The 72,089-nt window shown below is 38.7% G+C and overlaps 6 pseudogenes across 1 annotated transcript; 2 read left to right on the forward strand and 4 right to left on the reverse strand.

Annotated features, from left to right (window-relative positions):
• LOC102173726 lies at nucleotides 9,464-10,368 on the reverse strand (annotated as a pseudogene).
• Nucleotides 18,788-19,816, reverse strand: LOC102176215 (annotated as a pseudogene).
• On the reverse strand, nucleotides 27,057-27,710 carry LOC108635927 (annotated as a pseudogene). The gene has a single exon (XR_001918019.1). The product of XR_001918019.1 is annotated as a DNA polymerase epsilon subunit 3 pseudogene (transcript).
• LOC102176510 lies at nucleotides 30,124-31,040 on the reverse strand (annotated as a pseudogene).
• On the forward strand, nucleotides 39,822-42,010 carry LOC102176776 (annotated as a pseudogene).
• On the forward strand, nucleotides 48,540-49,427 carry LOC102174009 (annotated as a pseudogene).

The raw sequence follows: 72,089 nt of genomic DNA on the forward strand, positions 1-72,089 counted from the left end.
GACAAATTCTTAGAAAAGTACAATTTTCCAAAACTGAACCAGGAAGAAATAGAAAATCTTAACAGACCCATCACAAGCACGGAAATTGAAACTGTAATCAGAAATCTTCCAGCAAACAAAAGCCCAGGTCCAGACAGCTTCACAGCTGAATTCTACCAAAAATTTTGAGAAGAGCTAACACCTATCCTCCTCAAACTCTTCCAGAAAATTGCAGAGGAAGGTAAACTTCCAAACTCATTCTATGAGGCCACCATCACCCGAATACCAAAACCTGACAAAGATGTCACAAAAAAAGAAAACTACAGGCCAATATCACTGATGAACATAGATGCAAAAATCCTCAACAAAATTCTAGCAATCAGAATCCAACAACACATTAAAAAGATCATACACCATGACCAAGTGGGCTTTTTCCCAGGGATGCAAGGATTCTGCAATATCTGCAAATCAATCAATGCAATTCATCACATTAACAAATTGAAAAATAAAAACCATATGATTATCTCAATAGATGCAGAGAAGGCCTTTGACAAAATTCAACATCCATTTATGATAAAAACTCTCCAGAAAGCAGGAATAGAAGGAACATACCTCAACATAATAAAAGCTATCTATGACAAACCCACAGCAAACATTATCGTCAATGGTGAAAAATTGAAAGCATTTCCCTTAAAGTCAGGAACAAGACAAGGGTGTCCACTTTCACTGCTACTATTCAACATAGTTCTGGAAGTTTTGGCCACAGAAGTCAGAGCAGAAAAAGAAATAAAAGGAATCCAAATTGGAAAAGAAGTAAAACTTTCACTGTTTGCAGATGGCATGATCCTCTACATAGAAAACCCTAAAGACTCCACCAGAAAATTACTAGAGCTAATCAATGAATATAGTAAAGTTGCAGGATATAAAATCAACACACAGAAATCCCTTGCATTCCTATACACTAATAATGAGAAAGTAGAAAAAGAGATTAAGGAAACAATTTCATTCACCATTGCAAGGAAATGAATAAAATGCTTAGGAATATATCTACCTAAAGAAACAAAAGACCTATATATAGAAAACTAGAAAACACTGATGAAAGAAGTCAAAGAGGACACTAATCGATGGAGAAATATACCATGTCCATGGATCGGAAGAATCAATATAGTGAAAATGAGTATACTACCCAAAAGCAATTTACAAATTCAATGCAATCCCTATCAAGCTACCAGCCATATTTTTCACAGAACTAGAACAAATAATTTCAAGATTTGTATGGAAATACAAAAAACCTCGAATAGCCAAAGCAATCCTGAGAAAAAAGAATGGAACTGGAGGAATCAACTTCCCTGAATTCAGGCTCTACTACAAAGCCACAGTCATCAAGACAGTATGGTACTGGCACAAAGACAGACATATAGATCAATGGAACAAAATAGAAAGCCCAGAGATAAATCCACACACATATGGACACCTTACCTTTGACAAAGGAGGCATGAATATACAATGGAGTAAAGACAATCTCTTTAACAAGTGGTGCTGGGAAAACTGGTTAACCACTTGTAAAAGAATGAAACTAGATCACTTTCTAACACCGCACACAAAAATAACCTCAAAATGGATTAAAGATCTAAATGTAAGACCAGAAACTATAAAACTCCTAGAGGAGAATGTAGGCAAAACACTCTCTGACATAAATCACAGCAGGATCCTCTATGATCCACCTCCCAGAATTCGGGAAATAAAAGCAAAAATAAACAAATGGGATCTAATTAAAATTAAAAGCTTCTGCACAACAAAGGAAACTATAAGCAAGCTGAAAAGACAGCCTTCTGAATGGGAGAAAATAATAGCAAATGAAGCAACTGACAAACAACTAATCTCAAATATATACAAGCAACTTATGCAGCTCAATTCCAGAAAAATAAATGACCCAATCAAAAAATGGGCCAAAGAACTAAATAGACATTTCTCCAAAGAAGACATACGGATGGCTAACAAACACATGAAAAGCTGCTCAACATCACTCATTATTAGAGAAATGCAAATCAAAACCACAATGAGGTACCACTTCACACCAGTCAGAATGGCTGCGATCCAAAAATCTGCAAGCACTAAATGCTGGAGAGGGTGTGGAGAAAAGGGAACCCTCCTACACTGTTGGTGGGAATGCAAACTAGTACCAACACTATGGAAAACAGTGTGGAGATTCCTTAAAAAATTGCAAATAGAACTACCTTATGACCCAGCAATCCCATTGCTGGGCATACACACCGAGGAAACCAGAATTGAAAGAGACACATGTACCCCAATGTTCATTGCAGCACTGTTTATAATAGCCAGGACATGGAAACAACCTAGATGTCCATCAGCAGATGAATGGATAAGAAAGCTGTGGTACATATACACAATGGAGTATTACTCAGCCATTAAAAAGAATTCATTTGAATCAGTTCTGATGAGATGGATGAAACTGGAGCCGATTATACAGAGTGAAGTAAGCCAGAAAGAAAAACACCAATACAGTATACTAACATATATATGGAATTTAGAAAGATGGCAATGACGACCCTGTATGCAAGTCAGCAAAAAAGACACAGATGTGTATAACGGACTTTTGGACTCAGAGGGAGAGGGAGAGGGTGGGATGATTTGGGAGAATGACATTCTAACATGTATACTATCATGTAAGAATCGAATCGCCAGTCTATGTCTTACGCAGGATACAGCCTGCTTGGGGCTGGTGCATGGGGATGACCCAGAGAGATATTATCGGGAGGGAGGTGGGAGAGGGGTTCATGTTTGGGAATGCATGTAAGAATTAAAGATTTTAAAATTAAAAAATAAAATAAAATAAATTGAAAAAAAAAAAAAGGAACCAAAGCTAGAAGCTGAGATTATGTTATGGGATTAAACAAATAAAAGGGCAAAGAACAATTAAAGTGTTGTACCACCTCAATGCATTAAATAAATAAGTAAAAAGATATTATTGGGGGTTGAAAATCTGCTGAATTTCAATCACTCCATGATTGAAACATGAGAATATATGTTAAAATTTTAGCACTTCTAAAATTATAATTAATGCATGATTGTTAATGATATAAATGCAAGTTCTAGATATGTAAGAACAAATACATGATGTTAAACAGAGAAAAAAATAGAATTTTTGTATTTAATTCAGAAACTATTGTGCTACATCTTAATTCATGCTGGAAAAAAAGAGAGATAAAAGATAATTAAGATATGGCACACAATAATCTGTCTAAGTCATATTAGCAAAACCTAGTTCATAAGAAGAAACATTAATATAAGCTGTCAGGTTATGTGAAATAGAGCCAGACATCCTGGAATGTGAAGTCAAGTGGGCCTTAGGAAGTATCACTATGAACAAAGCCAGTGAAGAGGATGGAATTTCAGTTGAGCTATTTAAAATCCTAGACGATGACGCTGTGAAAGTACTGTACTTAATATGTCAGCAAATTCAGAAAACTCAGCAGTGGCCACAGGACTGGAAAAAGTCAGTTTTCATTCCAATCCCAAAGAAAGGCAGCACCAAAGAATGCTCAAACTACCGCACAATTGCACTCTACTCATATGCTAGTAAATAAATGCTCAAAATTCTCCAAGCCAGGCTTCAGCAATATGTGAACCGTGAACTCCCTGATGTTCAAGCTGGTTTTTAAAAAGGCAGAGGAACCAGAGATCAAATTACTAACATCCTCCGGATCATCAAAAAAGCAAGACTTGCCAGAAAAACATCTATGTCTGCTTTATTGACTATGCCAAAGTCTTTGACTGTGTGGATCACAATAAACTGTGGAAAATTCTGAAAGACATGGGAATACCAGACCACCGGATCTGCCTCTTGAGAAACCTATATGCAGGTCAGGAAGCAACAGTTAGAACTGGACATGGAACCACAGACTGGTCCAAATAGGGAAAGGAGTACGTCAAGGCTGTATATTGTCACCCTGCTTATTTAACTTCTATGCAGAGCACATCATGAGAAACCCTGGGCTGGAGGAAGCAAAAGCTGGAATCAAGATTGCCAGGAGAAATATCAACAGCCTCACATATGCAGAAGGCACCACCCTTATGGCAGAAAATGAAGAAGAACTAAAGAGACTCTTGACGAAAGTGAAAGGGAAGAGTGAAAAAGTTAGCTTAAAGCTCAAATTCAGAAAACTAAGACCATGACATCCAGTCCCATCACTTCATGGGAAGTAGATGGGGAAACAGTGAAAACAGTGACATACTTTATTTTTTGGGGCTCCAAAATCACTGCAGATGGTGATTGCAGCAATGAAATTAAAAGACTCTTACTTCTTAGAAGGAAAGTATGACCAACCTAGACAGCATATTAAAAAGCAGAGACATTAGTTTGTCAACAAAGGTCAGTCTAGTCAAGGCTATGGTTTTTCCAATTGTCATGTATGAATATGAGAATTGGACTAAAAAGAAAACTGAGTGTTGAAGAATTGATGCTTTTGAACTGTGATGTTGGAGAAGACTCTTGAGAGTCCCTTGGACTGCAAGAAGATCCAACCAGTCCATTCTAAAGGAGATTAGTCCTGGGTGTTCATTGGAAGGACTGATGTTGATGTTGAAACTCCAATACTTTGGCCATTTGAAAAGACCTAGATTCTGGGGAAGATTGAAGGCAGGGGGAGAAGGGGACAACAGAGGATTAGATGGTTGGATGGCATCACTGACTCAGTGAACATGGGTTTGGGTAAACTCCGGAGTTGGTGATGGACAGCGGGGCCTGTCTTGCTGTGGTTCATGGGGTTGCAAAGAGTTGGACACTACTGAGTGACTGAACTGAACTAAACTGAAGCACACAGCTAAATGGCAATGAAATAACACATGGAATAAGATGTATTTCTACTTTGTTGTGAGATGTACAAAATCTTCCTGTAAAAGATAATCTCTGAAGTATGAATTATATTTAAGGTGCGGCCCTTAAAACATGGGAGTGAGGAATCCTAAACAGAGAGGGAAGAAAAGTATACTGAGGTGATAGATTTTAGAGTGCATTTAGAGAATGTTAGAGGGGTCCAGCTTGACTGGAGGCATCCAAGCAAATGGGAAAAAGTAGGGAAAGAGAGAGGAAAAGTATCTAATATGAGTTTCTGTAGCTTTATTCCACATTAAAAATCTACATGCTTTATTCTATATAGTATTGTGTCTTTGTAAAATATGATATTATCCTACATCATAGACATTTTTGAATTGGAGATATATATAAATAATTAAGCAAATTGTCAAGACCTGGAGAGTTAATAGTCACGAAGGTCTGACTCCCAAGCATATTCTTGTAGCACTGTAGTTTTTCCAACATAGTGACTTCTGGCATTACTAAGTTAGACTTGGATCAGAGTTGGGTAGGTAAAATATAAATATCCTTGTTGTTGTTCAGCTTTTAAGTCATTTCTGAGTTTTTTTTGCAACCCCATGGACTATAGTCCACCATGTTCCTCTGTTCATGGGATTCCCCAGGCATCAGTACTGGACTGGGTTCCTATCATCTTTTCCAGGGTATCTTCCTGACCCAGGGATCAAACCTGCATCTCCTGCCTAGTAGTCAGATTCTTTACCACTGAGCCACCTGGGAAGCCCAGAATGTAAATATAGATAAAAGACAAAACAAAGAAAACTACAACCATTATTGAGAACTACAGGTTGAGAGAGGTTTGTGTCCCCCTACAGAGGACTACTCTTGTGGCTCAGCTAGTAAAGAAGCAACGTGGGAGACCCTGGGGTCCATTTCTGGGTTGGGAAAATCCCCTGGAGAAGGGAAAGGCTACCCACTCTGGTATTCTGGCCTACAGTCCATGGTGTCACAAATAGTCAGACAGGACTGACCAATTTTCACTTCACTTCACAGATGACTATATTCTAAGACTATATAAGAAATTTCTAGGACAAGAATCATGACAAGATTTACATATCTCAAACTAGTAATGACTAAGATATTACCACTATAAATAATTTTGTATATCAGTTCAAAAAGGCTTCATGTCATATATATAGTGAACTATCTGATTAGGACCACAGAATGTGAAAATGAGTACATTTGTTTGACCCAGAGGGATGTTGTGGGGAGGGAGGTGGGAGGGGGGTTCATGTTTGGGAACGCATGTAAGAATTAAAGATTTTAAAATTTAAAAAATAAATAAATAAATAAAAATTAAAAATTAAAAAAAAGGTGAATAAACTCTAATATAAAGCTTAAAAAAATAAATAAATATAGTTAACTGTGCTATTAAAAAAAAATAAAGCATTAGATGAAGAGTAAAGCTGGAACTCCAAATTTTGTACTCTGAAACACATGGCTTTTATAAAACATCGATCCCTTCTAACACCAATTGCCCCCATTCTGATTTATTTACATTGGCTCATATCTTGTCTTGTTAAAATAATGTTAAAATAACGTTCTTTCTTTTTATTTTTCTTTTAGGAAAGAAACATGAATTGTTCAATTCATGAGCCCATTTAAATGGGAAGGTTTTAGTTTTCTTCTTTAAATGATAAAATAAAATTTGGAAATAAAATTTGATATTTTCAAAGCATTATCATCAGACATTTAGACTTTGACAAATGTCTTCTGATATATTTTTAAGAAGAGAATTTTTTAATATAAATGTATTTATTTTAATTGGAGGCTAATTACTTTACAATATTTTATTGGTTTTGCCATACATCAACATGAATCTGCCACAGGTGTACATGTGTTCCCTATCCTGAACCCCCTCCCACCTCTCTCCCCATACCATCCCTCTGGATCATCCCAGTGCACCAGCCCCAAGCATCCTGTATCATGCATCAAACATGGACTGGCGATTCATTTCACATATGATATTATACATGTTTCAATGCCATTCTCCCAAATTATCCCACCCTCGCCCTCTCCCACAGAGTCCAAAAGACTGTTCTACACATCTGTGTCTCTTTTGCTGTCTTGCATACAGGGTTATTATTACCATCTTTCTAAATTCCATATATATGAGTTAGTATACTCTATTGGTGTTTTTCTTTCTGGCTGACTTCACTCTGTATAATAGTGTCAGGAGCTGTGTTAGGCATTACTGACAAAATGGAGGCACGGCCCCCAGTCCCCTCTCCTCATTCCATAGGCACAGACCCGGGATGAAGGAGTTAGGCCTTGTAATTCTGATTTGTCTTTTCCTCTCCTCTGCTGAGTTGACTGAAAAGGAAAATTAAGGTGCTTATTATTCTTGAGAAGAGCATGAGAAGGCACAAAGCCTTCTGCAGCTGTGCTCAGAGAATAATTCATAAATTTAATCACTGACATTTGTTCAAGAGAGATTGCTATCTGAAGCTTATTTGTGAGGAAAATGTTTATGGCAAAGGAGTTTACTGAATTTAGAGCTTAGAAATAATTAAAATATTTATAAGTTAAAGATTTAAGGAGTGTTGTCAAGTTAGCATATTTTACTATAGCTTATAGAAGTTAGGAATTTTTAGAGACAGTGAGCTCAGGATGTTAGGGGCAAACAGGATTTAGGAAGATACGTAGTAAACTGAGGAATGTAGCATGAACTACAATGTAATCACCAGTTAACTATAGGACACATTAGAGGAGGTAGATAAAAGATGGTAAAGCTGATTCTGAGAGAATTCCTGAAGCAGGAACTCTGTTTGAAGAGCAGCAATGATTTATGGAGACAATAAATCTGGGAGAAGGGGGAACTCTGACCTAATGCTTTTGTAAAAGTATAAAAGAAAATCTTAAACTTGAAATAAAGAGGCAGGCCAAAAGAAAACTGAGAGGCTGCCTCATCACCGACACCGTCCATCTCTTCAGGTTGAATCCCTGGCTGCTGGAGCTGGACTCCAGCATAATAGGCTCCAGTTTCATCCACCTCATTACAACTTCTCTCAGAAGAGAACTTTTTGATGACAATTTTCTTTTTTTAGAAACGTCAAAATGGCAATTTTTTTCAATTTTCTCTCCTATGAAAATCCTATTTAATTGTATGTCCCTCGTGATTTTTCTGCTTTTTTATTCTTCTGTGCAAATTACTTTTATAATTGTTGTGTTATATTTGCGCAGTTCAGTTCAGTTCAGTTCAGTCGCTCAGTCGTGTCTGACTCTTTGCGACCCCATGAATTGCAGCACGCCAGGCCTCCCTGTTCACCACCATCTCCCAGAGTTCACTCAAACTCATGTCCATCGAGTCCGTGATGCCATCCAGCCATCTCATCCTCGGTCGTCCCCTTCTCCTCCTGCCCTCAATCCCTCCCAGCATCAGAGTCTTTTCCAATGAGTCAAATCTTCGCATGAGGTGGCCAAAGTACTGGAGTTTCAGCTTCAGCATCATTCCTTCCAAAGAAATCCCAGGGCTGATCTCCTTCAGAATGGACTGGTTGGATCTCCTTGCAGTCCAAGGGACTCTCAATAGTCTTCTCCAACACCACAGTTCAAAAGCATCAATTCTTCGGCGCTCAGCCTTCTTCACAGCCCAACTCTCACATCAATACATGACCACAGGAAAAACCGTAGCCTTGACTACACGGACCTTAGTCGGCAAAGTAACGTTCCTCTTTTGAATATGCTATCTAGGTTGGTCATAACTTTTCTTCCAAGGAGTAAGTGTCTTTTAATTTCATGGCTGCAGTCACCATCTGTGGTGATTTTGGAGACCCAAAAAATAAAGTCTGACACTGTTTCCACTGTTTCCCCATCTATTTCCCATGAAGTGATGGGGCCAGATGCCATGATCTTCGTTTTCTGAATGTTGAGCTTTAAGCCAACTTTTTCACTTTCCTCTTTTACTTTCATCAAGAGGCTTTTTAGCTCCTCTTCACTTTCTGCCAAGTGTTTATATATTTCACTTATCCTAGTCATATAATCCTTTTTTCTTATATGTAACATAATTATATACATCATATATAATATAATATCTTACATATAATCTTTTCCCTTATAATATTTGCCATGTTTTCTAAGAGCGTTTTTTTTTTTTTTTTTTCATGCTACTATAGATGAAACTAAACACAATCCATCAAAAAAGCCTCAGGTTTCCCTACAAAATATTTCTCAATTTTCTCCTCTTCATGGTAGTCACAAAGATGATTTGTAATTGCCATTCTTTTCCAAGATTAGTGTCACAGTGATTTCTTTTTAATTATTTTTTAATTGGAGGATAATTGCTTTACAACATTGTGTTGGCCTCTGGCACACATCAACATGGATCAGCCACAGGTATATGCATGTCTGTTTCTTCCTGAACCCACCTCCCCCGTCCCATCCATTCCACCCCTCTAGATTGTCACAGAGCACTGGGTTGAGCTCTGTGTGCTAATTCCCACTTGAACTGAACTGAATGTCAGACAACATTTATTTCAGTTCCTCAAATAAAGTGTATATGTTTTCTCCTAATACATCAAAGGGCACAGGTCCTGGAGACGAGACATGAATTCTAAACCATAATGAGTATCACCCTATTTGCTTTAAATCTTAATGTGCCACTTTAGAGCATACCTTCCTCGTGGCGATTTTCATCTCCATGTTTCTCAGGGTGTAGATGAGAGGGTTCAGCATGGGGGCAATCACAGTGTAAAACACAGAGATGTCCTTGTCCTTATTTTTGCTCCCTGCAGGTAGAACACAAGTATAAACACAGGGCATAAAGAAAAACACTACAACTGTTACGTGAGAACTACACGTTGAGAGATTTTTTTCACCCTGCAGTAGAATGTGTTCTAAGGTTATATAGTATGACTATGTAAGAAGCTACTAGAACAAGAAATATGACAACTATCACCATTCCTGAATTTGCAATCACTAAGATACTCACAACATGAATATCCTTGCACACCAATTTCAAAAGAGCCTTCACATCACATAGGTAGTGATCTATCTAATTAGGACCACAGAAAGGTAACTTGAGTACCATGAGAAGTAAAGCAATAGAATGCCAAAAACTGACAACCCAGGCCAGGATGATCAACATGTCTGTTCATGATGACCATGTAGTGCAGAGGCTTGACGATGGCAATGTAGTGATCAAAAGCCATGGACACCAAGATGGATATTTCCACACCCACCAGCAAGTGGGCAGTGAAGAGCTGGGTCATACAGTTGTTATAGGAAATGTTTTTTCTTGCTGCAGCTAACTCCCTGATTAGCTTGGGGACCACCGTGGAGGTGTAGCTGACATCCATGAGGGCGTGGTGACAGAGAAAGTAGTACATCGGTTGTTGCATTAGATGGCTGCAGATGATGGTGAGTAAGATGCTAAAATTCCCCATTAATATAGCCAGGTAACAGAATGGGAACAAGGAAAAGAACAGTAGCTCTATTTTCTTATTTCCCCACAACCCTATGAAAACAAATTCTGTAACATTGTTTGGGTTTTCCATGAGGTTGAGTAGAGTTCAGGACACACAGCAGAAATTCACTTCATCTTAAACAATAGAGAACATAATACATCTTTAATTGTGTATTTAAAGTTTTGGATTATTTTCTTGTATATTGAGCAAAGATGTAGGTCACAGAAAATATACTATAAGCAATCTATCATTTGATATTAACAGCAGCATATTTTGAACAATGTTTAATAAAAATAATAATTATGTCTGGAACATAACAACCCAACCAAGAGGTGGTATTCCAATACTCATTTTATATTTGTAAAATAAAAGTAAGAGGTTTCAGTAATTTGCACCAAATCATTAAGAGATTAACTTGCAATCAAACTAAGATGAACCTGACTCTGATACCAGAGTTCATGCTCTTGGAAACTATGCAACAACATTCACTTACCATGGAAATTTCAGCTTTTGTCCATCTCTGTAAAAAATATAAAGTAATTCTCCATCCAAGCCTTTAGCCATCTATGTAATGGCTATTTATGTGTTTAAGAAAATCTCTCCACTTCTCCATGTGCATGTATTTCACATACAAAGTCCCAACTTCTGATGAACATTCTATACATTCAATGGAACTAAATATTATTTTTGAAATTTTTGAAAAATGCTTTTAATCATAGCAGACCATATCTGTTAGTTGAAAATATTTTCATTGACTCTGGTTAGAGTCATATGTAATAAAGATTCAGAACATAGAGATTCTGGAAACAGAGAAGTTAACCATAATGTGAACCATCTGAATATAGGAAGAAAGGTAATCATTATGTAAAAATTCATTTTAACCTTAATTTCAATAAATATATGTTGCAGAGGTTTCTGCTGATACTCTTTAGAGCTAGTAGCTTTTGTTTATGTGTTTTGGGTTTTTTTTTTGTTTGTTTGTTTTTTACATTGGGTGAACTCAACACAAAGAATGACTAAACTAACTAAATATATTAACTAAATATAGTTAAACATTTTAGAACAGTGTCTCCTTTTGGATGTAGTAAATCAAGGAGAGCTGAGTGAATATGTTGAAAAAATCAACTTTTACCCAAATCTAAATATTCTCCACAGTAAAAATATTGTTTGCATCAAATATTGTTAATTGCAATGAGTTGTTGTTTAATGGCATCATTGAGGAACAATGTGACATGTTAGATAGACCCATCATCTAATGATACAGGCTCACATGTCCTGTTTGATTTTTATTGAGCATTAAACAGTCCATCCTCTCTGAGCCTTCTTCAACTGGTAAATGAAATTAATACTGCTGGATCTATTTGCGTTACAGCAAGAACAGAATGTGAAATTCATACAAAATATATCCAATAAAATGAGCTTATGATTCTAACTTTTCAACTACAAAGGACAGGACTCCAACAAATATTCACAGGAAAACCAATGGTTCTATAAGAAATTAGACACCAGCAGCTACATCAGTTAATGGCTTTATCTTTAGATTCTATTCTGCCACAGGAAGATTGATTGAGGAACTTTTATTAGACTTACAGAAGTTTAAGGAAGAAACATAGGTGTTGGTTTAGTTTGCTCTGTGTACAGATGGAGAGCTTAGCAAAGTACTTCTTTGTTTATAAATTGAGAAACCTAGTCTATGTTTATGTGGAAGACTCGGATCACATAATATAAACAAATTTAAAGAAACTTCAATTAAAATTATAACAGAAATTATAGAAAACCTAGAGAACAAAACTGTAGAACATGCAACTCTTGGTTTCAGCCTCAGCAACCCTTAATATTTGAATCAGTGCTGCACTACTTAATACAGACTCAAGGAAAATACAGACTCATGGAAAAAGATCCTTCAGTCCAGACCTTATTCTTCCAGTCTTCCTTCAAAACAGAAAAAAAAAAAAAAAAGACTGTGCCTTGTCTGTTTCTTTGTCCCTCCCTGCTCTCTCTCTCTTTCTCTTCTTGCATCCAGCCCACACACATACCACCATCACCCAAATACATATTTAGATACCAAGGGCTTTGGGAGTGAAAGAAGAATATTGAGTCCAACTTTTCACATACATTTCAGTTAAGGTATTTCTTCCAAAAATCCCTCCTTCAAGCTTTAAATTCTTTAAAAAAAAGAAAAGAAAAGAAAATCTTAGTGAGGAATAGTTTGCAAAGATATACCAAACTACAGTTTGAGAGAGAAAAAAAAAGCACTTAAATAAGCATATTTATATAAAAGGAATTTATAATTAAGGTCATGAGAGTACATGGACAGTGTAAAAACCCAAGGGTAATTTGATAAAATTTTTATCAAAATTTTAGATGTTTATCATATCAATAATAAAGTAAAAAATCATGAAATTAACATGTGTGGATTTTATTATTTTCTGTATTTAAAGTAAAGTTTTGAGATGAAAAGAGATAGTTACAATGTCATTTTCTCAGTCATGTCCGACTCTTGGAGAACCCAAGGGCTGTAGCCCTCCAGGCTCTCTCCTTGGAATTCTCCAAGAAGGAATACTGAAGTGGGTTGCCATGCGCTTCTCCAAGAGATCTTCCCAATCCAGGGATCAGAACCAGTTTTCCTGTATTTCAGGCAAATTCTGTACCATCTGAGCTCCTGCTGCTGTTGCTGCTGCTGCTGCTAAGTCGCTTCGGTCATGTCCAACTCTGTGTGACCCCATAGAAGGCAGTCCATCAGGCCCTGCCATCCCTGGGATTCTCCAGGCAAGAACACTGGAGTGGGTTGCCATTTCCTTCTCCAATGCATGAAAGTGAAAAGTGAAAGTGAAGTCGCTCAGTAGTGTCTGACTCTTAGCAACGTCATGGACTGCAGCCTACCAGCTTCCTCCATCCATGGGATTTTCCAGGCAAGAGTACTGGAGTGGGGTGCCATTGCCTTCTCTGAGCTATATACTAACTACCAGCAGTACTGATAATTTACTTTTGGGATGAAACTACATCTGATACAGAAGCTGGTTAACCTTAAATTATCCATTCACTCTCCAAGATCCATATGTCTTCGGCAACAGGCAAAATGAGAGAGTTGAATGTGTATGTTGTGGGAATCACCACCCTTGCATCTTTCAATGTGTGACATTGGCAATAATCTCTGCAATCCTGCAGAGATGTGATTCAGCTTTGATTTACTGTTTTCCTAGGTAGGACAGTAACAGTGTCTTACACTTGGCTTTTCCTGACATAATGTCTCTTACTTCACAAGTCACCCAAACAATTCTGTCAGTTGCTAAGAATATCTATTCCAATTATGCATTCTGGAGCTGAGGAAATAACCACGGCATGTGTTCCATGATCACTGGACCCACTGTAAATAGACCTGAGCTAAAATTACATTGATTGCCAGACCTCCATATACTCTTATTCTGATTGAGGAACTATAGTATTGCTTTGGATCTCTTGGAATAAGTTTCAGGTCAAAGCCAGTGTTCTGAAAGATCTGATTATTTACTTTTCCACAGTGCATTCAGTTTAGTCGCACAGTCGTGTCCAACCCTTTGCGACCCTAGGAATTGCATCACGCCAGGCCTCAATGTCCATCATCAACTCCCAGAGTTCACTCAAACTCATGTCCATCATGTCACATCACGTTGATGCCATCTCCACAGTGCATAGTTAACCTGATAAAAGGTCGGAGGTCCAAATCTGAGGGAAAGATACATTATAATATTTTAGCAAGGTACCAAAGTCCTTCTTCAAGGGTACTGAATCCCCTATTTTGTTCATAGCATTCTGAATCTGTAAACTGGCTCAAGTCTGGGAATTGATTTTGATGACATGAATTTCTCTTTTAAAGATTTGAGCCAGATATTTGTTTATGCAATCTAGAATTTTCTGCTGACACAGTTCAACTGAGAACTGAGTAAGCGTCCTCTCTATTTTACTGTAGAATCACCATGAGCAGCTAGACAATACTCTAAGTCCTCTTCTGCTGATTATTCTGATTGTCATTTTGACTCTATCTTTTTCTTTGCTTTAGAGGTTCTTTTAAAGAATTAAAGATGTAGTCCACAGGTTGGTAGTAAACACCAGTTTATTAAGTATTTAAACTGGTACCATTCAAGGATCAAAGTGAAAGGAAAGAAGTGAATTTGAAATAGCACATAGTAAATTAATCTCAACAGTCAGGTGTAAAGCACCTTCATTTGGCTCTTAGCAGCTGTTAAGTCCAGTGGTCAGCACACCTGAGTTCCCAAGAGACCACCATCCTTACACCTATGCGTGGAGGGGACCTCATCATGAGTCCGGGAGCCCATCATTTTATATTTTACAAAATTCTTTGTTCTCAAAGGCATTTGAAGAGTTTATGCATGAGAGAAGGGGAAAACAACCTGTTTCCCCCTTGACTGGCCAGATCAGAGGAGGAAAACAGAGTATCCCCAACCCTTACTGTTGTTGATCTTTATCTGCTCTTCAGGTTTTTCCCCTTTCTAAGCTGATGTTTTCATGATGTTCCCATTAAAACACATGTACTTCACTGTGTTTTAAATACGTAAGTTGTTTAAGTACAAGTAATGTTTAATTGCTCAAGTTGTTTGTGTAAAAGCAATGAACACAGTACATCAGGTCACCATCTGGTGCATGCTTCATCAAAAAAGCAGCCGAATGGGGCAGTAACATTAAGTTATTAACAATAGCACTATACTCTACTGCCCATGATATGTAACTAAGCCCACCTTGCCTTTGGGGATGAGTGCCAATACTTGGCTAATATTCCCCAGGAATAGTAACACATTCAAATTTGCAAACCAGAAACCAGAGGTCTGGCATATAGAAAAGAGCTTCTCAAGGATGCCAAACTCCCCTCTTCAAATTTATCTCTCACAGTTGTAATGAAAGCTTTGTGCTCTGTACCTTCCCAGGGAGATTGAGTAGATCTTCCATAACGAATTTTCTTATGTTACAGTCTATTCCTGTTAATCTCTTCCTCTATGTTAAACTGAAACAGTTGGAGTATTTCTAAGCCAAATACAGAGCTCTATAGAGTCAGCAAAAACAAGACCGGGAGCTGACTGTGGCTCAGATCATGAGCTCCATATTGCCAAATTCAGATGTAAACTGAAAAAAGTAGGGAAAACCACTAGACCATTCAGGTATGACCTAAATCAAATCCCTTATGATTATACAGAGGAAGTGAGAAATAGATTTAAGGGCCTTGATCTGATAGATAGAGTGCCTGATGAACTATGGAATGAGGTTCGTGACATTGTACAGGAGACAAGGATCAAGACCATCCCCACGGAAAAGAAAGGCGAAAAAGCAAAATGGCTGTCTGAGGAGGCCTTACAAATACCTGTGAAAAGAAGAGAAGCAAAAAGCAGAGGAGAAATGGAAAGATATAAGCATCTGAATGCAGAGTTCCAAAGAATAGCAAGAAGAGATAAGAAAGCCTTCCTCAGTGATCAATGCAAAGAAATAGAGGAAAACAACAGAATGGAAAAGACTAGAGGTCTCTTTAAGAAAATTAGAGATACCAAGGGAACATTTCATGCAAAGATTGGCTCAATAAAGGATAGAAATTGTATGGACCTAACAGAAGCAGAAGATATTAAGAAGAGGTGGCAAGAATACACAGAACTGTACAAAAAAGATCTTCACAACCAAGATAATCACAATGGTGCGATCACTCACCTAGAGCCAGACATCCTAGAATGTGAAGTCAAGTGGGCCTTAGAAAGCATCCCTATGAACATAGCTAGTGGAGGTGATGGAATTCCTGAAAGATGATGCTGTGAAAGTGCTGCACTCAATATGCCAGCAAATTTGGAAAATTCAGCAGTGGCCACAGGACTGGAAAAGGTCAGTTTTCATTCCAATCCCAAAGAAAGCCAATACCAAAGAATGCTCAAACTACCACACAATTGCACTCATCTCACATGATAGTAAAGTAATGCTCAAAATTCTCCTAGCCAGGGTTCAACAATATGTGAACTGTGAACTTCCAGATGTTTAAATTGGCTTTAGAAAAGGCAGAGGAACCAGAGATCAAATTGCCAACATCCTCTGGATCATGGAAAAAGCAAGAGAGTTCCAGAAAAAACATCTATTTCTGCATCATTGAGTATGCCAAAGCTATTGACTGTGTGGATCACAATAAACTGTGAAAAATTCTGAAAGAGATGGGAATACCAGACCACCTAACCTGCCTCTTGAGAAATCTGTATGCAGGTCAGGAAGCAACAGTTAGAACTGGACATGGAACAACATACTGCTTCCAAATAGGAAAAGGAGTACGTCAAATCTGTATATTGTCACTGTGCTTATTTAACTTATATGCAGAGTACATCATGATAAATGCTGGGCTGGAAGAAGCACAAGCTAGAATCAAGATTGCCAGAAGAAATATCAATAACCTCAGATATGCAGATGACACCACCCTTATGGCAGAAAGTGAAGAGGAACTAAAGAGCCTCTTGACGAAAGTGAAAGAGGAGAGTGAAAAAGTTGGCTTGAAACTCAACATTCAGAAAACGAAGATCATGGCATCAAGTCCCACCACTTCATGGCAAATAGATGGGGAAACAGTGGAAACAGTGTCTGACTTTATTTTTCTGGGCTCCAAAATCACTGTGGATGGTGATTGCAGCCATGAGGTGGGAGGGGGTTTCATGTTTGGGAACGCATGTACACCCATGGTGGATTCATGTCAATGTATGGCAAAACCAATACAGTATTGTAAAGTGAAATAAAGTAAAAATAAAATTTTTTAAAAAAAATTAAAAAAAAAGAAAAGAAAAGACGCTTATTCCTTGGAAGGAAAGTTATGACCTAGATAGCGTATTGAAAAGCAGAGACATTACTTTGCCAACAAAGGTCTGTCTAGTCAAGGCTATGGTTTTTCCAGTGGTCATGTATGGATATGAGAGTTGGACTGTGAAGAAAGCTGAGCACCGAAGAATTGATGCTTTTGGACTGTGGTGTTGGAGAAGATTCTTGAGAGTCCCTTGAACTGCAAGAAGATACAACCAGTCCATCCTAAAGCGGATCAGTCTTGGGTATTCATTGGAAGGACTGATGTTGAAGCTGAAACTCCAATACTTTGGCCACCTGATGCAAAGAACTGACTCAGTGGAAAAGACACTGAAGTTGGGAAAGATTGAAGGCAGGAGGAGAAGGGGATGACTGAGGATGAAATTGTTGGATGTCATCACTGACTCAATGGACATGGTTTGGGTAGGCCCCGGGAGTTGGCGATGGACAGGGAGGCATTCATGGGGTTGCAAAGAGTCAGACACACCTGAGCGACTGAATTGAACTGAACTGAACTGAAGCTGCTCACTATGGGTTACCATTTGATTCATATCTTACACACCACAAAAATCCTATTAAAGCCTTTCTTACCACCTCCAGTTGCTACATTAAATGCAGTTTCTCTGCTTAGTGGATGCTTCCCTGGTGGCTAAGTCAGCAAATAATCTGCTTGCAATTCAGGAGATCGACTGCAGTGCAGACCTGTGTTCCATCCCTGAGAGGAGAAGATCCCCTGAAAAAGGAAATGGCAACCCACTCCAGTATTCTTGCCTGGGAAATCCCATAGACAGAGGAGCCTATTTGTCTACAGTTCATCAGTCGCAAATAGTTGGACACAACTTAGCGACCAAACTACCACCACTGTTTAGTGAGCCCATATCAGTAAATCAGGCTTGATCAAAGTTAATGACTTTTCTACTTTTATCCATTCCCTCATATATTTCCTGGATCTATTATAAGATTATTAGAACCTTTCTTACTTGCCCCAGCTATAATATTGAATGTAAATCCTAGTGTTCAATGCTACATTTTGCTGTATATTTTATGTGAGTTTTTCATCTTCTCTTATATTTACACTGATTTACTCAGTATCTGCTGGGAGAGATTGAAGGTGAGAGGAGAAGGGGATGACAGAGGATGAGATGGTTGGATGGCATCATGTGTGTTTCAGCACAGTGCTTGTCTCAAAAAATGGAAGTAATAATGTAGTTATGTGTCCTTTCTGTTATCATTGCCTGTCAGCATAGCTCAGAAGCTGAGAACATAGTCTGAGAGATCAGCTAAATAATCTTCAATATTTCTGTTTTGGAAATTTCCTCTTTCTGCTTGCTTTCCCACCTGTAAAATGAGGGTAAGTAGCAATGTCAACTTCATTGGATTATTACAGAGATTACTGCTAAATATGAGTGGATTTTTCTATTTTTTTATTATAATGAGTTCATTAATCCACATACACTGATGAAACTAGAAAAACTAAGCTCCAACCTGGTAGAATGCTCCAAACATGCAAAAGTAGTCTCCTGCTAAGTTTTTCCTGACTTTTCTTGTACCCATTTCTTCTCCCCCCTGCAGAACCTATGATGTGTACTGGCTATTTATTTTCCTTTTATCTCATAGCTGTTCTTTGCTGAAAGCATCAGCAATGTCCTTTTGACATTTACATTAGTAGAATCAATGCTGGGCTTCTTGTAAACTTTATCTATCTATCACCTGAAACCACTTTTCTATTACACAAATTCCTAATAGCATTTTTCATCTGGGCATTTCTATACTGGGTATAGATTAAGGGATTTAACATGGGAGTTATCATGGTATAAAACACAGTAACTGCTTTATCAATTGGAAAAGTAGTTGCTGGTATCAGGTACACAAAAATTCAGGGCACAAGGAATATGATGACAGCTGAGATGTGGGAAACACACATGGAGAGGGCCTTGCGCCTCGCCTCCAAACTGGTATCAGGTACACAAAAATGCAGGGCAGAAGGAATATGATGACAGCCATGATGTGGGAAACACACGTGGAGTGGGCCTTGCACCTCGCTTCCAAACTGTGTGTCCTTAGGGAGCACGCAATGACCCCATAGGAGCCCAACAAGAGGAGGAAGTTTAACAGACAGAGGAAACCATTGTTGGTAGCAATAAAGAGCCCTAGAGTGCAGGTTTCAGAGCAGGCAAGTTCGAGCAAAGGGTTCAGATCACACATAAAGTGATCTATGACATTAGAGCCACAGAAGGGTAAGTGGAAGATGAAGAGGATCTGTATGGTTGCATAGAGAAAGCTTCCCACCCATCCCACTCCAATTAGCAGCCAAAACAACTGCCAGTTCATGATGGTGGTGTAGTGCAATGGCTTGCAGATGGCCACATAGTGGTCATAGGCCGTTGCAGTCAGGAGGATGACGTCAGCACCTGCAAATAAATGCTCCCCAAAGATCTGAGTCATGCATCCATTGAAAGAGATGGTTTTTGTTTCATGGAAGGAATCTACAATCAATTTCGGGTTATTGACAGAGGAGTAACAGGCATCAATAAAAGAGAGATGAGCCAGGGAAAAGTACACTGGGGACACCAGTAATGGGCTGACTGTGATGGTGACCAAGGTGAGCACATTCCCTACCATAGAGACAATGTAGACGACCAGAAAAACAGCAAATATGACTTTCTGTAGCTTTGGATTCTATGTGAGTCCCAGTAGGACAAACTGTCACGTTGTTCATATTCTCCATGTATATCATGGTTAATTACATTACCTGAAAAAAAATCATATTAGCTCAATCTTGAATTTATACTTTCCATGTAATAAATGCCAAATTCTATTGAATTCTGAAGAGTATTTTTTTCTTTTGATAAAGGAAGAAATATTTCTGATCTCTTGAAGTTAACTCAAATCCTCTCCTAGGATATGTTTATAGTTGGAGACATGAGGAACCCTATGCACACACAGCAGTAGACCATCTGTGTACATTTAATCATTTGAGATGACCCAGAGCCTAATGTGAACCAACAGGTCTTACACATAGTAGTAGCAAATCTTCCCAGGTGGTTCAGTGAGAAAGAATTTTCCAGACAATGCAAGAAAAATAGGAGAGGCAGCTTCGATCCCTGAGTTAGGAAGATTCCCTGGAAAAGTGAATGACAACCCCTCCATTTCTTGCCTGGAAAATCCCATGAACAGAGAAGCCCGATGGTCTATAGTCCATGGGGTCATAAAGAGTCAGACACAACTGAGTGAGCACATAGAAGTAGCTAAGTCCAAGAGATTGAAAATGGATGTAAAAGTTATGAATGGCTAATGGATTTTCTCGCTACTCTTAGGAAATGGGAAACCGTGTAAGGTAATTGAGAATGTGAGTATAAGGATGAAGAGAGATTTGAGAAACAGAGAATCCTGCATATAAATCTAGTAAAGATATTTGTGTGATTTGTATGATAAGAAGATGAAAGACAGAAAGGAATACAAGAATCAGACTATATATGAGCTGACAAATTGCAGCAAAGCATTGGTATGGGAAAGTAATATAAAGATACAGGAGTGACTGTAACAAAATAAACATCTTTCCTATAAATTTCCATAATCCAATAATTTATAGATATACTTTTAACAATAGATTACTATATGCATGGCATGGTTGTGTGCATGCTAAGTCACCACAGTCATGTCTGACTCTTTGCGACCCTATAGACTGTAACCCAACAAGCTCTTCTCTTCATGGGACTTTCCCAGCAAGAATGCTGGAGTGGCTTGCCATTTCCTTCTCCAGGTGATCACCCTGACCCAGCGATCAAACCCACACTACTTCATACTGTGCAGTGATAGAAAAAAAAGTGGACACGCCAAGTAAACAGAGATCAATGTGAATTTAAGCTTAGAGCCTCAGCCTAAGATGTGTGGCTGTTAATACTGGTGAGCAGGCCCATCAGGGCAGTGACCACTGGGGACAGCTGGGAGGAAATGGGTTCTCAGCATTGCCAATGAGAGTTTCATGCTGGCAAAGCTTCCTGAGCCCTCCACATAACGACCTACCTTTGCTCTAACAACCCCATTTCTAGGAGTTTATCCTGAGGAAGAAGATAAAGGGACAAACACCTGTGTGCAAAGATGCTGGCTGTAGAGCTATTTACAAGATCAGCAAATGTCCCATCATGAGGACTGGATTTAATGACTTACAGAATAGGAGGCAGCTATTAAAGTGATGAACACAGACAGTAGATCAGACAACAGGAAAAGCATGAGGCAGAAACACACACACACACACACAAATGTGCCCACACAATTCACTAACACTTAAATCAGCTGTACCTTATGACCCACTGCCGTTTCAAAAAATACACTTATGCATACAAACCATCTAGAAAAATGCACATCCAGCCATTAACTGCAGTTGATTATTTTGGAGAGAATTATGGGGGAGTTGGGGAAGAGTCAGAAAAAAAGGACGGTTCCTTTCCAACAAATACACTTCTGGACTGTTAGTACACGAAGTTGCAAATAATCAGAGGACACGACTGAAGCGACTTAGCAGCAGCTGCAAACGTGATATTAGTAAACTGCTAAAAAAAAAAAAAAGGCGTTTGCGAATGATGCACAAATAAATACATACATTATGAACGGACCAGTCAGCTTTCAAACACAGACAGAGCTGCATGCGAGGAGTCATCCATGTATAGAAGTGATCTGCAATAAATCTATGTGAATGGTATCATTCCATCCACATAGCAGAAATAAGCATAGCACACAATAGCAATAATTACGTCATTAACTTAATTTGACAGATGAAAACATTGAATCTCATCAAGATTAAGAAATTTGTAAGACTCAATTCTCTAATCTACATTTATTTTGCCATCATATATATTTTTAAATAATTAAGACTAATCATGACATTGGAAACAAAATTTAAATACACCTCACACACAAAACTACATCAACATGATTATTAATTGATACAAACCATGACTTGTTTAGTCCAAACATGAATATGTAGAACTCTTCTTTGGAGTAACTGCTATGCATAACATGGGTCTCTTTGGCTTCTTTAAAATTGGAGATGACTGTTCCTTAGTTTAATGTATGGTTAATTTTTTTTTTCTGTATTATTGCCAAAAGAGTCAATTCTTCCTAATCGTCTGTGGAAAAATAGTCATAAAAATAAGTAAAGTTCCTCTGTGTGTCTTCAGTGGTGTGCTGGATACATTTATATTCACATAACAGCCTGTGAGGGGGATTAGTCTTCTCACTTGATATTAGAAGAAATAAGAATATAAGGTTGCAAGAAATGTACCCCAGATCAAGAAGCTGCTGGTGGGAAAAGGCAAGATTCTAATCTGGGTTTCTAATTCCCAGACTAATATGCTCAGTCACTGGGATTGTCACTTTCAACATTTTGCAGAAGAATGAGGTGAATTCTTTCTTTTACAATTAAAAATAAATTTTAAAATTTAATTCCTTAAAATAGCTACTGTTTTTGAAAAGTGCACTCATCTCACATGCTAGTAAAGTAATGTTCAAAATTCTCCAAGTCAGGCTTCAGCAATACGTGAACCATGAACTCTTTGATGTTCAAGCTGGTTTTAGAAAAGGTAGAGGAACCAGAGATCAAATTGCCAACATCTGCTGGATTATGGAAAAAGCAAGAGAGTTCCAGAAAAACATCTATTTCTGCTTTATTGACTATGCCAAAGCCTTTGACTGTGTGGATCACAAAAAACTGTGGAAAATTCTGAAAGAGATGGGAATACCAGACCACCTAACCTGCCTCTTGAGAAATCTGTATGCAGGTCAGGAAACAACAGTTAAAACTGGACATGGAACAACAGACTGGTTCCAAATATGAAAAGGAGTACGTCAAGGCTGTATATTGTCACCCTGCTTATTTAACTTCTATGCAGAGTACATCATGAGAAACACTGGGCTGGAAGAAACACAAGCTGGAATCAAGATTGCCGGGAGAAATATCAATAACCTCAGATATGCAGATGACACCACGCTTATGGCAGAAAGTGAAGAGGAGCTAAAAAGCCTCTTGATGAAAGTAAAAGAGGAGAGCAAAAAAGTTGGCTGAAAGCTCAACATTCAGAAAACGAAGATCATGGCATCCAGTCCCATCACTTCATGGGAAATAGATGGGGAAACAGTAGAAACAGTGTCAGACTTTATTTTTTGGGGCTGCAAAATCACTGTGGATGGTGATTGCAGCCATGAAATTAAAAGACGCTGACTCATTGGAAGAAAAGTTATGACCAACCTAGATAATATATTCAAAAGCAGAGACATTACTTTGCCGACTAAGGTCCATCTAGTCAAGGCTATGGTTTTTCCTGTGGTCATGTATGGATGTGAGAGTTGGACTGTGAAGAAAGCTGAGCACTGAAGAACTGATGCTTTTGAACTGTGCTGTTGGAGAAGACTTTTGAGAGTCCCTTGGACTGCAAGGAGATCCAACCAGTCCATTCTGAAGGAGATCAGCCCTGGGATTTCTTTGGAAGGAATGATGCTAAAGCTGAAGCTTCAGTACTTTGGCCACCTCATGAGAAGAGTTGACTCATTGGAAAAGACTCTGATGATGGGAGGGATTGGGGGCAGGAGGAGAAGGGGACGACCGAGGATAAGATGGCTGGATGGCATCACAGACTCGATGGATGTGAGTCTGAGTGAACTCCGGGAGTTGGTGATGGACAGGGAGGCCTGGCGTGCTGCAATTCATGTGGTTGCAAATAGTCGGACACGATTGAGCGACTGAACTGAACTGAACTGAACTAAAACATAATTTCCATATACATAAACTCATATCGATGGACATGAGTCTGAGCAAGCTCCAGGAGAAGGTGAAGGACAGGAAAGCCTGGCACGCTGCAGTCCATGGGGTGATAAAGAGTCAGACACCAGTAAGAAGCTGAACAACAACAATATATGTAAAGTAACAGTCTTTACTAAGCATCATCACTACTGAAGAACTTAACTTCTGGTCTTAGATGATATTAATGATATTTGAGGGTATTCATAACTAATCCCATCTTCAAACTGACCTCCTCTTAGGATAAGTGAAAGTGAAGTCGCTCAGTCGCTCAGTCATGTCCGACTCTTTGCCACCCCGTGGACTGTAGCCCACCGGGCTCCTCTGTCCATGGAATTCTCCAGGCAAGAATACTGGAATGGGTTGCCATTTCCTTCTCCTGGGGATCTTCCCAACCCAGGGATCAAACCCAGGTCTCCCACATTGCAGGCAGACGCTTTAACCTCTGAGCCACCAGGGAAGCCCTAGGATAAGGAACTTTCAATAAGATGTGACACATTCAGAAAGAAGCTATTCAGATAACTCAATATGAAATCAATAGGAGATAAATCATTCTATATGTTTACATATTTCCTTCTAGCCTAAAGAGTCAATAAATTTCACAGAAAACCTGGAACTTGAATTTAGAATAAACTGATATAGAAAACGATGGAGAAATGATCATCCATGGATGGTCTACTCCAAAAGTCAGCAGGCAGAAATGTGGTGGAAACACCTTCATATAGATCTTTCAACTCTTGACAAGTCTTTCTCTGAAAATGTAAATAACAGATAAAGACATTTTCAATTGCCTGTGTGGATATTTAACAAGGTTCCAATACAGGTTCAAGGACTTTGTCTTATAGCTGCTCTTTTCTCTCCCAGGAACTAATTATCTGCTTTGATGGAAAGGATTTTTCTTAGAAGTAGGTATTCTGAAGAGACATGCTTGAGAAACACTCATTCTTGAGTGAGGAGTTGTATTCCCTGCACTTGCAACTAAAATAGGTGAATCCTCTTTATACAAGCCTGGTTTATCTAAGAAGGACAAATGTCATGTGAATGACAAGGAGAGCAGTATTCCAGCCTTGGGACCTGCAATGTAGTTAATTTGTGCACTCATGTCAGAGAGAGAACTTTCTTATTATCAGTATCAAAGTTCCTGGAAATCTAGTACCGATTTCTTGAGAGGTGGAGCAGTGAGGCCATTTGAAAGTATTTGAATACAAACTTGTTTTTCACAATCATTACATATATATATAGAGAGAGAAACTCTGAAAAGTTTCCAGTAAGTTATGTCTGGAAAAGTTGTGACAGTCATTATGGAATACTAAGTGACATTACCAAAGAAGCCAATAGCACCCCACTCCAGTACTCTTGCCTGGAAAATCCCATGGACTGAGGAGCCTGGTAGGCTGCAGTCCATGGGGTCATGAAGATTTGGTCACAACTGAAGTGACTTAGGAGCAAGTGACATTACACACATGGATAGATACATAAACCACAAGAAATTAGCTCTGATTTCAAAGTAAATTATTTGACATCTCTGTCCCTTGGTACCATTTTGGTCATTCTAGGAAGTATGTAGTGATAAACTATGGAGGTTTTACTTTGCTTTCTTGATAACTACTGAAGCTGATAATTTTTAATGTTATATTATAGGCAATTTCTATACCTTTTTCCAGAATTTTTTTTAAGACCTCTGTGCAATTTGAAATAGGAGTTCTGGGTTTCTCATCACTAAATTATAGGTTATATATATATATATATTCTAGATATAGTTCCTCTTTCATATATATGCATCATATATAAAATGAATTTACATATATAATTTTACACATAAATTTATATATAATGTAAAATTTTGTACATGTGAATGTAGATACAACTTTTTCCTATTCTGTGAATTGCCTTTTTATTTTTTTTAACAATAATGTTTTTTTATTATACAAAGCATTATAATTTTCTCAATATTCTTCACTCAATTATCAACAAACTTTTTTTGTATTCATTTAACAAATAAACAGTGTCAAACTACACTTCACTACCTTTCAACCTCCAAGCACTTAACTTAAAAAGGCCAACAAAAAAGTGCTTGGAGCACCAAATGGAAAGAGAAGAACACCTGGAAAGGTCAACAGAGATACTTAGAAGCAGTTAAAGGGGATGGGTTAGGGGAGGAAGTAAATTCCTGAGCACCATCAGATTTCCCTCATGGGTCAAAGAGGTTTACAAAATCACTTTTAAGACATGAGATTAGAACTAGGGAATCAGAGGAACCTATACTCTGGGATATTGCAGGTCATCCAAGTTCCTGGGTTGGCAGAAGTGAAAAAAAGAGGGACAGAGAAAGTGGGAATGGGGAGCAGAGGAGAGGCAGGACAGAGACAGGTGGTGAGAAGCACAGAGGGAGAAAGCTGTGCCTAGTAGAAATAAAGTTCTGAACTTGTTATGAATTGGAAAACGAAAAGCCATAGTCACAAATCTGGAAGATGGACTATGGGACACGAAAACCTGGAATTTTATACCTTCCAGGAGATGATGACAAATCCTGAAGCTGTACAGTGACAGGTAGTGAGGTGCATTTAAAACTAAACCATCTGTTTTATAAGAGTAAGACATTGGCAACCTTGCTTAACTAATTCTGCTCTGTGGATTTGAAAACAATGTGCCTAGAAGGTAGCCTCCCAAGCAGGTTACATGCCTACAGGCAATATAGAAGGGCTCTAAGCCAAGTGGGTCTATAGAAAACAAAATTAAATTAATGTTACTGTCAAGTGAAGAGACAGCAGATTTTATTGTTCTCTTCAACCTTTTTAGTAGTTTCCTAAAGCTAAGCCATTCTTATTACTTGAAATAAGCTAGTATTGCCAAATATCGTATAATCAAATAGGTTGACTGTGATCAAACCTCAATTTTTCCTGAGCCTTAACTGCCTCTGTGATTTGGGACACAGTTGGCAGCATGGAAGTTATTATTACTTTTCTGGGGGGCAGGGAGGGAACTGGGGGTCAACGATTGCCTAACTATATGTGTATGTAAACAAAAGAGATCAAACTGACCAATTAAATTTGCTATTCAGAATCCCTCTTGCCAAAAGTTATAACCTTGAGACTGATTAAGCAAACCAGGATTCTGCTACTCACATGCTCCCAGTCTGGGAAGCACTGGCTTTGATGATAATCCTGATGATTAATTCAGTTTTTATTTCAATCTTATCAGGCTCTTCTGCCTAAGACTACTCTGCCCAGCCGGAACAAGCTTCACACAAACGTGTACCAAGTTTTCTCCTGGTTCTTTCCAAGGGGCGTCTCCCCATCCTCTTCAGTTGTCCACTTCCTCCTCTTCACTCTGTTCCTTCTTCCTCCAGCCTTTCCTCATCTTCATCATTGTCCTCATCCCTGCTCTTGTCCTGCTCTTCCGAATCTGTTTTTTTGTCTTTGTCCTTCTTCTTTTGCTCTGAAGCTTCCTTCTTGCCTTTCTGCTCCCTCTTATAAGCTTCCAGAGCTTCTTTTAATGGGGTAACGAACCGCTGAAACTCCGTCTCCTCCATGGCTGACAGCACATCGCTGGCATTCAGTGTCTTGCGTTTCCCTTTCATTGCAAAGTTGTTGGCACAGGATGTGGCGTACAGCACGAAGACGCTGGCGGCGCGGGAGATGGCGCTCCGGGCCTCCTTGGAGATGTTGACACCGTCCGGGAACGCCTCCTTGATGATTCTGGTGATGACGGCATTGGGCAGATTTAGGTCCTCGGGCCTCTCCGCCATGGTCGCGGCGGGGGACTGTGCCTGCGACCTCCTCTTCAGGCCGCCACAGCGTCTGGACTTCCCGCGTCGCCACAGTCTGACCCATGGAGGCTTCCGTCCCACCCTTTTTATTTTTAAAATGTATAATCTCTAATGATCAGTAGATTTAAAATATTAACAATGTTCAATTTTTTAGTTTCTTTATGGTTCTTGATTGTAATTTTTTCACAGAATTTTTGTAAGTTTAGCTTTGACCTCTTGATCTATGACTCATTTAGAGCTAATTTTCATCTACCGCATTAGGTAGTGGTTGAGGTTCCTTTTTTTCATATATGGATATCCAATTGATGTGGTATAATTTGTTGAAAAATATATTATTTCTGCTTCAATTACTTTGATATCTTTGTAAAACTTTTCATCTATTTAAGTATATTCCTGGACTTTCTATGTTGTTTCAGTGATTTTTATGTTTATTCTTATATCAATACCTTACAACCTTCCTTTTGTTCATTTAGTTGTTTTTATATTTTTATTTTATATTAAAATACAGTTGATTAGCAATAATGTGTTAGTTGCATGTATGCAGCAAAGTGATTCAGTTATACCCATACAAGCATCCTTTGTCTTTTAAATTATTTTTCCATTTAGATTATTACAGAATATTAACCAGAGATCCCTGTGCTCTACAGTAGGTTCTTGATTATCTATTTTAAATATAGCAGCATATACATGTCAATCCCAAACTCACAGTCTATCCCTCCCCTCCCTGCTTTTTCCCCTGGTTATCATAATTGTGTTTTCTAAGTCTCTGAGTGTTCCTGTTTTATAAATAAGTATATTTGTATCTTTTATTTTAAGATTCTTACATATAAGCCATATCATATGATATTTGTCTTTCTCTGTCTGACTTACTTCACTTAGTATAATAATCTCAGATCCAACCTTGTTGCTGTAATTGGTCTATTTCATTCTTTTTAATTGCTGGGTAATATTCCATTGTGTATATATATATATATATATATATATATATATATATATACATACTGTATTTTGTTTCTCCATTCATCTGTTGACATTTAAGTTGCTTCCAAGTCTTGGCTATTGTAAACAGCACTGTGATGAACATCAGGGTGCATGTAACCTTTTGAAGCATGGTTTTCTCCTAGTATATATCCAGAATCCATATGCTGGGTCACTTAGTAGGTATATTGAGTTTCTTAAGAAACCTCTATATTGTTCTCTTTAGCTATTGTATCATTTCACATTCACACCAGCAATGTAGGAGAATTCCCATTTCCCCATACCCTCTCCAACATTTGTCATTCGTAGACATTTTTAATGATGGCCATTCCTAATTTGCATTTCTCTAATACTTGGTAATATTGAGCATCTTTAATATGACTCTTGTTCCTTTGTATGTTGTCTTTGAAGTATCTAAAACAGAATTATTTTCCTTCACTAAAACTGATTTGTGTGCTACCTATTGTTCCCATTCTTTGGAATTTCTAGAAACCACCAGAAATACTTTTTCCTGATTCTAATTTGTCCTTTTCAAGAAAGGAAATTCATAATTCATATATATGTACATAAATAATTCTTTCTCAAATATAAATAACTTCTGACTTAGCATATTCAATGTATTAATATTTTGAAATTCACTAACATCAACTGTCTACACTCTAGCTCCAACCCCACATAAATCTATTTAATTTGTAATATATATACTATATTTATAATAGTCCACCATTATTTTCTCAATATCATGATTGGCATGATTCAAGAGAAACCTTAATACTGTCCCCAGATCAGCAGAAGTCATATTAGGAGAACAATGTGCATGTGGATTAAGTCACTTCCGTCATGTGAGGAGCACAGTGTAGGTTTTATTAAAAATGCTAAACTGAGAAGAAACTTAACAATTAAAACCTTCTTAATATTGAAAAAACTGACAGAATTTTAACTCCATCTGAGAAGGAAGGGTCTGGTTAAACATATGGTAAGAATTTGGATTGAACAATAAATAATTGAAAGAAAAAAATGCTAGATTATATACTGTCTCTTACTACATGAAGCTTCTGCAGTTATGTGCATCGAATAGATATGGTGAAAGAGAAGCTTTTAATAAAAGGTTGAGGAAACAAAAAGTTACTAAGTTGTGTATATAAGAATATAGGGCAAAGTTACATCGGAGCAAAACAGTAGACAGCAAGGTGAAGAAGGGCAGGGAACACATTAGATGAAAACCTCAGAGAAATTAATGCCAGGCAAGCGAGAGATATAAAGACACAGCATTTAAGCTACTGGGCTTTAAAGCCTGCTTATACCTAGTGTCCTCTCCTCCTCTACATAAGATTGACTCAACACTAACAAGTATATGTGTGCACACTGCTTTTCAATCTTAAGGGCAGTGGCACACTCTAAGATAGAATTATACTAACTTCACAATGAGACGAGAATGGTCTCTATGGACTTTTTCTAGGTCAGTTCAAACACTGAATAAATCTTGAAATTTCTATTCATATTTTGTCAACTTCTTACTCCATAACATCCTCATGGCATTTTTCACTTCTGCATTCCTCAGGGTATAAATCAGAGGGTTGAACAAAGGTGTCCCAACTTTATAAAACACAGCTATCATCTTATCCATGGAGAAGGTGGTTGCAGGGCAAGTGTATATAAATATGCAAGGACCAAAGAACAAGATGACCACAATGATGTGGGAGATGCAGGTCGAGAGCGCTTTTTTCCTCCCGTCAGCACTGTGGTTTCTCAGAGAATGCAAGATGATAGCACAGGATAAAGCATGACAATACTCACTGTACAGATGGCCCCGCTGTTGGACACCAAGAGTAGGTCGGTCACATAGGTGTCTGTACAGGCAAGTTTCAACAAAGGCTGCAAGTCACAGAAGTAGTGATTAATTACATTGGGACCACAGAAAGGCAGACTTAAGGCTAGAAGAATCTGAGCTGCTGAATGCACACAGGAACCCAACCAGGCCAAGGACATTAGCACACCACAGACTCAATGACCCATGATGGTCGTGTAGTGCAGAGGCTTACAGATGGCCACATAGTGGTCAACAGCCATGAGAACAAGGATGAAGATCTCCAGGCAACCAAAGAAATGGAATGTAAAGACTTGGATCATGCACTCACTGAAAGAGATAGTGGTCTTCTTCAGCATCAGCAATCATTCTGGGAGCTATGGAAGTAGAGAAGCAGGTGTCAGATAAGGAGAAGTAGAAAAGGAAGAGTACATTGGACTCCCAAGTGCCCAACTGGTCTTGACAGTAACAATAATCAGCAGGTTATCCAGCAATGTCGCCAAGTAGAGAATCAAGAAAATGACAAACACTATTTTCTTCCTAACAGGATCTTGTGTCAATTGAAGCAGAATAAACTCAGTCACATTATTTGTCAGCTGCATGATTTCATGACAGAGGAGAAGAGATGAGTGCAAAATGATCAATCTGGAAAAAAATAAAGAAACAATTCATAGGATGTTACATGATGTTGTGAAATATTACTTTGGGGGACCATTGTATCTGTGATTTCTTGATAACTCATGTTAACACTTTTTTTTTTCATGTTAACACTTTGTGTGATAATTTTTAATGACCACTGCAAAGGTTTACTGTGAGTTTCAAATAAGCTTCTTAAAGTAATAATTTCCTATAAGATTTTCTTTTAGAAAGTTTGCTAAGTTTGATATCATTATTGATTAAATTTTCCAATTTGTTGAATGTATAGTTTTCTTTCATTTGTTTGTCATATTCAAAAACTTTATGGCACATGTTTTTCATGCTATATCACTTGGGATTTAGGATATACATGACTGCCTTTGGAGGTAAATGATATAAAGTCACACTATACCTTTAACTCTGTTAAAACCATTATACATAAACACTTATGTATCACATAACTGCTATACATAGAGATATATAATCATATATATGTATATATACATATATATTTAATATGTTCCACCTCTTCCTTACACTCTTATTCCAATTATTGCAGCTTGAGCAATGGAACAGGAAATATACCCTTTAAATAATCTGCTGTTATCATCTTGAATGTGAAGTTCTGTATTAGACAAATACTAACGATCAGAAATAAATGTTATTTCATATGCCATTATCTCAAATATCCCAGTTTATCTTTTTTTCCAACTTCTAAAAATACCATTTAGAATACTCAGAATTCCTGAAGTTATGGTACTAAATGAAGGATGGTGGGTTATTACTCAAAAGTTAGTATTTCTCTCTTAAGCATCTTAGATCTGGAGTATTTTTGGAGATTGTTGTGTGTCATCAGGTGGGTGGTATATGATCCAATCATGGTTTTATTCCCAGGAGAGTTTGTATTGTTCAAGTATCTGAAAATCCGCAAGTCTCAGAAAAAAATCAAAGAAGGAGAAGGCAGAAGATGTACTTTTAAAAAGAAGTAATGCTGGTTTTCAACAGATACAGTCTTCACTTCTATTCTTCAAATGGATGTTACAAATTTTAAATGACTATATTTGTTAAAAATAAACAGATAATCTCTTGATGTGGGGGCTAGGAGAGAAGAGCTAAAAGCAAAGCAGGCAGGCAAAGCTGAAAAATAGATAAGGGTGAAACATTATCTATTTAGCATTAGGCAGAATCTTCTGTGCTTAAAGAGTTGTCTTATGGCAGAAGCCACAGGGAGAAGCATTGCTTAAATAAAGGAGGCTCTTTGTCCACTTCCCCCTGACTCAGTTGCCCTAGATGTCCATCTTTAAAGGAAATTCTACACTCACTTTATTTCTTTGCAGAACTTGCCATTCTTTGTGGAAAGTTTAACAGATTGTCCAAATACTATTTATCACTCAGTAGTCCAAGTAAAAGAGTATTATAATCTACCATCATTGAGCTCCTCACTCTGTCCCCATGATTTCTGATTATCTGACCCACAGACGCCTTAGAAAACAGCCTGCCTGCAAGTCAAAAAGTGGCCCCCAAAGTGATCATTATTCATGCTTTATGTATATATATATATATATATATATATATATATATCTGTTTGCCATATTTATCAATAAATTAATATTTCTTTTCTGTTCAAATCTTATTAGATGTAGAACTGGTGCCTGGTGGAGGGGTAAGGGTAAATGAGACCAAATGTGGAAGAACACTGACAGGTACAAATATTGATGAAAAGGAAATATTTCTACCCAGTATTTCTCAGGAGTGCTCATCCCACATAAATGACACAGGATCTTTCACCTTAATTATAGTTTTCAGGCTCTTCATTGCCATGTTTCTTCCAAAAGTTTTCTGAGAAACAGATATTCACCTTTTCAAATTAAACCTTTGAAATGTAGAAAGTGCCAATTAAAAACTTATGATGCTATTTTGGGAGAATATAAGGAGGGATTATTTTATACTGTGATATACAATGTTCTGTGCAAAGTTGTCACATGGAGATGGAAAAGTTGCTGTTCTCCCAAAGCTATGTGAAGATCACTGTCTCCATGAACCTTATGTCTTATTTCTAGTACTCTTAGCTCCTAGTGAGGGTTTATCTTGTCACACTACCTTACACCAACATTATGTATGAACTTTCTTAAACTTTGCTATCTCTAGAATTTGTAATGAAAACAACACATGAAATACATTCCCTTATTGTTTCATTACAATGAGTTTTAACATGTCAAGATTTATTGAGTTCATAACATCATTTTTCCTCATTTGTGTTATTTTATTTATTTTCTTATATTAACAGTAAATCTAAAAAAAAAACTATTTCTTTTACACAGTTCTGAGAAAAGTAAAAAGTGCATTCAAAATTAAAAAAAAAAGAGCGAGATGGAAATATATTAGAAAATTGTGATGGCTAATTTTGTAATTATGCCACTAGAGTAAAACATGGAAAATGTTTTTCACTTACCTGTTAGAAGACACTGAATAAGTGTCAATTGTGACCATCTTTTTTGATACCAACCTTTTCACAGAGCAGTGAAAAAAGAATGCTCATCTCTGAATTCCAGGGAGAATATTTTAAGAAATAATGACATAACGTTTTGGCATCATAGAGAGTGTTCTCCCTAAAGTTTTCTCCACTACGCTAGTCAGGAACATCTCATATGTAATAAACAGCTTTCATTTGTCTATTTAGCTTATTAGGAAAACAAGTTAATTTTTCTCATGCCCTTTAATCACACATAAACAAGTATTTGGAATTCTCAGCTTCTTCACACTGAACAACCTTACCAGGGAAAAATAGGAATAAACAAATGAATGGTAGAGAGAGCAGGCAAAATAAACATAAATAAATAAATAAAAATAGTTATTCGTTAAAAAGAAAGTGGGCCATCCAGAAACAACTATGCTACGAGTTAGTACCTAAATTATCCCTCTTTGTGTTAGAAACTTACCAGAAGGGAAAAGTGTGCTATAATATAGCCAATTAAATGAGATAGTTAGATAGGATCATGGACTCAACGGATATGAATTTGCACAAACTCTGGGAGATAATGGACAAGGAAGCCTGGTGTGCTTCAGGCAATGGGGTGCAAATACTCTGACCTGACTGACTGAACAACAACATACAGTCTTTCACACGAAAAAAAAAAATTCCAAGCAAGAATTTAATACATAAACAGTGTCTTTTAAGAAAGAAGAGGATATAATTTATGTTTCTTTAAAAATTAACAACTTTGAACATCTTTATAAGTGCCTCTTGACCAACTGCATGTTTTCTTTAGAAAAAATTCTGTTAGGTCTTCTTTTAATTTGAATCAGTTGTTTTTTTCATTTTTTAATTGCATGAGCTATGTATGTATTTTAGATATTAACCCTTTATCAAACATATTATTAGCAAATATTTTCCCCCATTCAGGATATCTTTTCATCTTGTTTATAGCTTCCATTGTTGTGAAAATACTTTTAATTATAATACATTTAAAAATATTGTTATGATTTATATCATATAGTGTTCTACCTATAGTTCTACCTTTAGTTTTATGGTTTCAGTCTTACATTCAGGTCTTTAATCCATTTTGAGTATACCTTTAAAAGTATATGTGTTAGAAAATGTTTTAATTTTATTCTTTTACATGTAGCTTTTTAATTCTTTTAGCATCATTTAATGAAGAGGATGCCTTCTCCAACTGCATATTTTTGCCACTTTTAAGATCATAGATTAATGGACCATAGTGTGTGGGTTTATTTCTGGGCTCTCTGTTTTGTTACATTGACCTCTGTGTCTGCTTTTGTCCCTTGTTTTGATCACTGTAGCTTTGAAGTAGTCTGAAATCTTGAAAGTTGAAACTTTCAGCTCTGTCCTTTCTCAAGATTGTTCTGGCAAATTAAACTGCAGTGAAGTATTATTTCACACATCTGTTCAGTTAACTTCAGTTCAGTTGCTCAGATGTGTCTGATTCTTTGTGACCCCATGAATCACAGCACACCAGGCCTCCCTGTCCATCACCAACTCCTGGGGTCTACCCAAACCCATGTCCATTGAGTCTGTGATGACATCCAGCAATTTCATTCTCAGTCATCCCCTTCTCCTCCTACCTTCAATCTTTCGCAACATCAGGGTCTTTTCCAATGAGTCAGCTCTTTGCATCAGGTGGCCAAATTATTGGAGTTTCAGCTTCAGCATCAGTCCTTCCAATGAACACCCAGGACTGATCCCCTTTAGGATGGACTGGTTGGATCTCCTTGCAGTTCAAGTGACTCTCAAGAGTCTTCTCCAACACCACAGTTCAAAAGCATCAATTCTTCTGTGCTCAGCTTTCTTCACATTCCAACTCTCACCTCCATACATGACCACCGGAAAAACCATAGCCTTGACTAGACGGACCTTTGTTGGCAAAGTAATGTCTCTGCTTTTCAATATGCTATCTAGGTCGGTCATAACTTTTCTTCAAAGGAGTAAGCGTCTTTTAATTTCATGGCTGCAGTCACCATCTGCAGTGATTTTGGAGCCCCCCAAAATAAATTCTGACACTATTTCCACTGTTTCCCCATCCATTTCCCATGAAGTGATGGGACTAGATGCCATGATCTTCGTTTTCTGAATGTTGAGCTTTCAGCCAATTTTTTCACTCTCGACTTTCACTTTCATTAAGAGGATCTTTAGTTCTTCACTTTCTGCCATAAGGGTGTCATCAACTGCATATCTGTGGTTATTGATATTTCTCCCGGCAATCTTGATTAGAGCTTGTGCTTCTTCCAGCTCAGCGTTTGTCATGATGTACTCTGCATAGAAGTTAAATAAGCAGGGTGACAATATACAGCCTTGACGTACTCCTTTTCCTATTTGGAACCAGTCTATTGTTCCATGTCCAGTTTTAACTGTTGCTTCCTGACCTGCATACAGATTTCTCAAGAGGCAGGTCAGGTGGTCTGGTATTCCCATCTCTTTCAGAATTTTCCACAGTTTATTGTGATCCACACAGTCAAAAGCTTTGGCCTAGTCAATAAAGCCGAAATAGATGTTTTTCTGGAACTGTCTTGCTTTTTTGATGATCCAGTGGATGTTGGCAATTTGATCTCTGGTTCCTCTGCCTTTTCTAAAATCAGCTTGTACATCTGGAAGTTCACGGTTCATGTATTGCTGAAGCCTGGCTTGGAGAATTTTGAGCATTTCTTTACTAGCATGTGAGATGAGTGCAATTGTGCAGTAGTTTGAGCATTCTTTGGCACTGGCTTTCTTCGGGATTGGAATGAAAATTGACCTTTTCCAGTCCTGTGGCCACTGCTGAATTTTCCAAATTTGCTGGCATATTGAGTGCAGCACTTTCACAGCATCATCTTTCAGGATTTGAAATAGCTTAATAGGAATTCCATCACCTCCACTAGCTTTGTTCGTAGTGATGCTTTCGAAGGCCAACATGACTTCAAATTCCAGGATATCTGGCTCTAGGTGAGTGATCACACCATCCTCATTATCTTGGTTATGAAAATCTTTTTTGTACATCAACTATACCTCAATAATTATTTTTTAAATGACAAGGATATAAAGCCATATCCACACAATCAAAAGTTGAGGAAATTCGTCACTCACGACCACGCCTGCTTTGGATTTTCCTTGTGGTTCAGCTGGTAAAGTATCCGCCTACAATGTGGGAGACCCTGGTTGATCCCTAGTTCAGGAAGATCACTTGGAGACGGGAATGGCCCCTCACTCCAGCGTTGTCACCTGGAGGATCCCATGGATGGAGGAGCCTCACGGGCTGCAGTCCACGGGGTCACAGACAGTCAGATATGACTGAGCAAACAGCACTTTAGCTTTTCACTTCTAGCTTATAACAAATACTAAAGCAGTTTCTTCTAGTTAAAAGGACAATAGACAGCAATGTGAATATATATGGTAGTATAAAACTTGTTTTATGTGGTCACATATCAAAACAGATACAGAATACTACTGTATTGATGTTATGAAAAGTCCTTTGTTTTAGTGTAAACATTGAAAGATGTACATACTTCTATATTTAAAATGAATAATCAACAAGGACCTTCTCCTACTCTGCTCAATATCCTGTAATAGCCTAAATGGACAAAAGATTTGATAAAGGATAGATGTTGATGTGTAACTGAACAACTTTGTGGTACACCTGAAACTAGCAACATTCTTAATCAGCTATGTTCCAATATGAAATAACAAATTAGAAACAATATTATGCTACAAAAAAAGTGACCCTTTTCATATGCTGGGGAAAAAATGGAATTTAACCAAGTGTGTGAAGATTTTTACACTGAAAACTATAAAATAGTTTTAAGGAAGTTAAAGATTTATACACAGAAATATATCCCATATTTATGGATTAAAAGTTTCCCTGGTGGCTCAGTGGTAAATAACCCATCTGCCAATACAGGAGGTGCAGGTTCAGTCCTTGAGTCAGGGAGATTCCCTCGAGGAGGAAATGGCAACCCACTCCAGTATTCTTGCTTGGGAAATCCATGGAAAGTGGAGACTAGAGGCCTCAGTCCATGGGGTCACAAAAGAGTCAGACATGACTTAGCAACTAAACAATAATTAAGATAACAACATTCCCCAGAATGACCTGCAGATTCAAAGCAATTCCTGTTAACATATTAATAGCCTTGTTTTGTTTTGTCTTGTTGGCAAAAAAGAAGGTAGACCTAAAATTCTTATAGCAATGTAAGGAACTCCAAACAGCTTCAGTCTTGACAAATTAAGAACACATTTGGAAAACTTATATTTTTATGCTGAACTTACTAAAAGCTACAATAATTTAAAGTGTACTAAAATAAGACAAACATAAACAAAAATATATAAAGTCCAGAAATAAACATATACTTTTTTTTATCAGTTCTTTTTCACAAGGTCACCAGTACCATTCCATGGGACTTGAATAGTCTCTCTACAACTGATGTCAATAAACTAGTTGTGGTTGTTGTTCAATCGCTCAGTCGTGTCAGACTCTTCATGACCCCATGGACTGCAGCACACCAGCCTTCCCTGAAACTGGAGATGATTCTTCCTTGGTTTCTTGCATGGTTACATGTTTTTCTGTATTATTTCCAAAATGTCAATTCTTCCTAATTCTGGGTGCATAAATATTCATAAAAATAGGTGAAGGTCTTCTGTAAATACACAGCAATGTGCTGTTTCCTGAATGTTTCCTCAAGCAATTCTCATAACAGCCTGTAAGATGGATTACTCTTCTCACTCGATATTAGAAGAAATAAGAATGAAAACTGACAAAATTCCATCTCAGATTAAAAAGTTGTAAATAGAAAAAGGCATGATCCTAACCTGATTTTTCTGATTCCCAAACTAATGTGCTCAACACCTTGGATCATCATTTCAACATTTTCAGAAGAGTCTGTGGGCTCATTGTTTATAGGGAAATTGTGGATGGAAGAAAAGTGGGTGAAGAAGAGAAAGGTAAAATGGATCCTCAATGAAAGCAGTGCGTGCATGCTTAGTGGCTCGGTCATATCCAACTCTTTGCGAATCCTTGCACCCTATCCCTCCAGACTCCTCTGTCCATGGGATTTTCCCAGCAAGAATACTGGAGTGGGTTGCCATTTCCTCCTCCAGAAAGCAGTACTACATAATTCTTAATATTGGGGATTCCAGACTGAGTCTCTTCATAGGTTGATGAAATTGCTTTATATATATAACTGTCTCTGAAGTAATATTAAAATAAAAATAGGACCATTTTGGTCCTATTAAAATACATTTACTAATTCAACAGTGTCTATTATAATAATGACATAGGGCATAAATTATTTGAAGTGAAAAAAAAAAGGCATAATCTAAACTAATCTTAGCTCTGCCCTTTTTAGCTGCCTGATTTGGGGTAGGCACTCTACACTTCTACTTCTTAATGTGTAAAATAAGTATAAAAATGATAGTAGTAACTACTAAGACAGATAATTCCTAGGAAGATTGATAAGAAGTCTGGAGTCCCCGAGTAGAAAGGGGTCTGATGCTTTCAAGGAGAAAAGGACAAACTTTTTTTTTCCATATGTCTTAGTCAATATCACAAAGTATCTTGCTTGTTTCTCCTTAAGAAGAAACTTTTGACTAATCTTGTTATCTTAAAATGTATACTATGGGAGTAAAGGTATATTATAGGAGTAGGTCTGGTAATATCTTTCTATTGTTAGTTCTAATCCCGTCATCTTAAAATGTAAATTGTGGGAGTGGGTCTAGTAAGATCTTTACAACCTTGAGACATTATTTTGATTTATTGTAATAATCAATTGAAAAAGCACGTAACTCTCTTTTCTAAGACTAGCGAGGGGGACACTCTCCATCCCCCTTCTGATGTCTATGTCAGAAGCTTTCTCTGTCTCTTTTCATACTCTAAAAAAATTCTGCTACATGAATGCTCTTTAGGGATCAAGTCTGGTCCCTGGTCCTGAAGCTAAATCTACAATCTTCAGAGATCATGAATCTGACACCGTTCACCATAAACTATCACACCTTACCTGTTTTTAATGAAGCCTGAATAACAAAGTATCTTCCCTTTACAATTAGCTTTAGCTAATAGATGGGGAAACAGTGGAAAGAGTGGCAGACTTTATTTTTGGGGGCTCCAAAATCACTGCAGATGGTGATTGCAGCCATGAAATTAAAAGATACTTACTCCTTGGAAGAAAAGTTATAACTAACCTAGATAGCATATTCAAAAGCAGAGACATTACTTTGCTGACTAAGGTCTGTCTAGTCAAGTCTATGATTTTTCCTGCGGTCATGTATGGAAGTGAGAGTTGGACTATGAAGAAGGCTGAGTGCCAAAGAATTGATGCTTTTGGACTGTGGTGTTGGAGAAGACTCTTAAGAGTCCCTTGGACTGCAAGGAGATCCAACCAGTCCATTCTGAAGGAGATCAGCCCTGGGATTTCTTTGGAAGGAATGATGCTAAAGCTGAAGCTTCAGTACTTTGGACACCTCATGAGAAGAGTTGACTCATTGGAAAAGTCTCTGATGATGGGAGGGATTGGGGACAGGAGAAGGGGACCACAGAGGATGAGATGGCTGGATGGCATCACTGACTCAATGGAAGCGAGTCTGAGTGAACTCTGGGAGTTGGTGATGGACAGCGAGGCCTGGTGTCTTGTGATTTATGGGGTCACAAAGAGTCGGACATGACTGAGCGACTGAACTGAACATTATTATTATATTATTACTATTATATAATAAGACTTTTGTTATCTATTTAATGGATGAAATAATACCATTTACATAGGTTGTAATCATATCATGCATATAGCAGTCAATCATTAAGTGTATATTTATTAGTTATCATAAAGTTATTAGATTTAAAAATGTTAATTTTATTACAGTAGCTTCTGTATCTTTTCATTACTTTCCCATTACCAATGCTCTGTCAATTATTATAAACAGTCTGATTCCAGTGATCCTTTTTGTTTTCCATCTCCCTACTTAAACTCAGCACACCTCATATAGATCACTCAAAGGTAATTCCTAGAATAACATCCACATTCACTCTTTCTCAAATCTGTCTTCATCCTTATAATCTCACATTCTCGGTTACCTTGCTTGGTTTCCAATTTCCTAAGAATAAAGGGAATATGCCTTGGCTTTACATTCATAGCCTTTACACCCATTTTCTACCTTTCATTGCAGGTTGGCTACAACTATATGTGAGATCTGTTAATTCATATTAGATTCTGAGCATCTCACATGATTAAATGTGCTCAGGCAATCTCCTGCCTATGTGTTCACAGAGTTCCTCATGTCTAACTTTAAACATTATCCACTCATGACTTTGAGGGGATTTAAGAGATCAGAAACTTTTTTTTCCTATATCAAAAGAAAAACTGAAAATAATTTGAAAATAATTTGGAACTCAATAGAATCAAGGCATTTATCTTTTTATTACATGTAGAGGCTTAGTGAACTCACAGTTGAGCTAATAAAAAAGTATTTTTTCAGGTAATTTAATTAATCATAATATAAGACACACGGAGAATAGGAACATGACTGAGTTTGTTCTCCTTGAGCCCAAACAGAATCCAAAGATGCAGAAAATAAATTGCATTTGTTGTGTTTTTTGTCATCTAGGAAATGTTGTAGGAAATGTGCTCATTATGGCAACCATCAGAGTCAGTCCATTACCAAGTTCTTCCATGTACACTTTCCTGGCCTATCTCTCTTTTATTGATCCTTACTATTCCTCCGTGAATATTCCTAAACTGATCACAGATTCACTCTGTGAAAAGAAGACCATCCTATTCAACGGATACATGATCCAAAATCTTTTGGGAATATTTCTTTGGAGATACTGAAGTCATCCTGCTTACATGATGGCCTATGATAGCAATGTGACCATTTGCAAACCCTTGCACTATACAAATATCATGAACTGGAAGGTGTGTGGGCTGCTAATTGGAGTGACATAAGTCTGAAGTTTTCTTCATGGAATCATACAGATCTTCTTCATCTTCAGATTACTCTTCTGTGGCCCTAATGTCATAGACCACTTTTTGTTTGATCTGAATCCTTTGTTCAATATTGCCTGCACTGATACTCACACTCTAGGGTTCTTTGTTGTTGCCAACAGTGGATTCCTCTGTCAGTTAAACTTTCTCCTCTTGATGGGCTCTTACATCATCTTTCTGTGCTCCTTAAGGAACCACAGTTTGCAGGCGAGCCACTAGGCCCTCTCCATTTGTGTCTCCCAAATCACAGTTGTTATCATATCCTTTGTGCCTTTCACATTTGTGTACCTGAGACCACCAGTTACTTTACCTATTGATAAAACAGTTGCTATATTCTACATTTTAATAACTTCCATGATAAATCCTTTCATCCATACCTTGAGAAATGCCCATATGAAAAATACCATTACGGATGTGTAATAGAAAAATGATTATAGGTGATAAACAAAAGATGTATGAAGCCCACCATGGGTTCCATTGATGCAAATGTCAAAAGTGCATTACTTATGTTTCCATCAAAGAATATCTATGAGATAAAAGAAAAATAGATAACGAGTATACCTCATAGATTCTGCAAGAGGAGAAGAAATGGGCACAAGAAAAGTGAGGAAAATTTGGATATCTCATGCTTCCTGATTTTAAAACTTACTGTAAAGCCACAGTAATCAAAACTGTGATACTGGCATAAAAACAGGCATATAGAGCAGTAGAAAGGAGAGCCAGCAATAAGCCATCACACGAATGGTTAAATGATTTTTTTACAAGTATGCCAACATCATCCAAAGGCAAGAGAGGCTTTCAGCAAATTGTCTAGGCAAAACTAGATATCTATGTGTAAAAGAATGAAGGTAGATCCTTAGCTTACATCATATCAAAATACACTCAAATGGATCAAAAGCCTTAACATAAGAGCTAAAATCTTGAAACATCTAGAAAAAATTGAGAGGAAAAGATTCAGGCCATTAGACTAGGCAATGGTTTTTTTAAATGACACCAGAAACAAAGGCACAAGAAGAAAAACTAGGTAAATAGGACTGTATCATGCCAGGAGCCAGTGTGGAGAATCCCGCCCATGGCAAAGGTCATGAGGAAGAGGCCTGATGGACAAACGCAAGATCAGGCCTCAAGGGGTCCCCCTTCTCGAACATCTACCCCAAAACCAGAATCTGTTTTTTCATGACTTTCATCAACTCTTCTGACATTAACAGGGGGCTGTCCCTGACCAAAGAGTTAACTTAGGGCTCTAGTTGATAAATCTCCTGGGCATGAAAAGAGTGTTTCAAACCCCCTGTTAGCATTCTAGCTTACTTGGCAGGTTTATCCAGACTCTTGCAACATTGTTGAGCCTATGCTTGCTGCCAAATTCTCACATCCCTTATCCATTGTGTTCCTGGGAGTTCATATAGTCAGGATGTAATAGAAACAAGTAATAGCCTTAACATTAGCAACATTAGACTTTGAGTTAATAAGTTCTTTCTTTGCTATAACCTGCTGAATCTATGCTGCATAAAAATGTAATTCTGTACTTTAAGGGTGACGCAGGCTAGGAATTTAAGAAGAAACACTTTAAGGGAAAATTATTGTTCTGGCTGACAAACCTTTATCAAAAAGAGGTCATAAAATAGGCCTCTGGGCCAGAAGATAATGTACAAAAAATGAGACTCTTACAAGAAGGAACCTGATATTGATAAATTTATTACTGATGAAATGTTGAGTTGACTCTACATTTTTCACCTTGCTGTATGTATAACTCAGGGTATAAAAACCCCGAGAAAAATAAAGTAAACGGGCCTCGCTCACTGAAGCTTGGTCACCCCGTGTCATTCTTTCCTTATCTCTTTCTCTATCTTTCTTCATTCGCCAACGTTGTCCATCCTGAGGATATCCCTGGACTCTGCTGAGGCTGGACCTCGACAGTACCATAATTTAAAACTTCTGTGTATCAAAGGATGCAATCAACAGAGAGAAAAGGCAACCCACAAAATGGAAGGTAACAAAAACATATCTGATAAGAAGTTTATATCCAGAATATATAAGGAATTTCTACAAATAAGTGACTAATAACAACCCGATTAATAAATGGGCAAACAAATTGAAAGGAACTTTTATTCCCAATTTGTATAACCATGTTCTTTACAGTATTATTCAAAAGAAACAAATGTTTAAATAACCAAAGTATCCATTTCCTCATGAATAGATAAACAATATGCGGTATACAGTCAATAGGATATTATTCAACATTTAAAAAGGAGCAAAGTGTATGACTGATGGTGTAACCCAGCTAAATTGCGAGGATGTGTTAAATAAGTTGTTCATGTCTCATAAATTTTATCTTCTCTAATAGGTTTATATTTACAAATGAAGTGAAATGAAACTCACTCAGTTGTGTCTGACTCTTTTCGACCCCATGGAATATATAGTCCATGGAATTCTCCAGGCCAGAATACTGGTGTGGGTAGCCATTCCCTTCTCTAGGGGTTCTTCCCAATCCAGGGATCAAATCCAAGTCTCCCACATTGCAGGCGGATTCATTACTGTCTGAGCCACTAGGGGAACTCATATTTACAGACAGTTTTGTAAAAATATACACTTTCCATATACCTCACATTCAATTTCCCCATTATCAGACTATATTGTTACAGTACATATGTCACAGCTAATTATCACATATTTTAACTAAAATCCATCCTTTGACTCCTTTTTTTTACTAATGCCATTGTTTCTCCTCCAGAATGTTATCCAAGCAACCACATTATATTCACTTTTCATTTTTTTTCGGCTCTTCCAGACAGTGATGATTTCTCTGACTTTTCTTGAATGACCTAGACCTTGATAGCTTTGAAGAGAACAAGTTAGACACTTTGCCTTAAAACTCTCCCTGGGTATTTGTCTGGTATTTTACTCACAATTAGACCAAAGTTATAGGTTACTGGAGAACCAACCACAGAGATAAAGTGCTATTTTCATCATATCATATCAGTGGGTAAGTACTCTCAGTGTGATTTATCACTGGGCTCTTAATTCTGATCACCTACTTGAGGTACTGTTTGTCATAATTGCTCCTACAACCCCCCACCCCACATAAATTTGCTATTTTCCGTCATTTCGCACTGTGTTCTTTGGAAAGAGGTCACTTAAGTGTGTGCACAGCTCACACTGAGGTGGTGGAGAATTTGAGGGTAGAATATCTATATAAATTATTTGGAATTCTATTTTCTCCTAATTAGTTATGTATTCAGTTATTTGCATCATTATGACTCACAGATATTTATCTTGTACTTTGAGTTATATCTCAGTTCTATGTTCTTTGTTTTCTTGCTGACTTTTTTCCTAGCACTGGGCATTGGGGGCATTCTTGTTTGGTTCCTGTGTCCCATTGGATTATCTTCATCAGTATGTGTGAAGGGAAGGAACACAAGGGAATGGCCTTCTCCAGAATTCTATACTTTGCATCATCCACATGTAAATACTTCTACAGGGAAGGCAAAATAGATACACTTGCTCAATCAAAATCTTATATGGAGTGGATTTCAGAAAGTGTGGAGGTGAATCTGGAATCATCTCTGTCTTCTGATATGCAGGTGAGGACATAAGTCTCTTCATGAGATCAAAGAATCCCTGGTTCTGGATAAACAGAATTTTAGGATTACTTGTTTTATTCTCAGCCGAGTAAATGGTGTTCAAATTTTCCTTGGGCTGAAAAGAGGGGAATAGAACATCCTAACCTCTGCATGAACTCTTACAGAGCTAACATGACTTTTATTGAAGAGTAACAATTTATATGATACTTGGAGAAAGTGAATCTGATTAATGACACTGTGAATGTCTAATACATATAGCACAGCTACAGAAAAACAGAAAGCTTAGAACATTTCTAGATATGTTTTGCATTCTAAAGTCAGATGATAGAAATGAAGGACTTGCACAGCAACTTCTGATGAAAATGAGCCCTGCTTGGTAGGAGTATTGGAACTGATGATGCGAGAGATCAACAAATAGAAATAATATCTGCTTGTGAGTTTCAGGATATATTCCATAGATATGATAGTTCGTGGTGGATGTAGTAGAATGCAGACGTCCCTTTTCCTTAATAGCACCCAAGTATAGCATAGTGAGAAACACTATTAGACTGTATTCACAGAAGATTTCCTTAAAGATTTCATTCATTCAACAGATATTGATCAAGCACCTACTATTTTCTAGGTGCTCAAATTCAGTAGTTTATGGGTAAAAACTCTGATCCTTGTTGCTTCATTCCAACTAGTGTCATTTGTATACATGCAATTTTAATATATGCATATCTATATATCTACATAGTTATACAGATATAAATATGTTATGTGAATGATTCACACGTGACTATTATTGATGTACATATATATGTATACATATATAAATATAGATGAAAATAGCAATTTGATTGTTGAAGTCTTGAGAAGAGCATACTTGGAAAACACCTAATTAGGCAAGTACACCTTTAGTTAAATGTAGCTGCTATTGTTCAATGTGATTACAAAGCATTTAGTTCTGTAACTACCTCTGTCCTTGCCTCAGTATCTTACTCATGCTCTCAAGTCTTCTATTCTCTCCAAAATATCACTATCCCTCCTGCCTAAATCAGAAGACAATTGTTATGGCTCAAGGATGTGCAATTGTTAATGATAGTCCATCAACTAAGATGAGGTTTCAAAAAACATTAATTTTTGTTAGTAGAATAAGTTTGATTTTTGTGAGAAGATTCAGGGTCTTGGGCATTTAACAGAGATTTATTGAATAAGTTTTTTCAACATCAGAATAAGAAATGATGTCTAACCATGACCATTGCAGTTTCATGCTTTCTAGAATAAATCTGGTTAAAAGAAATATTGTTTAGTATAACACATGATAATAATGTATTTCAAATTTACCACAGAGTACATCTTAAAAATTAGGCATGGCTCATGTAGCTGATGCCAGCAAATGTTTCCTCACACAGAGAATACAAATCTATGCTCCTGTTGACATCCTTCTAAATATATACATTATTAATATATGAGTATATATATGTAATATATATTATCCTATTTTTACTTGACATCATTCTAGCATACAATTCTATCTTGCTTTTCACTTTAAAACAGACTTTAGATAGCATTGCTTATGTATCTGCTTTGTTTTTATGAATGGCTTTATCAACGGATGGTATTACTATAAGTATCAACCTTATTCATTAAACTCCTTTCAGATGTGTTTTAAGTCATTTTTAATCTTTTGTTGCCTTAGAAATTGTTGCAACGATAGCTATTATCCTTGTGAGCGAGAGTATCTGTAGGGGATGAAATCACTAGATCTATGTCTATGTGCAGTTGTAATATTATAGATGGTGAAAATTGCCTCTTAAGAGACTGTGCCCAATTACATTCCTACAAAAGTGAGGTTGACTAACACCCACAACTCGTTAGCACTCTATGTCAACAGACTTGCACCACAAAAAATACTTTATAAAAATGATAGATGAAAATATCATCTAAATGGACATTAAATTTGAATGTATTAACTAGTGAATACAAATGAGCACATTTTCATGTAGTTAATTATATTATTTTTGTGAGCCCATGGACTGTGGCCCATCAGACTCCTCTGTCCATGGGATTTCCCAGGCAAGAATACTGGAGTTGGGAGCCATTCCCTTCTCCAGAGGATCTTCCCGACCAAGGGATTGAACCTGATCTCCTGTATTGAAGGCAGATTCTTTAACATCTGAGCCATCAGGGAAGCCCCTAATTATATTTAATAAGGAGAAAAGTCTCTTTTAAAATGGATTATTTTGCCTACTACTTATTTTGCCATATTTTAAGCTTTAATAGTGAAATCCATTTATATTTGAAAATTATCTTTCCAGCATATAAATAGTAAACATACTTTTCCAGTTTGATATTTGTAATTTGCTATTAACTTCTATTTGAATAAAATAAAGGTGTGAATGCCTGCTCCTTCACTTAGTCGTGTCCTACTCTGTGTCCCATGATCTGCAACTCAACAGGCTCTTCTGTCCATGGAATATTCCAGGTAGGAATACTGGCGTGGGTTGCCATTCCCTTCCCCAGGGGATATTCCCAACACAGGGATTAAACCCATTTCTCCTGTATCTTCTGCACTGGCAGGCAGATTTTTTTTTTTTTTAACCATTGAGCTACCCAGGAAGCCCTAATATAGGAGACATAAATCAATTTGTCTAATGTTCGGCATTTAGCTAGATATGATAAATAATAATTGCCTTTTAATTTGATATTCTCTTACGTAAGATGAGAGTACAGGACTTTCAAGATATATATCACAAAAATGTTAATGAAATGTTTCAGGTATGACTTGGAGCTTCTTGAGTTCATTTTATAAATTCCTGGTGCTTGATTTTAAACCTGAAAATTGAAACAGTGTTCTGATTTATGGGAAATGTTTTACTTATATTTTTCCTTCATTTTAGACTCACTGAGACTCTGTGTCTTAAGAAAGCATATTGAAAGACTCAGAAAAATAATGAAGTGGACAACATAGTATAAATTAAAGATTTTGCATGTTAGTAATAGGAATTAACTTTAAAACTGTAAACAACTCAAAATGTTTGAGAAATAGAATAAAAAGTAAACTTAGTCGAAAGCAACCTATTAAAATAGGTGACATGATGGCCTGGACCAAATTACTGTGTATTCATTACTAAAATTTTATGTTGATTGTTTATTTCTCTTTGTCCACCCTCTGTCTTGTGTGTGTACTTATTATGTCTGAAGTATAATTTATTTTTCATTGTTTTCCTATTTCTTGTATCATTATTTTCATATGCAGTCAAGGAAATAAAGTATTATACATTCTTTTTCATTCAGATAAAAGTAATACATAGCAGATAAATGAGTGCCCTTTGAATAGTGGCAGTCCCACATTTATTTGGGCACCCTTGTATTCATTAGTGCCTTTCCTTTTCTCCTTTGCAGAATTTCTTTCTAACCAGTGCTTTCCTCTCATCAAGTGAAACGATGCTGCAAAATAACAATGTAACTGAGTTCATACTGTTAGGATGACAAAGGATCCTGAGAGACAGACAATGGTGTCTGTAACCTTCCTCATTTTCTATTTCAGAACCGTGGTGGGGAATTTGCTTATTATCGTGACAATCAAGTCTAGCCGAACACTTGGGAGCCCGATGTACTTCTTTCTACTTTATTTGTCCTTGGTTGATTCCTGCTTTTCAACTTCCATGGCTCCCAGATTAATTGTAGATGCTCTGTCTGCAAAGAAAAGCATATCCTACAGTGAGTGCCTGACTCAGGTCTTTTCACTGCATTTTTTGGCTCCATGGAGATCTTTGTTCTGGTCCTCATGGCCATGGATTGCTACGTAGCCATTTGCAAGCCTTTGCATTATCCAACCATCATGAGCCGGGAAGCCTGCATCATCTTGATTGTTCCTGCAGGGATAGGATCTTTTATACATTCTATGGCTCAGATTATCCTGGCCTTGAGATTGCCCTTCTGTGGATCCAATTTGATTGATCACTATTGCTGTGATATGCAGCCCTTGTTGAAACTTGCTTGCATGGATATTCGTGTGATGAACCTACTGGTGGTGTTTAAAGTGGGTTCATTTACACAAGTAGTTTTATAATTCTGATAATTCTATATTGTTATCTGGCATTCACTACAAAACCAAAATGAAGAAGGGAGGAAATAAGCTCCTCCACTTGCACTTCCCATGTCATTGTAGTTGTCTTATTTTTCGGGCCATGTATATTTATCTATTCCTGCCCCGCAATCACTTTTCCCGTGGACAAGATGGTGATGGTATTTTATACTATTGAAACACCCTTCCTCAATCCGCTCATCTACACACTGAGGAATACAGATGTGAAACATGTCATAAGATAGTTAGGCATGTCGGAATTACCTCAGAAGCCAAAAGATGAATTGAAGACCTTGCTTGATTACTTATTGAGTCATGGTTTGACTGAGTCTGTACAGATATATGATAGTATGTGTTTATTGTGGGAATAATATATTCTCTCATAAAAGGTTATGAGTTGCTACTTTTTTCTAGTTCACAAGTGAGATGAATGCTAAAGGTTCTCATTCTTATATAGACCAAATTTACCAATTCCAACCTTGTTCTCCTGTTTATTTTGAAATAAATTCAGTAAAATGATATGTTTTCTTTTTCTCATTTTTTTTTTAATTCCGGGTCAATGCAAAGTTCACTGCCTATATGCCATGCATGAGGAAAGCCATATATTATAAAAATTGTTTTTAAAATATATTATAAAAAGTTTAAAAAATTATAAAAAGCAATAATGATTCCATCATAAAATCATCTAATTTACTCCTGTATAAAACCAGTACACACATATATACATACAGACACTGTACAGGTTGTCATTGTTATTTGTATTTCAGATGAAAGAATGATGAAGTTAAAGAGATAAACAAGAAAACAAAATAAGTTAACATGCAGGTGAAAAAGTTAAGATAATAGGATAAGCTATACAAGGAAAGAAAATTTAGGAACTTTAATGTGTTTCAAAAGTATTTGTAGTTAAAATTTGGAAATAATGCAATTTTTGAACAATTTTTAGAACATAATATACACACGATGCATAATTTTGAATATTCACCTGCCCTCAAAAGTGATTCAGAGAAAAGAGAAACTGAACTCTAATCATCCTTTCACTTCTCTCAGGAAGAAGTAGAAGGCCTGATATATATCCAGTGCTTTTTTGTTTTCATCCTATGTCTCAAAAAATATTATGAAGTTCTATATGTCTTTTGAAGGTATACAAACAGAAAATCTGAAGTTCGGAGAAGTGAACATACCCTTGAGGTTGTTCTAAAAAGTACCAGAAGCAAGGCTTTAAACCAGATCCATATGTATTCTCTGTAAGAAATAAAGGCCTCTACCCCACTTTATCCCTTAATTCACACTTCTTCAATGTGGCCTACAACACAAGAAAAGTCAGGAATTGTTGAAGTGGTCATGAACTGTTTTTATTCTAGCTTAGAGATGAGTAGTAGAACATTATGATTAAGAGTATGAGCTTTGAACTCAGACTCTATGAATCTAAATCCTGTCTCTACCATCTTATGGTCCTTTAATTTCAAGGAAAAGAGATGGAATACTGGGCCTCATTTTTGTGTGTAGATTGAAAACGAAAATAATTCCTATCTTATAGGCTTGCTGGGAGGATTAAACAAGTAGTATACATAAAGAACTCTGAATAAACCTGACAATTTAGTAAGTCTATTTATTTTCATCATAAAGTGGATTTTTTATAAAAAAATCTACTAAAATTTATAAATTTTAATAACAGCCATCTTATATATTTACCAATAACAGTTTTATTTCATTCAGTGAATGTGCTTAACTATAAAGCACATTGGTCCAGTATTGTTAGCAGTATTAAATATAAATCTTAGAGGATGTTAAACACATTGCTATTGCTTAAGACATAAAGAAATCTTTAGGGAGCAAGAGTCAAGCTTTTTACATTTTGTGTCACCAGCTTTAAATATGAGTTAATGTGGAATCTGAATAAAAGCCAAAAGAATAACAAATCATAGTCAACTCACAGATGAATGGATAAAGAAGTTGTGGTACATACATGCAATGGAACAATGCTGCTGCTGCTGCTGCTGCTAAGTCGCTTCAGTCATGTCCGACTCTGTGGAACAATACTCAGTAATAAAAAGGGATGTATCAGAGTCAGTTCTAATGGGGTGGATGAACCTAGAGCCTATACAGAGAGAAGTCAGAAAGAGAAAATCAAACATTGTATATTAACACATATATACATGGAATCTAGAAAGATGGTACTGAGGAACCTATTTGCAGGGCTGCAATGGAGACAGACACAGAGAACAGACTTATGGATGAAAGTGGGGGTGGGGAGGGGGGAGAGGGTGAGAGGAGTGGAGAGAGAAGCCTGCAAGCATAGACACCACCACATGTAGAACAGAGAGCCAATGGGGCTTTGTTGTATGGCTCAGGGAACTCAAACTGGTGCTTCGTAACAACCTAGAGGGCTGGGAAAGGGTGAAAGTGGGAGAGAGACCTTGGAGGGAGGATATATGTACACCTATGGCTAATTAATGTCAGTGTATGGCAGAAATTAAACCCATATTGTAAAGCAATTATCCTTCGATTATTACTCAGCCATTAAAAAGAATTCATTTGAATCAGTTCTGATGAGATGGATGAAACTGGAGCCGATTATACAGAGTGAAGTAAGCCAGAAAGAAAAACATCAATACAGTATACTAACACATATATATGGAATTTAGAAAGATGGCAATGACGACCCTGTATGCAAGACAGGAAAAAAGACACAGATGTGTATAACAGACTTTTGGACTCAGAGGGAGAGGGAGAGGGTGGGATGATTTGGGAGAATGGCATTGTAACATGTATACTATCATGTAAGAATTGAATCACCAGTCTACTGTCTGACACAGGATACAGCATGCTTGGGGCTGGTGCATGGGGATGACCCACAGAGATGTTATGGGGAGGGAGGTGGGAGGGGAGTTCATGTTTGGGAACACATGTAAGAATTAAAGATTTTAAAATTAAAAAAAATAGAAAAACTAAAAAAAAACCCACACATAAAAAAAATAAAATAAAATAAATTTTAAAAGAAATAGTCACTTCATAGAAACAGAAAAGTGTGTGCTAGGGTCTGAGGGCTTGAGGAAATAGAAATAGGTTGATGAAGCTCTACAAACTTTCAGTGAAAAGATAAAAAAGTTTTGAAGATATAATGTGGCATATGATGACTACAGTTGAAAGCGTGGTGACTGTATTGCATCAATGAAATGTGGTAAGAGAACAGAACTTAAATACTCTCACCAAAAGAAAGAAAAGAAAGTGTAGTTCTGGATGTGTTACAGAACCAGATGGGAGAAATCATTTCAAAGTTTATTGCTGTTGTTGCTAAGTCATGTTGAACTCTTGCTACGCCATGGACTGTACCTGCCAGGCTCCTCTGTTTATGAGAATTCCCAAGTAAGAATACTGGAGTAGGTTGCCATTTTCTTTTCCAGGAGATCTTCCCTACCTGCCAGGGATTGAACTTTCATCTCCTGCACTGGCAGGTGTATTCTGTACCCCTGAGTCACCTGGGAAGCCCAGGTTCCTCTGTCCATAGAATTCTCCAGGACAGAATACTGGAGTTGGTAGCCATTCCCTTCTCCATGGGATCTTCCCAACCCAGGGTCTCCTGCATGGCTTCCCTCGTGGCTCAGAGGTTAAGGCGTCTGCCAGAAATGTGGGAGACCCAGGTTCGATCCCTGGGTCAGAAAGATCCCCTGGAAAAGGAAATGGCAACCCACTCCAGTATTCTTGCCTGGAGAATGCCATGGATGGAGGAACCTGGTAGACTACAGTCCATGGGGTTGCAAAGAGTCGGACATGACTGAGTGACTTCAAGCCTCCTGCATGGCAGGTAGACTCTTTACCATCTGAGTCATTTCCATAGTCCTCTGTGTGTGTGCTCAGTTGCTCAGCTGTGTCTGACTCATTGCAGTTCCATGTACTAAAGTCCACCAGCCTCCTCTGTTCATGAATTTTTCAGGAATTCTGGAGTGGGTTGCCATTTCCTCTTCCATGGGATCTTCCAACTGAAAAATCAAACCCATTTCTCTTGAGTCTCCTACATTGGCAGGTGGATTCTTACCACTGTGCCCCCCTGGGAAGCCCATGTACCCCTCTAATGGATGAAACAGATTTTGAATCCAAATACTTTGAAGTGGCTTCCATCAATTTTATGCTTGCACTGCTATCTGTGACTCATGTCTCATGCATTGGCACCCAGATTTTTTAACACTAGTTCTACCTGGGAAGTCCAATCAATACTAGGTTTCCAGAAAAGGTTTGATGTTGAAAAGAAGAGAGAAGTTCTCTATCTGACATGAGTGTAGAAATTAACTGTATTGCAGATCCCACACTAGAATTATGCCATTGTTCCTATTCACAGGACATTCAGCATTCATAGAAACTCAGGTTGAAATAGAGAAAGGAAATTCACAAGCTTAGGTTGCATGTGCAGGATATATAAGTCCCTACTCAAGACAGGCAAAATCTGTCTATCAAAGAAGATAATTAATTCTTGGGAGAGAAAAAAGATATAAGACAAAGTACTTGAATCTTAGTGGCTGACTGTGACTATGAAGTTGCTCAGTCATGTCCCGGTGGACATGACTCTTTTTGACCCGGTGGATTGTAGCCTACCATGCTTCTCCATCCAAGGGATTCTCCAGGCAAGAATACTAGAGTGGGTTACCATTTCCTTCTCCAGGGGATCTTCCCATCCCAGGGATCGAACCCCTGTCTCCTGCATTGCAGGCAGACACTTTAACCTCTGAGCCACCAGGGAAGCCCGAATCTTAGTGAGAACCTCTTTAAATATCCATGCATTGCAGGCAAAAATGTTTTCTTAGCTTATTCACATCTACAGAGCAAGATTCATCAAGGGTGAAATGAATATTCTGGTGTGTTTCCACCACACATGATGCCTCCTGTCCATGAGAAGAAAGCCATCTATGGAAGAACATTTCTCCATAGTATTCCAGCTGAATCCATTCCTAACTTAAGTTCCACGTTTTCTGTGAAAACTTGATGCTTAGGCTAGAAGTGAAGATTTAAGGCTTATAAAATGACTTACTTATTCACTGTTGATGTGGTACTAAATTGTATGAATACTGTCCTTTGGAGTGTGCCATAGCTTTTGTACTGAAAGTTATTTATCCCAAGAGGACGTCTGTTTGCAAGGGGGATTTGTTCTGAATACCCCCAAATATCACTAAGATCATATAAGATCTGAAGGTAAGTTCTTCAATAGTGCTGATTCTTATTAAAGATTGTTAATTTCCATATATTGTAATGACTAGGTTTCATCGCTTGTCATATAGGGCAATAGAACATTTAATCGTCACCTCATTTCTAAAAAGAGGGTTAATGAATATAATTAACCTAATTTAGCAGATGAAGAAATAATTGAGGTTATGAAATTTGAAATAATAGAGATTACAAAATTTGTAGGACTCAATTCTCTAACACCAGATGCTCTTCTTTTGCCAAGAGACATAGTTTTTAATAATTAAGGCTAATCACAAGAATGAAAACAAACTTGAAACACACTTCACACTCAAGACTTTTACATTTAGTAAATGTAAATACTAAATTATGAAAATCATCATCTGTTTAATCCAAACATGAATAGGAAGAACTCTTCTTGTGCTCAATTATTATGGATAATGTTAGTCTCTGTAGTTTTTCTTTGTTTAACAAAATTCCAGATGATTATTTCTCAGTTTATTTCATGGTTAAATATTTATTTTTATTACTTATCAAAATACCAATTATTTCAGTCTCCTAGGTGCATCAGTTCTGTTAAGTCGCTCAATCGTGTCCGACTCTTTGGACCCCAAGAATTGCAGTATGCCAGGCCTCCCTGTCCATCACCAACTCCCGGAGTTCACTCAAACTCACATCCATTGAGTCGGTAATGGCATCCAGCCATCTCATCCTCTGCTGTCCCCTTCTCCTCCTGCCCCCAATCTCTCCCAGCATCACAGAGTTTTCCAATGAGTCAACTCTTTGGATGAGGTGGCCAAAGTACTGGAGTTTCAGCTTTAGCATCATTCCCTCCAAAGAACACAAAGGACTGATCCCCTTTAGAATGGACTGGTTTGATCTCCTTCCAGTCCAAGGGACTCTCAAGAGTCTTCTTCAACACCACAGTTCAAAAACATCAATACTTTGGTGCTCAGATTTCTTCACAGTCCAACTCTCACATCCATACATGACCACAGGAAAAACCATAGCTTTGACTAGATGGACCTTAGTCGGCAAAGTAATGTCTCTGCTTTTGAATATACTATCTAGATTGGTCATAACTTACCTTCCAAGGAGTAAGTGCCTTTTAATTTCATGGCTGCAGTCACCATCTGCAGTGATTTTGGAGCCCCAAAAAATAAAGTCTGACATTGTTTCCACTATTTCCCCATCTATTTTCCATGAAGTGATGGGACCAGATGCCATGATCTCAGTTTTCTGAATGTTGTTTTAAGCCAACTTTTTCACTCTCCTCTTTCACTTTCATCAAGGAGGCTTTTTGGTTCCTCTTCACTTTCTGCCATAAGGGTGGTGTCATCTGCATAACTGGGGTTATTGATATTTCTCCCTCCAATCTTGATTCCAGCTTGTGCTTCTTCCAGCCCAGCGTTTCTCATGATGTACTCTCCATAGAAGTTAAATAAGCAGGGTGACAATATACAGCCTTGATGCACTCCTTTTCCTATTTGCAACCAGTCTGTTGTTCCATGTTCAGTTCTAACTGTTGCTTCTTAACCGGCATATAGGTTTCTCGAGAGGCAGGTCAAGTGGCCTGGTATTCCCATCTCCTTCAGAATTTTCCACAGTTTATTGTGATCCACACAGTCAAAGGCTTTGGCATAGTCATGGGAAATAAATGGGGAAACAGTGGAAACAGTGTCAGACTTTATTTTGGGGGGCCCCAAAATCACTGAAGATGGTGACTGCAGCCATGAAAGTAAAAGACCCTTACTCCTTGGAAGAAAAGTTATGACCAACCTAGATAGCATATTGAAAAGCAGAGACATTACTTTGCTAACAAAGGTCCGACTAGTCAAGCTATGGTTTTTCCAGTGGTCATGTATGGATGCGAGAGTTGGACTCTGAAGAAAGCTGAGCGCTGAAGAATTGATGCCTTTGAATTGTGGTGTTGGAGAAGACTCTGGAGAGTCCCCTGGACTGCAAGGAGATCCAGCCAGTCCATTCTGAAGATCAGCCCTGGGATTTCTTTGGAAGGAATGATGCTAAAGCTGAAACTCCAGTACTTTGACCACCTCATGTGAAGAGTTGACTCATTGGAAAAGGCTCTGATGCTGGGAGGGTCTGGAGGCAGGAGGAGAAGGGGGCAGAGGATGAGATGGCTGGATGGCGTCACTGACTCAATGGGCATGAGTCTGAGTGAACTCCGGGAGTTGGTGATGGACAGGGAGGCCTGGCGTGCTGCAGTTCATGGGGTTGCAAAGAGTCATTCATAACTGAGCGACTGAACTGAACTGAACTGAAAAATTAAGTGTAATCTGTCTATATTTTTCACTTGCCAGAGGCAAGCTCAGGAGATCTTGCTCATCGTAGGTAGGTTTCTGAGTTGCCAAATTTGAAGAATGAAGAATAAGTAACTTAAAATTTAAAACCTAAGGAATCAAATATTTAAAGACTTGTAAATGAACACTTTATTTACTTACTTCCTTTGCTTAATAATCTGTAAACTAATGGAAAAAACATTGTATTTATTTTTCCAAATAATTAATTTATTTTAATTGGAGGCTAATTACTTTACAATATTGTGGTAGTTTTGTCATACACTTACATGAATCAGACTTGGGTGTATATCTGTCACCCACTGTATTTCTTATTAAAGCAGGACAAATCAGATTTATTTTGATTAGCAAACAATTTTACATATATATACCTTAAACAAAATTAAGGGGAAAAGTTGGATTTTTTTTAAGCACTGTGAAAAGCTATAATTAAGATTTAAGATTTTTTGAATATTTTAACAGTAAAAAGTGTAATAATCTTCGTGTTGTGTGTGCTCAATTACTCAGTCATGTCTAACTCTTTGTGACTGCAGGGACTGTAACCCAACAGCCTCCTCTGTCCATGGGATTTTCCTGGCAAGAAGGGTTGCTATTTCTTTCTCCAGAGGATCTTCCTGAGCCCAGATTGAACTCGTGTCTCCTGCACTGCAGGCAAATTCATTGTTCCTGTGCATAATGACTTATTACAATACTAATATTATTAATAATTTGTGAAAATTCAATCCATAAAAACCACATACCATATTTACTCAAGTCTAAAGCAAAATCTCCTTGGATTTGAGTTTCTCCAGAACAGTGATTTGCCATGATTTTCCATGGGATGACATACACAGAAAAAAAATACCTGTTGGATACACAAGGAAAAACCGAAGATGATTTGTTTCACATATTTTCTTAGTTTTATTACTTCTTTACTGTATTTTCCTAATTATTTTGTCATCAGTTCAGCTCAGTCGCTCAGTAGTGTCCGACTCTTTGCGTCCCCACGAATCACAGCACGCCAGGCCTTCCTGCCCATCACCATCTCCCGGAGCTCACTCAGACTCACGTCCATTGAGTCAGTGATGCCATCCAGCCATCTCATCCTCTGTCATCTCCTTCTCCTCCTGCCCCCAATTCCTCCCAGCATCAGAGTCTTTTCCAATGAGTCAACTCTTCGCATGAGGTGGCCAAAGTACTGGAGTTTCAGTTTCAGCATCATTCCCTCCAAAGAAATCCCAGGGCTGATCTCCTTCAGAATGGACTGGTTGGATCTCCCTGCAGTCCAAGGGACTCTCCAGAGTCTACTCCAACACCACAGTTCAAAAGCATCAATTCTTCGGTGCTCAGCTTTCTTCACAGTCCAACTCTCACATCCATACATGATGACTAGAAAAACCATAGACTTGACTAGACTTTGTTGGTAAAGTAATGCCTCTCCTGTTGAACATGCTATCCAGGTTGGTCATAATTTCTCTTCCAAGGAGTAAGCATCTTTTAATTTCATGGCTGCAATCTCCATCCACAGTGATTTTGGAGCCCAAAAAAATAAAGTCTGACACTGTTTCCCCATCTATTTTCCATGAAGTGATGGGACCGGATGCCATGGTCTTTGTTTTCTGAATGTTGAGCTTTAAGCCAACTTTTTCACTCTCCACTTTCATGTTCATCAAGAGGCTTTTTAGTTCCTCTTCACTTTCTGCCATTAGGGTGGTGTCATCTGCATATCTGAGGTGATTGATATTTCTCCCTCCAATCTTGATTCCAGCTTGTGCTTCTTCCAGCCCAGCGTTTCTCATGATGTACTCTGCATAGAAGTTAAATAAGCAGGGTGACAATATACAGCCTTGACGTACTCCTTTTCCTATTTGGAACCAGTCTGTTGTTCCATGTCCAGTTCTAGCTGTTGCTTCCTGACCTGCATATAGGTTTCTCGAGAGGCAGGTCAGGTGGTCTGGTATTTCCATCTCTTTCAGAATTTTCCACAGTTTATTGTGATCCACACAGTCAACGGCTTTGGCATAGTCAATAAAGCAGAAATAGATGGTTTTCTGGAAATCTATTGCTTTTTTGATGATCCAGTGGATTTTGGCAATTTGATCTCTGGTTCCTCTGCCTTTTCTAAAACCAGGTTGAACATCTGGAAGTTCACGTATTGCTGAAGCCTGGCTTGGAGAATTTTGAGCATTACTTTACTAGCGATATTGTAATATTGATAGTAGATACTGATTGTAGATATTGATCTTTAGCTTCTTAAATATATTTAATTTTATTCTCTCATTCTGAGGCTTATTAATGTTTCCATGTGCTTCAATAGAACATACTTTAATTCTAACATTTTGATTTTTAATATTTACCTACTCTGAATTCATAACTTGTTCATTACCTTAAGAAAGACCAACTTTTATATGAATATTTAATTGAAACGTTAGCATAACAAGTAAGTATAATTGCTTAAGGAGAGATTTTCACAGACTTTCTGCAGGGTTTTTACATATTTCAGACACTTTTTCTTGTGAATCATACATAATTTTTCTGGAACCCAAATATTTTTGAGGTGCTATACTTAAGGAATACAAGTAGCACTATTTCAAGCTTTCCAAAAAGCACAATCATCACTTGGTAGGTGCCCCAAAGAAGTTTAGCTAGAATTATGTGGAATGATCCAGTATCATTCTGGCATTTAATCCAAGCTATAAATAAATTTCTCCAATTGTGGTGGACCAGAATCAACCTAAACAGGGATATTATTTATCAGTTATATCTAGCACCCTACAAGTTTGAATTTCTGGGTCCAAGTAATTCAAATGAACTAATATACCTAAACTATTACCTACATTACTGAATAATAAACTCTGCAGATTTTATGAAATTTGTATTAGCTTAGAAAGGGCAAGATCCCTAAATTGAACATGATTAGTCTTAATAAACTACGTTCAAGGCCTAATTATGAGACACTTTTGATAATGGAAGTGTCATATCTGTGGTTCTGAAAACTGCAAAAGTCAAATGTTTATAGAATATACAACTACAATTAAATGCTTAAAATTACACAAAGAAATATATTCCAGGGTACAGTACCCAGCAATAGAAGCATTTATATAAGTATGGTTATTTTTTATCTTTGAGTGTATTGTTTATATTATTTTACCTTTTTAAATTTCATGTGACAACTATATTCATCAGAGAGACATCACCTAGGTGAAATGTTAGTCACTTAGTCGTATCCATCTCTTTGTGATCCCATGGACTGTATCCAAGCTACTCTGTACATGGGATTCTCCAGACAAGCATACTGGAGTGGGTTGCCATTTCCTTTTCCAGGGGATCTTCACAATCCAGGGATCAAACCCGGGTCTTCTGCATTGCAGGAGGATTATTTACTATCTGAGTCACCAGGGAAGCTCCCTTACCTAGGTGAACACAGTACTAATTATTATGAATTTAGTCAGAAATTTTCATTTCTTCTCATCTTTTATTCATCTGGCAAGTATTCATTGAAGGCCAAACATGTTTCTGGGTAATCTTTAAGGCATTAGAGGTATAAGATACAATACCAGAAATTTCTGCTCTCTTGGAGAGTATACAGGGAGAAGGAAATAGACAAATAAATTGTTGCATATATTAAACATATCATCTATTTCTAGGAAAAAAATATAAATCAAGTTAAGCGAATAAGAAGGAGTGATTATCTCATTATGTTAGGTTTTCATAAAAGAACTTTCATGGAAGGTGATAGTTGAATAGGCACATACACGATTTCATTTAAATATATTTATTAATGCTGAATTGAGCACTAAAATATTTTGGAGTCTATTAACTTCCTTACAAGGTGTTTCATGTTTTTGTATTTCAAGTATTATGTCAGTGAGTATATCAGTATGTATACTGTATGTCAGTGGGTTCAGTGTGAGGATTCAGTTCAGTTCAGTCACTCAGTCGTGTCCGACTCTTTGTGACCCCATGAATCGCAGCACGCCAGGCCTCCCTGTCTGTCACCAACTCCCAGAGTTCACTCAGACTCACGTCCATCAAGTCAGTGATGCATTCCAGCCATCTCATCTTCTGTCATCCCCTTCTCCTGCCCCTAATCCCTCCCAGCATCAGAGTCTTTTCCAATGAGTCAACTCTTTGCATGAGGTCGCCAAAGTACTGGAGTTTTTAGCATTAGCATAATTCCTTCCAAAGAAATCCCAGCGCTGATCTCCTTCAGAATGGACTGGTTGGATCTCCTTGCAGTGCAAGGGACTCTCAAGAGTCTTCTCCAACACCACAGTTCAAAAGCATCAATTCTTCGGCGCTCAGTCTTCTTCACATAATGATTAGCATGGTATAAAAGATACTATTTGAACAATTACTTATGAGAATATGGAACTGAGCATACTATAGAGGGGCTTCCCAGGTGGTGCTAGTGGTAAGGTAACTGCAGGGGACATAAGCAACTGGGGTTCAATCCCTGCGTTCAGAAGATCCCCTGGAGGAGGGCATTGTGACCCACTCCAATATTCTTGCATGGAGAATCCCATGGGCAGAGGAGCCCGGTAGCAACAATTCAGGGTCTCAAAGAGTCAGACACGAGTGAAGTGACTTGGCACACAGCATGCACATACTATGGAGAGAAAGGATGATGATATGGTGGAAGGCACAGGTAGACAGGACTCTGTGATGCCCACAGATAGAAAGTATTTTTAAAATAGTGTCAGAAGTGAAAGCTAGGAAATGATGACTTTGAGCTTTCTTAATTCATTGAATTGGCTAAAGTAAAACAAGATCCAAAAGGGCAGCAGAATATTTATATCAAATATGTTAACTATGATGGACTCACAGTAGGCAATACAACTGAAAGGATAAGTGTTAAGAAATAGTCTATGCTCAGCTGGAGCATCAGCCAGAAGGATGGAACACAGCTTCTGGGGCACAACAGCCATGTAAAGTGCAGGTTTACAAACATCTAGGAAGCAGTTATGTACCAACAATTCTAAAAATGAGTTGTTTTTTTTTAAAGAATTGTGTGTGGTTTAGGAGGAAAGAGAGAGAAGTGGAATTCACACACCCTCCTTCCCTGTGTGTCTCTGTGTATCTTTTTCTCTATTATAAGGACACTCAGTGGATTTGGGGTTCACTTTAAGCTCATCTTGACTCTTACCTTAATTATATCCACAAAGATCTTATTTTCAAATAAGGTGACATTCTGAGTTCTGGGTGACATGGATATTTGGGGGACACTATTCACCCACAGTACTTCCATGGTGGCTCAGAAGGTAAAGAATCTCCCTGAAATGCAGGAAATCCAGGTTCAAACCCTGGGTCAGGAAGATCCCCTGGAGAAGGCAATGGCTACCCACTTCATTATTCTTTCCTGGAAAGTTCCATGGACAAAGGAACCTGGTAGGCTACAGTCCACGGGTGGAAACGAGTCAGACATGACTGAACAACTCACAGTCAATTTTCATACACCCACAACACACATCATTTTGCACATGATATACAGCTATCTTATTTGACAATGTGCTGCACTCAATATGTTAGCAAATATGGAAAACTCAGCAGTGGCCATGGGACTGGATAAGGTCAGTTTTCATTCCAATCCCAAAGAAAGGGAATGCCAAAGAATGTTCAAACTACTGCACAATTGCACTCATCTCACATGGTAGCAAAGTAATGCTCAAAATTTTCCAAGGCAGGTTTCAATAGTACATGAACTGTGAACTTCCAGATATTCAAGCTGGATTTAGAAAAGGCAGAGGAACCAGAGATCAAATTGCCAACATATGTTGGATCATTGAAAAAGCAAGAGAGTTCCAGGAAAGCATATACTTCTGCTTAATTGACTACACCAGAGCCTTCAACTCTGTGTATCACAAAATACTGTGGAAAATTCTGAAAGAGATGGGAATACCAGACCACCTGACCTGCCTCCTGAGAAATCTGCATGCAGGTCAAGAAGCAACAGTTAGAACTGGACATGGAACAGCAGACTTGTTCAAAATCGGGAAAGGAGTAAGCCAAGGCTGTATATTGTCATCTTCCTTATTTAACTTATATGCAGAGTATATCATGAGAAACGCTGGACTAGATGAAGCAAAAGCTAGAATCAAGATATCAGGAGAAATATCAATAACCTCAGATATGCGGATGACACCACCCTTATGGCAGAAAGTGACGAGGACCTTGATGAAGAGCCTCTTGATAAAGGTGAAAGAGAGTGAAAAAGATGGCATAAAACTGAACATTAAAAAAAAAAAAACTAAGATCATTATTTTGCCATCAAAAGGTCCACCTACTTACAGAAATGGAGGTGGAGTTTCTAACAGTCACGTACAGATGTGAGAGTTGGACCATAAAGAAGGCTGAGCACCAAAGAATTGATGCTTTTGAACAGAGGTATTGGAAAAGACTCTTGAGAGTTCCCTGGACTGCATGGAGATCAAACCAGTCCATTCTGAAGGAGATCAACCCTGGGATTTCTTTGGAAGGAATGATGCTGAAGCTGAAACTTCAATACTTTGGCCACCTGATGCAAAGAACACACTCATTCGAAAAGACCCTGATGCTGGGAAAGATCAAAGGCAGGAGGAGAAGGTGCGACAGAGGACCATATGATTGGATGGCATCACTGACTCGATGGATGTGAGTTTGAGCAACTTCTGGGAGATAGTGAAGGACAGGGAAGCCTGGAGTGCTGCAGTCCATGGGGTCACAAAGGGTCAGACACGACTGAGCGATTGAACAATAGCAATCATTAAAAAGAATTCAAGTGATGTTGCATGTAAAAAAAAATACGTGAAAGCCTATCTCCACTGGCTTTTTTTCAAAAATGAATTTTCTCACCTTTTGCTTTATAAATTGAATTCATTTTACCCCCTTAATCCAGACTCAGGCTTCTGTTTATATACTGGGAAATTCCTCCACCAACATATGTGTAAGTCGATCTCCTTTAAAGTCTGCTTGTTTCTGAGTGTAAATCTGCTTGCTCCCCGAGCCTCTGCGACAGGTAATAGCTGGTGACAGTAAGGTCACCCAGGTGCTCTGCCAAAGAGAAGCGTTGGGAGTGACCTTTGGCAAGTGAAGTCCTTGCCTCCCTCTGTACCTGTCTGTCTGCTCTGGTGATGCTCAAGAGCCCACCAGAGATGGCTGTAGGAGGGGACCGCCTCGGGAACCAGGGCACAGGCCACTCATGCCGCTGCTCTGTGGTGCTTTTAAAAGAAAGACTGTACTTGCTGTTGAAGTTTACAAGTTTTTGTTTTTCCTGTTTAGGCAAGGCAGAGAGAAAAAAATGAATGAAAAACAATAAACACTTATCAGATACCATGGATAAGCTTCTATCTGAATCAGATGAGAGGCTTCAGCTTCATCTGAAGGAGAGAATGGCTGCTCTGGAGGATAAGGTGAGCTAGCCCCATGGCCCCTTTAGAAAGAGGCACATCTGGCCTGGCCTGGCCCATCCCGCTCTGTGTGGGGGAAATCTCCAGGACAGGAGTTGGAAAACTGTTCCCATAGAGGGCCCCGAGTGAATGTCTTTACTGGTATGAATAATTGAGTAGCAGCATTTCATGCTAATCAATAAGCGTGACAGCATCCACAGGCTGTTCCTGTAAAGGAACAGACATAGATGTGTGCCCACAACCCTTACAAAAAGCATCAGTGAGCCAGATCCACCGATGCCCCGGTGTTACCAGCCACCGTGCTAGAACTTTCTTCTAGGTCCACCCTCATCCCATCATTTCTTTCTTAGAAGTTTATTTCTGGGGCTTTGATAGCAGTCCAATGGCTGAGAGCCTGCCTTGCAAGGTCAGGGACGCAGGTTCGATCCCTAGCTAGGGAGCTAAGATCCCACATGCCATGAGGCAACCACAACAAAGGAATCCCGCGTGATGCAGCTAAGGCCTGATACAGCCAAAGCAATGAGTTTAGTTCAGCATCTTTTACATAATGTGGTAGAAAAGACTGAATCAGCTAAAAGCAAGCATTCTCATATTCCATCTCCAGCCTTCTCTCTTCTCATTTGCTTTGGAATGCCTGAGAACCTCCATCAGACCAGCTCAGTGGGCAACACTCTGATTCAGGTTCGGTGAAAACCTGTCCCAGCTGCACCAGTGCCCTAAAGACGAGGCCCAGAACCTTCCCCGAGGTCAGCGCTTGGGCAACATTTGCCTGAGAGAGACCAGTGGTCACTACAAGTTCTGCGGCACATTTCCCCCCCACAAAACCCAAGATGAAACACATACCTCACTAGAGACCACACAGGAAGTCCCCTCACTTTACCCTGACCTGTGGGCTGGCCCTGAGGTGGGGATAGTTTTGTCTCAGGTTTGAATCTGGCATGTGAAACCTGTGCCAGTTTCCTGAGTGACCACTGAACTGCAAAAGCTGAAAGCAAGTATAAAGCAGTTTCACTTATCCCAGGGACCTGGCCTCCTTTTATCTAGAAGATCAGTCGGGGAAGGAGGAGATTGTGTGCAAATTAGTGTCAAAAGTTGTCAACCGACTTCATGCCGGCACTTCACTTTGGGCGTGGAGTCCATCACTCATCCGAGGTGCTTTATGCTTTCAGACAGAAGTGTAGCCATCCTGCAGTCCATGCAACGTCTGTAAAAACTGACACTAAAGCACTGTTTGTATCTTTTTCAGAATTTTCTCCTATGGGAAGTTGAAAATGCGAAAAAGCAATTAGAAGAAATGCAAAATGACAAGGTACTTAAATCTCTAAATCCTTTAGAAATTTGTTAAGAGCTGAATTGAGCTGGGTTCATTGTTACAGTTACTACAGATGCTTAGCAGAAGTCGAGTTACATTTTCTTTATGGCTAGTCGACTGCTATATCATGTATACTGTAAGGTATAGTTCAGGCCGAAGCAGAAAGAGGAAAGATGACCTCAACAGAAGTAGGTTACCTTTATTCAGGCAAGGAGGGGTGACAGTCGGCCTAATGATCAGGCTGAGAGCGGAAAGGGATCAGGGAGGCTCCATATTTATAGGGAGGTTTGTGGAAGCCATAAGGGAAATGTTAATCAGGCGGGATGTTTTGGGTATTCTTTAGCTGAGATGGCATCTGTAGTTGGGCAGGGGGTGATAAGTCTTCTGGGCAGGTGTAGGGGGTGGAAAGTTACTGGACAGGGGGTGATAAGTCCCAGATAGATGCAACCGCCCTGGAGCATCAGGGCGGAACCTAAAGCTCTGTTTTGTTTTCTCTGAAGTTAGATGATTCACCAAGGGCCTTTGAAACTGTTGTTTTCTTTTCTAAGCCCCAAAGACTCCTTCATATACCATTTCTGGTTTTGAACATTGAATGTGTTTGCATTATAGGTGGATTTAGAATGTGTGGCATTGTGTGTGGTTCAGAATTCTGTGTAGTCCTTTCTGGGTTCACCCAAAAGTTGAGACAAAGCATGAGCCTTTCCCGTGAACAGTACTGTCCATCAGAAAGATAATATGAGCCACATACACAATCTAAAATTTCCTAAAAACAAACAGGCTACTTTACATTATTTTTTCACTGCAAGACTTAAAATCTTCTGTGTGATTTCCACATCGAGCTTTGCACCAACCTGTCTCACGTGCTCAGGGGCTGCACGAGGCGAGTGTCTGCTGTGGCTGACAGTACAGAGCTGCCAGGTTGAGTTGAGTGACTCGGAAACTTGGCCCGTTTGACTTGTTTTACCCCATAAGGAAGTGAAGTGGGGTGAGGAGGAATGCCCAGGAATGCAGGTGAGCTCCATGGAGACAGTTTAAAGCAATGAGAGGAGTGAGGGCAATACAGTGAGTCCTGTCCAACCCTCCGCCCCACCCAAACCCCTGCCCCAAGTCTAGCTTCTCTCTACAGACTTCATCGTTGTTAATGGCTTGCCATGTTTCCTCCAGAAGCTTTTCTACACCTGAGATGGAACTTCTTATTCATTATGGTTTATAAGGTTTAATATTGTTCCAAGTGTTTATATTTGCTATGGGACACTTAGAGAATATTTTCTCAGAATTAAAATGTTCAGAGTTGATAACTACTCAGGTAAACTGTTATGCACATTTTGGTGCAAGTCATTTTACATCTGGAAAGCAAGTGGTGCAGGCTGTGTCATCTGCTGTTTTGTAGGACCAACTGATTCTAAACCTGGAAACCCTGAGAGCCAAACTGGACCAGACGAGACTGGGAGGGGCACCCTTCCACCATGGGTAGGCCGCTCCCCTGGGCAGCTCCCCTCAGCTCTGTCAAGTGTGACAAGGGCCTGTCTGGTGTGTGGACAGTATGACTGGGTGTTACTCATGGTCGCACCTCAAGGAGCCTGTAGCTTCATGGCCAGCGAGAGAGAAGAGACAAGCATTGTTCCTAAGGGTCGAACTTGGTATCAGGGAAAGCGGTGGTCACAGTGTTGACAAAACTCAAAACCAAGGCAGAGGTTTGGAAGTGGGGGACTGGCCAGTTGATATTTGGATGTATTCATTCGAGAGGCCTGACAGAATGTGACACTCACTGATGTTTCTTAAGAGTCGCAGAAGGTTAATGATCTGTAGTCTTTTTTATGTGATTGGAGACTGAAACAGGATTTGCTGTTGACTGTGGTGGGAGGAATCACCTGGCTTGTGAATGAGGCGAGCTGGTTACTCAGCATCCTGATTTTTTCTTACTCATTGTAGCAGCGGCAGTAATTCTTATTAAGTATTTAAATGTTTCTTTGGCTTCTTCATGGAAAATGGTCAAAAAATAAACTTAGGCAAAGGTTATTAAAGTGCTTAACTGGTGAAATTCATTCATCTGTAGGAAATCGACTGCTGCTTGAATCCTGACTTAGGAGACTATTTGGAGCCCATACGCATATTTCTGTGTTTGCGTGCTTAGGGGATCCTTGTGGTCCAGGGCTCCTGCCCAGCCTTCTTCTAGAGGAAAGAGATATCACTAGAGACAAAAGCAAAGCCAGAAACTTGCCCTGTGTCTGAAACCACAGCAGGTGGAGTTCAAGCAGAACATGTGCCCTGCAGAACGGATAGGGGACATGGCTGGACTTGCTGGCAGAGCACCTCCAGGGTGAGGGGCTGGTGCTGTCAGAGTTGGAGACACCCTGCTCCTGGGGTGGATGAGGTGAGTGTGAGGAGGACTGTGTAGACAGTGGAGGAAGAGGAGGTAGACACGGCATCCTGCTCTTGGGGGCTTTGGGTAATGAGGAGGGCCCTGGTGTGGGGACCTGAAGGCCTGGCACAGTTGGGGGGTTCAGATGGAGAAGCCTGGGGCCTGGTCACCAGTCCCGTGTGTCAGTGAGAGTGAGAGATGAGAAGAGAAAGCAGCCGCGGGGCAGGAGGGGCCACTATGCTCTGAAGACAGTGGGCAGCAGCAGCTAGTGCAAGGGAGGGGTGTCTCCAGAAGGCAGCTCTTGAGGAGTCACAGCAGTGACTTAGCAGCACATGTGGGGCCTCAGAGTGGGGCTTGCAAGCAGTGTGGGCTGGGTGGGGGGCACTATGCTGGCTCAGGAGGGAGGGAGTTGGTCCTGAAAACCTGACTCACAGGCAGGGCAGGCTCAGCGTATTTAGCAGGACCTCCCAGAGGAATTGGTCACCTTGTCTCTGAGACCTTCTCTTGGAGGAAAGAGCCTCAGGTGAGGAGGGGGAGAGAGATGGAGGCTGCACTCCGCGAGCAGACTGGGAAGTGATGGTTTGGGGGGAGCGACCAACACGGAGGCCTTTGCGGCCCACAGAAGACCAGTGAGGGTCTGCAGTCCACAACGGGACTGTGTTGTACCCCCCACCCAATTCCCAAGTGTGCTCTGGCCCCAGGCCCTTGGGTGGAGCAGAGAAAGGAGTGGTTCCATCAGGAAGGAGGGGAGACAGGAGGGAAGACAGATGTGGCTCGGGTAGATTCCAGACTTCCATCTCCTGTGCAGCAGTTTTCCTCACAAAACCATCGAGCAGCACAGCATGTGAACCTGAGCAGGCTGAGCTGATGGTTGGCCCCAGCCGCTCTGCAGACGTATGGGGTGTTCTTGTCATGTATGGATTTGAGAGTTGGACTGTGAAGAAGGCTGAGCACGAAGAATTGATGCTTTTGGACTGTGGTGTTGGAGAAGACTCTTGAGAGTCCCTTGGACTGCAAGGAGATCCAACCAGTTCATTCTGAAGGAGATCAGCCCTGGGTGTACTTTGGAAGGAATGATGCTAAAGCTGAAACTCCAGTACTTTGGCCACCTCATGAGAAGAGTTGACTCATTAGGAAAGACTCTGATGCTGGGAAGGGATTGGGGACACAAGGAGAAGGGGACGACAGAGGATGAGATGGCTGGATGGCATCACTGACTCGATGGACGTGAGTCTGAGTGAACTCCAGGAGTTGGTGATGGACAGGGAGGCCTGGTGTGCTGCGATTCATGGGGTCGCAAACAGTCAGACACGACTGAGCGACTGAACTGAACTCCTCGGAGAAGGGCTCTGTCTCCGGGGTTTAGGGACTCCTGCATGTGAAGGCACCACCCTCTTCCCAGAGACAAGACTGAGCAGTGCCCAGGTGGTCCTGCAGTGCAGGTGGTTCACAGTCAAGGTGGACATGACTGAGCCACTGAAATGACTGACTGAAAAATCAGTAGGAACACAAATTAGCAAAAAAACTCACAAAAACTGAAAAATTAAATATTTGCCAATTCTGTGGCTTCCTTCCAGCTCATAAGAACAATTTTATAAAACTGCTATTTCTTTGTATTAACCATTTCTATTTCTTCCTTTTTCACTTACTTTGAGTGGACTATATGTTTCTACATGATGCTCATAGTCATCTGTAATGACATTCTATGTCTCTCTCAGTGGTTCCTGAATAACAGTTTGTAGATAGAATGGAGTTTTCATCAGACCACAGTTAAATGAGATAAGCAAAGGCAAGTTACTGAGTTTTTAGTAAAGCTAAATTTATTCAATTTACTTTACTGAATTTATTCAGTTCAGTTCATTTGCTCAGTCATTTCTGACTCTTTGCCACCCCATGAATTGCAGCACACCAGGCCTCCCTGTCCATCACCAACTCCTGGAGTTTACCCATTCCTCTCATCCTCTGTCATCCCCTTCTCCTCCTGCCCCCAATCCCTCCCAGAATCAGAGTCTTTTCCAATGAGTCAACTCTTTGCATGCGGTGGCCAAAGTATTGGAGTTTCAGCTTCAGCATCAGTCTTTCCAATGAACACCTAGGACTGATCTCCTTCAGGATGGACTGGTTGGATCTCCTTGGAGTCCAAGGGACTCTCAAGAGTCTTCTCCAACACCACAGTCCAAAAGCACCAATTCTTCAGCGGTCAGCTTTCTTCACAGTCCAATTCTCACATCCATACATGACTACTGGAAAAACCATAGCTTGACTAGACGGATCTTTGTTAGAAAAGTAATGTCTCTGCTTTTCAATATACTATCTAGGTTGGTCATAACTTTTCTTCCAAGGAGTGTCTTTTAATTTCATGGGTGCAATCACAATCTGCAGTGATTTTGGAGCCCCAAAAAGTGAAGTCTGACACTGTTCCCACCGTTTCCCCATCTATTTCCTATGAAGTGATGGGACCGGATGCCATGATCTTCGTTTTCTGAATGCTGAGCTTTAGGCCAACTTTTTCACTCTCCTCTTTCATGTTCGTCAAGAGACTTTTTAGTTCCTCTTCACTTTCTGCCATAAGGGTGGTGTCATCTGCATATCTGAGGTGATTGATATTTCTCCCTCCAATCTTGATTCCAGCTTGTGCTTCTTCCAGCCCAGCGTTTCTCATGATGTATTCTGCATAGAATTTAAATACGCAGCATGACAATATACAGCCTTGACTTACTCCTTTTCCTATTTGGAACCAGTCTGTTGTTCCATGTTCAGTTCTAACTGTTGCTTCCTGACCTGCATATAGGTTTCTCAAGAGGCAGGTCAGGTGGTCTGGTATTCCCATCTCTTTCAGAATTTTCCACAGTTTATTGTGATCCACACAGTCAACGGCTTTGGCATAGTCAATAAAGCAGAAATAGATGTTTTTCGGGAACTCTCTTGCTTTTTCGATGATCCAGTGGATGTTGGCAATTTGATCTATGATTCCTCTGCCTTTTCTAAAACCAGCTTGAACATCTGGAATTTCATGGTTCACGTATTGCTGAAGCCTGGCTTAGAGAATTTTGAGCATTACTTTCCTAGTGTGTGAGATGAGTGCAATTGTGCAGTAGTTTGAGCATTCTTTAGCATTGCCTTTCTTTGGGATTGGAATGAAAACTGACCTTTTCTAGTCCTGTGGCCACTGCTGAGTTTTGCATATTTGCTGGCATATTGAGTGCAACACTTTCACAACATCATCTTTCAGGATTTGAAATAGCTCAATAGGAATTTCATCACCTCCACTAGCTTTGTTTGTAGTGATGCTTTCTAAGGCCCACTTGATTTCACATTCCAGGATGTTTGGCTCTGCTGAGTGTGAGTGATCACACCATTGTGATTATCTGAGTCGTGAAGATCTTTTCTGGACAGTTCTTCTGTGTATTCTTGCCATCTCTTAATATCTTCTGCTTCTGTTAGGTCCATACCATTTCTGTCCTTTATTGAGCCCATCTTTGCATGAAATGTTCCCTTGATATCTCTAATTTTCTTTCAGAGATCTCTAGTCTTTCCCATTCTGTTGTTTTCCTCTACTTCTTTGCATTGATCACTGAGGAAACCTTTCTTATCTCTCCTTGGCATTCTTTGAAACTCTGCATTCAGATGCTTACATCTTTCCTTTTCTCTTTTGCTTTTCAATTCTCTTCTTTTCACAGCTTTTTGTAAGGCCTCTTCAGACAGCCATTTTGCATTTTTTTATTTCTTTTTCATGGGGATGGTCTTGATCCCTGTGTCCTGTACAATGTCACGAACCTCTGTCCGCAGTGAACTCTAATGTTATCAAATATGGAGAAACACAGAGTGAAATGGTGGTTTCCTGAGGTGTGGTGGTGGGGCAACAAGGAGATGTCAGTCAGAGGGTACAAAGTTGCAAGATGACTAAATCTGGGGATCTAGTGTTCAGCATGATGGCTGTGGTTAATAATATTGGACTGAATACTGGGAATTTGCTAAGGGGTTAGATTTCACCACAATAAAATGTTAACAATTCCAGGGTGATTAAATGAATATGTTTATTAGCTTGACTATTATAACCATTTTACTATGTATATGCATACCAGGTCATGTTGTACAACTTAAATATACACACACAATTTTAATTTAAAATTTAAATATTGGGACTTCCCTTGTTGACCAGTGGTTAAGAATCTGCTGTGTAATGCAGGGGACACAGGTTCAATCTCTGGTCAGGGAACTAGAATCCACATACCATGGAGCAACTAAGCCAGTGTGCCACAACTACTGAGCCCCCATGCTCTGGAATCCACAAGCCACAACTAGAGAGTCTGTGCAGTACAATGGAAGCCCAGGGGTGACACAGTGAAGATCACAAGTGCTGCAACTAAAGC

The sequence above is a fragment of the Capra hircus genome, chromosome 4, assembly GCF_001704415.2.
Source record: "Capra hircus breed San Clemente chromosome 4, ASM170441v1, whole genome shotgun sequence".
Lineage (NCBI taxonomy): Eukaryota > Metazoa > Chordata > Mammalia > Artiodactyla > Bovidae > Capra > Capra hircus.